The sequence below is a fragment of the Carcharhinus amblyrhynchos genome, chromosome 24 (genome assembly GCF_965287045.1).
Source record: "Carcharhinus amblyrhynchos chromosome 24, sCarAmb.v2.hapA, whole genome shotgun sequence".
NCBI lineage: Eukaryota > Metazoa > Chordata > Chondrichthyes > Carcharhiniformes > Carcharhinidae > Carcharhinus > Carcharhinus amblyrhynchos.
Window position 1 is genome coordinate 42,537,980 of NC_137347.1, and position 60,948 is coordinate 42,598,927.

At 43.1% G+C, this 60,948-nt stretch overlaps 1 pseudogene; it reads left to right on the forward strand.

Moving 5' to 3' along the window:
- The first annotated feature begins 8,699 nt into the window (after positions 1-8,699).
- On the forward strand, positions 8,700-55,659 carry LOC145357909 (S-adenosylmethionine decarboxylase proenzyme-like; annotated as a pseudogene).
- Positions 55,660-60,948: the final 5,289 nt, after the last annotated feature.

Sequence of the window (60,948 nt, forward strand, 5' to 3'; positions counted from 1 at the left end):
ATCATCGCTGCTCCATTCCAGGGCCCAGGCTGCCTGTGAATAATGCCACGGGGAGATTACTTAATTAATAATTAAAATGAATGAGGTAAGTGAGGAAAAAATGGATTTAATGGTGCATCTTGTGCTTTAGTTCCAGTGCACCTAAAGGGAATATGGACACTAATTAGGTTTTTGTTGTGAGATGTGGGTTTAATACATTTGAAGCAAACGGTTTCTTCAACTCAGTAAATGGAGTTGCAGTAATTAGACCACAATGTGATGCCTGCATGAAAGACTCACTGAAATTACCGTCACATACTGTAGAAATTTAGCTCCAAACACTGAAAACAAATTACTGCAAAATCGTTGAAGTTTGCATCGTAGATTGAATGTTGTTAGTGCTGACTTCTGAGATAAAAAAAGTGGCGATGTCAGCGTTGGATTGGGGTGGGCACAGTAAGTAGTCTCTCAACACCAGCTTAAAGTCCAGCAGGTTTATTTGGTCGCACCAACTTTTGGTGCGCTGCCCCTTCATCAGGCACTCACTTGATGAAGGGGAAGTGCTCCAAAAGCTCGTGCCACCAAATAAACCTGCTGGACTTTAACCTGGTGTTGTGAGGCTACTTACCAACATAACAACCTAATTCCTTAGAAAGGCACTCGGATCGACAAACAGATGAGCATTTCCCAGGGAATGGGGATAGCGAAAATATCCTGCTGTACAAAATTGACAGATAATCATTTTTGTTCTCTTTTCTCTCTGTTGGAATTGCTGACAGAGATTTTAACACAAACTGTTAAAAGCGGTGAATAAGTGAAAATGTAATTAGTTGCGCTGTGTCGCTGTTTTCCAATAAGCCATGGTTTGAAATGCAAATGAAATTAAAGAAGCAGGCAGCTGAATTCTTCCAAAATAAAGTTGAAGATTCAAAGCTTTCTGTGTAACACTGCGATATCCACGGATGGAAGAAATGAAAATGAATGACAGAAATAAACAATGAAGAAAGGAGTGGAAGAAGCATTGACAAAAGTTGGAAAGTTATAAAAATTTACATCTCCAAAGCATCTTTCTTGGCCTCAGGATGTTCTGAAGTGCCTTTGAGCCAATTAATTATGTCTGAAGTGTAGCCACTGTTTGGAGTGTAGCAGCTAAATTTGCACATAGTAAACCCCCACAAACAGCAATGTGATAATGATCAGATAATCTGTTTTAATTATGTTGATTGAGGGATAGATATTGGCCAGAACACTTGTATCTAACACCCCTGCTCTTTGTGAATTGATGTAGGGCAGATAGAACTTTGCCTTAACCTCTCATTCAAAAGTGAGTAGCTCTGGTGGTGTGGCGCTCCCTGAGTGCTCGCTGGAATATCAGCATTGATTTTTGTGCTCATGTCTTGGAGCGGAGCACAAACTCACAACCTCCTGCAGGCGAGAGTGTGTCTCACTGAGTCAAAATCTTTAACTTGCACATTCAACCAATTATTTGTTTTCTTCACCACCAGTCAACATCCAATGCACATCATTACAACCAGATCTCTTTTCTGCTGTTACCTGAAGCATTTGCCACTCAGCATGTAATCCATATTCTCACCCTTTCTACTCAATCTCAGTATTATACCTGTGTCATATTCCGTTTGTCACCATTGAATGCCTACAGTGCAGAAAGGCCATTTGGACCATCGAGCCTTCACTGACTCTCTGACAGGGCATCTCATCCAAGCCCTTTTCTCTGTCCTATCCCTGTAATCCCGTGCATTTACCGTGGCTAATCCACCTAACCTGCTCACCTTTGTACACTGAGGGGCAATTTAGCATGGCCAATCCACCTAACCTACACCTCCCTGTTCATTACCTTATCCCGATCCAAATCCCGACACAGTGATTAGCATCAATTTTGTGTTATCCATCAGCTTAGAAACCTCGGGCAATATTCTGTGTTCCAAATCATTTATAAAAGTTCTGAAAGAGTTTCCTAAATGTTTTTTTCTCTTTCCTTTAGCTATCAATTCTCTATGTTGAATCATGGTGACACATTGGAGGGGAGACTGCGTTGGAGCCAGACACAGGGTGTGTAGTTAGGAATTTAGTCCAGGTGGGAATTTGGTGCTGGGGTGGGGGGTTAGGGGGGGTTGGGGGGGGGATGGTGGTGGGGGGAACAGGTGTTCCTTTTTTTACTTTTGTTTTAGTCTCCAGTCATTGGTGAATTTTCTTCCATTGGCTTCAGCTAGGAGATTGCAACTTTCTCAAACTTTAGCTCTGTAAATTATTAACTAATTGACTGTGAAATAAATAAGATTGGATCTGAATTGCAGGGCTGGTTGTGTGTCATGACTGCAGCATTTGAGAATCTATGGAATGCCCTGCAATCCCAGACAACCGTATCTGCCATAAGTGTCGGCGGCTTAGCAGACCTCGGAGAAGGGGGAATGCAGATGGTGCCAAACTTTAGAGCCTGCAGACTCGGGGGTTTCCAGGCTCAGTGTTTTAAACTCAACTTCTTGTCATCCAGATTGAGCAGCCAGAAATGCAGACCTGAAAGATCGGCTTTAAAAAAATTCAAAACTGTCAGCCTGAGAGTTTAAACTTTTATAAAGCCAGCCTGTCAGGTCAGTTTCACTGAATTGCTGCACTGCTGCTTCCGACCTTTAGCCAACTTTTTTTAAAAGTTGGCTGGACAACCATAAAGCTGCACAATGAGTTAGAAGCAGTTCCTATTCACAGCTATCATCAGGGGAGTGTCCCTGGTTGAAAAATGAGTGAAATCCTTGCAATAATTCTAAAGCCAATTGGATAGTGGTGAGTGAGGGCTGCGGGTGGTAGTGCAGGTGGTTGGTAGAAGATGTGAAGAGTGAGGATGTGGGGAATGAGGCAATGGTGGGGGAATGAGTGCATGGGGGTGAGGGGGCAGCAGGAGGGGTGAGGTGGTGGGGGTGAGGAAGAAGTGAGGAGCGGTGGTTTGCAAATGTGGTGATAGGGGGTGGTAAGGAAGTAGGATGAGGAGTGTTGGATATTTGAGGATATGGGGGTGAAGAGTAGTGAGCGAGTGAGGATGTGGAGACGGTGGGGTAGTGGGAGATTTGGATGGCGGGGGCTGCTGCAAGAGTGAGGGGTGGTGGGTGAGAGGCTGGTGGAGGGTGTTTTGGGGGAATCACCACAAATGAAATACTGTATGTACTTTTCCCAAAACACTCTTTTGAATTTCATCCAGCTTTTTGTCATACTCTAATACAGGGGGGCACAATTCTGATGACGAGTTGTGTTGATGAGAATCTTAGACCACATCAAAATAAAATGTAAGAAACTCAAAACTTGGAGTTGTACAAAACAGGATGTTGACCGTTCTCATCCAGCTTACCACTCTTGCAAAATATGGTAATGAAATCTCAATTAATCACTAGGCGAATGCTTAAAGGTTTTTCAAATGTCTGTTGCATTTTTGGGGTTCACCCCAGATAGGCAGTAAATTCACAGTGTGTAATAAAACTTGTATGACAACTTCAGGGGTAAGGATAGCAATGTAGTTCTTGAGTTAAGTCTGTACTGAATTTTTGTAGTAGAACAACAACTCAATCTACCTTTTCCTTAAGCTGCTTGTAGCTGTCTGACTGACAAATTCTGGGGATATTGTCATTAGCATAAAAGGGGCAGATGCCATTTATGATATAGTGTGGATTGGTGCCAGTGAACTCAGAATGGTAAGGTTGTATTAGCTACAGAGTTGAATTGCTTTGTAAATGTAGTGATTTCTTTGTGGCCATTTCCTAACATCAGCTGATTGTTGTGATTAAATATCTTTAGAAAAGTACCTTCACAATTGCTATAGTTATGCTACCAGCTGCATACAGGTGTAATGAAAAACATCTTTCACAATATCCTAAATTGCTTTATAACCGAATGTAGACATAGAACATAGAAGGTAGGAACAGGGGGAGGCCATTTGGTCCTTTGAGCTTGCTCAGCCATTCATTATGATCATGGCTGGTCTTCCAACTCAGTAGCCTAATCCTCCTTTTTCCCCATAACCTTTGATCCCATTTGCCCCAAGTGCTGTATCCAACCACCTCTTGAATGTATTCAATGTTTTGGCATCAACTATTACCTGTAGTAATGAATTCCACAGGCTCACCACTCTTTGGGTAAAGAAATGTCTCCTCACCTCTATCCTAAATGATCTACCCCAAATCCTCAGACTGTGACCCGTGGTTCTGGGCTCCCCCACCATTGGGAACATCCTCCCTGCATCTATCCTATCTAGACCTATTAGAATTTTATAAGTGTCTATGAGATTCCCCCCTCATTCATCTGAACTCCAGCGAAAATAATCCTAACCTGGTCAATCTCTCCTCATACATCAGTCCCACCATTCCCGGAATCAGCCTTGTAAACCTTCGCTGCATTCCCTTAAGAGCAAGAACATTTTTCCTGAGCAAAGGAGACCAAATCTTCACACAATACTCTAGGTGTGGCTTCACCAAGGCCCTGTATAGCTGCAACAGTGCATTTCTGCTCCTGTACTCAAAATCTCTCACAATGAAGGCCAACATGCCATTTGCCTTCTTTACCACCTGCTGTATCTGCATAATACCTTCAGTGACTGGTGTACAAGGACACCTAGATCCCTCTGTATACTCCTCTCTCCCAATTTATAGCCATTCAGGTCTTCTTGTTTTTGCTACCAAAGTGAATAATCTCACACTTATTCAAATTATACTGCATCTGCCTTTGATTAGCCCAGTCACTCAACCTGTCCAGATCATGCTGAAGGATCTCTGCATCCTCATCACAGTTCACCCTCCCACCCAACTTGGTATCATTTGCAAACTTTGAGATGTTACATTTTGTTCCCTTATCCAAATCATTCATCTATATTGTGAATAGCTGGGGTCCCAGCACCGATCCTTGTGGCACCTCAATAGTTACTGCCTGTCAATTTGAAAGGCACCCATTAATTCCTACTCTTTATTTCTTCTCTGCCAACCAGTTTTCTATCCATCTCAATACACTTCCTCCAATTCCATGTGCTTTAATCTTGCATGATAATCTCTTGTGCAGACTTTGTCAAGCACTTTATGAAAGTCCAAATATACTATATCTACTGGTTCCCCCTTGTCAACTCTACTAGTTACATCTTCAAAGAATTCCAACAGATTTGTCAAGCATGATTTCCCCTTCATAAATCCAGGCTGACTGTCTGATCCTGACATTGCTTTCTAAATGCTCCACTATAAAGTCCATGATAATGGATTTGAGAATTTGAGTATCTTCTTCCAAACCATGCTTTCTATTAATTGTCTTCAGCAAGGATCCACCTCCAGGATTTCTAACTCCCCTTTCACGAAAAACATTGAGGTTTTACACACAACCTCTCAGGTAGTCAGTTCCCAACTGAATACTACTGTTCCAAATACTTGAATAAGGACATAAATCTTATGATTACTTTAGATATCTGGCTTTGTTCTAACTAATTTCACTTAGTCTGCCCTTTCCAGTTCTGTCTTTAACTTCAATGAACACCCTGCTCAAATTCCACCTTCTGATTTCCTTTTTTGCTTCAATCTTCTTTAAAACTTCTCTTCATTCTCTATGTTCTAGAACTAATTGTCTTTTAGTTGCCTGGGACTTGTGTACTTCCCCATTATTCCATTGTATGGCTTTTCTTGTAGCAGAGCTATGGAGCTGTTTCCTCTCTCACTGCTAATCTTCTTCTGCTATGAGTTCAGCCAATCGTTCCACTTTGTTGCTAAGGAGTCATTTAATCTCTCTGCTCTGTGAGATTACTGATTAAATAGAATCCAATTACACTCCTTGTATGAAATCATTATATTAAATAATATCATGCACCAGACAGGAGAAAGTTGATTACTTCTTCTACAGAATGGAAAAGATCATGTGCAGCCCATCTGGGTTTGAAATTATTAAATCCTTCCCCCAAACATGAATTTATTGTCACCATATCCATATGGTGCAATGCACAGAATATGTTAATGAGGGCTCAGGCCATCACCATGTTATCATCTGCATAGTGTTATAAATAACAAACAGGATATTTTCCTGTCAAATTAACAATATTGCTCAATGTTGCTAAAGTAAAATGTGTTCTCTGTGGTTTATTTAATAGGATGAACACAAACAAACACTGCATTATATTGTCACTTTTCATCCTAATTAATCCTAACGCCTTGTTGAAGTTGTACAAGACATTGGCGAGGCCATGCTTGGAATACTGTGTACAGTCCTGGTCACCCCATTATAGAAAGGATATTATTAAACTAGGAAGAGTGCAGAAAAGATTTACTCGGGTTAACTGGGACTTGTTGGCTTGTGTTATAAGGAGAGGTTAGATAGACTGGGACTTTATTCCCTGGAGTGTAGAAAGCTTAGGGGTGATTGTATAGAGATCGATAAAATAAATGAGGGCATATTTGAGGGACTTGTGTGTCTAGCAGCTGCGATAGAGAGCCTGAGAGGAGAGCAAGTGGCTTCCCTTGAACAGATGCTAGGAGAGCAGGATGATTACTCATTTCAGCTAGGAATTTGTTACTTTAATAGAGCTAGTGTACTTCTGTTTACACAAAAGATCCTTTGGGAAGTTGATCGACAAGGTCATGTGATGATGTGGTTAATGGGCAGAGTTGGGTCTGTAGCAGAGAGAGGAAGATTTTGCAGTTTAGAGTTATAGATCTAGCTGGGAATTATTTGAAGCTCGAGGTTTCTACAAGTTGCTCTGAACCTCATTTTCTCTCTGAAAGCTTCAAAACTGCCTCCACTCATTGTAGAAAGTATATTTATGTTTGTTTACTGAACTCAAAGTGGCATTTAAGACTGGAAGACGAATGTTGTTTATTTGTAACTGAAACAGAGATAAATTAGAAATTAAAGTCGTTTTCTTTTCAAAAACCCAGCTTGCAGGTGCAGCAGGTGGTCAGGAAGGCGAATGGGATGCTGGCCTTCATCGCGAAGGGGATTGAATATAAAAGTAGGGAGGTCTTGCTGCGGCTGTATAGGGCATTGGTGAGGCCGCAGCTGGAGTACTGTGTGCAGTTTTGGTCGCCGTATTTACGCAAGGATATTTTGGCCTTGGAGGGAGTGCAGAGGAGGTTTACTAGGCTGATGCCGGAGTTGAAGGGGTTGAGCTATGAGGAGAGGCTGAATAAACTAGGCTTGTACTCGTTAGAGTTTAGAAGAATGAGGGGAGATCTCATTAAGACGTATAAGATGATGAATGGGATGGATAGGATAGAGGTGGAGAGGCTCTTCCCGCTCAGAAAGGATAGTAGGACTAGGGGGCATAGCCTCAAGATAAAGGGGGGGCGGTTTAGAACAGAGTTGAGGAGGAACTTCTTCACTCAAAGGGTGGTGAATCTCTGGAATTCTCTGCCCGTTGAAGTGGTGGAGGCTACCTCGCTAAATATTTTTAAGACGCGGGTTGATGGGTTTTTGATAAGAGAGGGGATTAAGGGTTATGGGGAGAGGTCGGGAATGTGGAACTGAGACACGACAGATCAGCCATGATCTTATTGAATGGCGGGGCAGGCTCGAAGGGCTAGTTGGCCTACTCCTGCTCCTATTTCTTATGTTCTTATGTTCTTATTTGTAAATATAGTTCAACTTTTAATAGTTAAGTTGCTTCATTTGTTAGAGTTATATTTAAACTGTGTTAATAAATAAAGTTTGTTTCACTATAAAAAATCCCTAATTTTTTTAATTCATTCATGGGAAATGGGTGTCGCTGGCTGGCCACCATTTATTGCCCATCCCTAGTTGCCCTTCAGAAGGTGGTACTGAGCCGCCTTCTTGAATCGCTGCAATCCACATGCTCTGGGCTGACCCACAATGCCATTAGGGTGGAAATTCCAGGATTTTGACCCAGTGACTGTGAAGGAATGGAAATATATTAATATATACAGTCAGGATGGTGAGTGGCTTGGAGGAGAACTTGCAGGTGGCGGTGTCCCCATGTATCTGCTGCCCTTGTCCTTAAAGATGTAAGTGGTCATGGGTTTGGAAGATGCTGTCCTAGGATCTTTGGTGAATTTGTCAATGGAATTACTCCTGGAGCAAAACCTATCCGCACATTTATGCCAAAATAGACAAATTTGTTGGGGTCTAATTTGGCGTCCTGCGGTAACTTGGGTTTCTGGTCCAGCAGCCTAGCAACGTACACATGTGAATTGAACATGTTTATATACATGTATGCATGTGAATTGAGCATGTTTATATACATGTATGCACGTGAACTGAGCGTGTTTATGTACACGTATGCATGTGAACTGAGTGTATTTATATACACGTATGCATGTGAACTGAGCGTGTTTATATACACGTATGCATGTGAACTGAGCGTGTGTATGTACACGTATGCATGTGAACTGAGCGTGTTTATATACACGTATGCATGTGAACTGAGCGTATTTATATACACGTATGCATGTGAACTGAGCGTGTTTATATACACGTAAGCATGTGAACTGAGCGTGTTTATATACACGTATGCATGTGAACTGAGCGTATTTATATACACGTATGCATGTGAACTGAGCGTGTTTATATACACGTATGCATGTGAACTGAGCGTGTGTATGTACACGTATGCATGTGAACTGAGCATGTTTATATACACGTATGCATGTGAACTGAGCGTGTTTATGTACACGTATGCATGTGAACTGAGCATCTGTATGTACACGTATGCATGTGAACTGAGTGTGTTTATACACATGTATGCATGTGAACTGAGCATGTTTATATACATGTATGCATGTGAACTGAGCGTGTTTATATACACGTATGCATGTGAACTGAGCATGTTTATATACACGTATGCATGTGAACTGAGCATGTTTATATACACGTATGCATGTGAACTGAGCATGTTTATATACACGTATGCATGTGAACTGAGCATGTTTATATACACGTATGCATGTGAACTGAGCGTGTTTATTGAAGTAAAATGTGAGAGTAAAATACAAGAAAAAATATTTTTAAATAAAGGAGCCTAGGCTGAATGAAACTATTTTTTGGCTTTGGATTATGTTCCTTTATGCATCACAATTCAATCATATTCATTAATATATTTAATTTATTACATTAATAAATTACTGATTCACTCACCAGTCTGCAGTTTCTTCAACATTTCCCTCTGCAAGCAGCCTTGCCCTCAATACAATTGTCTTTCCTTTCCAAAGGTTAATGCCACATCTTGGTTTAAATTTACGGCTGCCTATTTTCGATACAGCTGGTGCCAAGAGATATCAGGAATCGGAAGCAATGCCATGATATTGCGCAGTGCCAGAGGAACAGTGGGATACAGATTCACACCCTCATGAGCTCACACAGTGAGCTCTTGATCTCAGTTGTGCAGTCCATGTGGATGCCGGCACACACCAGACGATTCCCCGCAGAAAGGAAATTAAAACGAGAAGGTGAATTACCCCAAGCCACAGGGACTTGTGTGTCTAGTGGCTGCGATAGAGAGCCTGAGAGGAGAGCAAGTGGCTGCCCTTGGACAAGGGAATGGTGTGCATTGAGACCACAGAAGGAGAAGGGGAGAATAAGATAAAATCACTCCAAGAGAAAAATTAGCAGCCAGTGACATCTGCCTCTGTGTCATTGAGGAGATTGACCCTTTTATTCTCATTAACCTAAAAACTAATTGACCTAAAAATCTAACACAGAAAACTCACCGTATAATTTAATTTCTTTTTTTTTCTCTTTAGCCCATCTATGGAGCAGTAAGTGCTGAAAAATAGAAATACACCATTGATAAAGAATTTCAGCAAAGATTATACTGCACTGTGAATCTGCTGAGTTTTCTGCATTAACATCAAAAGTTCCAACAAATTTCAGTTTGATCACAATCAAAATGAGGATAACAGATCTGTTGCAGTAGTTAGCCCAGTCATTAACTGCAATCATTGGGCTGATCTTTTATAAAGATAGATTGAACTCTTACCTCGGGAAATGGAGCAGTGGAATTGCACTGCCTTTTGACCATCTCAACTTAACTTTCTTACGGGCAACCGTCCAAGACAGGAAACGATTTCACACTTGGCACGATAATTTTACATTTTTAATCATAGACAGACCCCAAGCTGAGCGTGTACAAAATCGCAAGGCCATCTGGAGCAGCAGGATGCACAAGCAGGGCTACTGCTGGCCAGTGCTGGATGTAACAAGGTGAATTCCCCATCAAGGTGACTTTTCTATCACTGAAAGGGGACTGCAAGTTTAACTGGGAAATATCAAGGCACAGAAATGTAGCTTTCTCTGAAATTCCTTTCTTTCTGCTGTTTTAAACAAATGGGTTAACATTTCTGAAAAGCCCCAAGAGAGGAATTTTAGGTGGAACTGTTAGGCAGCCACACATTGCTATCTCATTACACAATTACAAAACTCTTAATCATTCCCCATTAGTCAGTCCAATGCTGATTGGCCAATTTGCATCAAAAATAAGAATCTCAGCAATTACTGCAAGTGTTAATAGCAGCAAAGCATATCTGAACATGGACACGTGGAAATAGAGAGTGGTGGGACACTGGCATTGCTTATGATTTCCCAAATGGTGAGATTGTAATCATAGCCTGTCGCTCTGGAGAGACCTTGACTAGAGGCTGGCACATCATTGCCGGAAAGGAGGGAAATCTGCCAGGAAAATAATTTCAGGTCACTCCCAGTCATCTCCACACAGCGCCACACCAGAAAAAGGATCAGACAAAAGGAACCTTGTTCTCAATTCTAAAATCCAGTAAGTCGGAAATAACAGTATTAGGTTAGGTACACTTACGCTAAACACCTTTATCTGAAACTTCTCTCCCCAGACATAAATATAGCAAGTGTTTATACACTAGTGTCCTGCAGTGTGATCCCAGAGTTATTGATATACTGGTTGAGCATATTTTCCTTTGTTTACAGAGTAGCAGTGTTGGCCGGAATTCTCCAGCTATTCACAAATGCGGGATTTTCCAGTCCCACTGCAGTGAATGGAGATTTGGTCAAGCACCAAATTCCCCATCCTCGCTTGCAGTGGCAGTGGGATCTGAGCAGCCGGAAAATTCCAGCCCTTAGCTTTCATATAAATCCAATTTCTGATTTCTATTGCGAAGATGGAAGATATTATATACCCTTCAAAGATAACTGTACGTGATTTATGGAAAATCAGACACCTGAGACATTTCTTTCACCCAATGTTTGGACAATTTCAGCCCTGATTTTATCATTTTGAAATTCTCATCCTTGTTCTTAAATCCTTCTATGTCCTTGCCCCTCGGTCAACTCCACCGCCAGAAAAAAAGCATCCAGGATGTCTCTGCTCATCCAATTCTGCCCCTTAATCATTCCCAGTTTTAATCACTCACCACTGGTGGCTGTGCCTTTAACTGCCTACGTCCAAAAGCTGTGGGAACACTTCCCCAGACCTCTCTGACTCTCTACCTCCCATTATGGTCCTCCTGGAAAGCCCTTTGACCAAGCGTTTAGCCAGCTGCTCGATTATGTTCTCATGTTGCCGATGTCTAATTTTACTTAAGGACCCTCCTGCAAAGCGCTTTGGGAACATCTGATTATGCTAAAGGCCACTCTCTTATTGCAGGCAATGGGACCCCTTTTAGAACTGGCGTAGAAATACCGTGGTTTCGACATCATTGAGGTAGGGCATAACCGGGAATATTTCCGTTTGTACTCCTCACCGTAGAATCACTGAATCCCTACAGTGCAGAAGGAGGCCATTCAGCCCATTGAGTCCTCACCGACAACAACCCCACCCAAGCCCAATCCCTGTAACCCCCCTGATCACACCAGCTCCTTCTGCTGTTGGCTGGTGAATTAAGTCCCAACAGCTGCCTATAGTTATTAGGATCAGTCCAGCCTGTTTTCTGTTGCAATACGTGCTCAAGATTGGGCATAAAATTGCGCAACTCTGCGCGAATGAATCTGCAACTCTCTCATTTTCATGCTAGCTTGACACTTAGAGTTCTTCATATAAAATTCCATCCCAACTCTCTGAGAGTATCTTAGCTAATTCCTCTCCCCCACCCTATCCCCATAACCCCAAACATTTACCATGGCTAATCCGTCTAACCTGCACATCTTTGGGAGGAAACCAGAGCACCCAGAGGAAGCCCACGTGGACACGGAGAACGTGCAGACTCTACACAGGCATTCCCATAAGATCCAAAATGATTTTGGATGAGGAAATATGACCTAACCCAATAATACGGGGATTATCCATTCTGGAGATTCAATGCGGTGACAAGCGATCTGATTCCTGCTGGGCAGATCTTCATTCAGATCCTCTGCTTTTCAGCTAATTAATTATGCATCAGCGCAGAGCTGAGCGAATCTTGTGATGGGGGGGCAGGAATGTTTTGGCACCTGATTAAACGGCACCTGAACAGGTAAAGTGAGGAAAATGAAAAAGTTGCGACTGTGGGATGTTGGCACGGGTATTCAATCACTGGATAAACCTTTCACTTTTATAAATATATTTCACCCTCATCCCTCTCCAAGTCTCAGGTATTGAATGGTTTGTGGATGTGACACAATGTCCTCTGTCCCCCTCAGATTGTGGTGAGCACGTGGTTTCGGGAATCTGCCAAAGAAACAAAAACACTTTTGGAATCAGAGCAAAGGAAAACAGATCCACAGAGTCCCAAGAATTAGACTTATTATCCCAACCACTGGAAAATCAAATTTACTTTGTTGAACAGGAATGGATATTCTTCACTCCTTGCACCCAATGCCAGGAATATTTCTTTATTTTTCTTTAAAAAACATTAACTAACAGTGACTGAATGCAACAAGTGGCCTGATACCATTTGGCATGCGGTGACCGGTTCTGTACCAACTTTTTGTTTACAGTCAGGGAGTGAGTGTTGCCTCTATCTGGCTGGGCAACAGAGGGGGATAAAAATCAGCCATTGTCATCATTCTACCTTCCTATTTAGTGATCATTGCTGGAACATGCCCTTGTTAATGTTGGATGAAGTTGTTTTTGTTGCACATTTGAAAAGTCTACATGAAGAATGATGGGTACCTACACGATCCTGACATGGAAATTATACACCAGCTAGAGTAACCACTTTGAGAAGAGATGAGAGAACCATTTTCTGGTTCAGTAGCCTTTATGTACTTTCAATCTGACTCTGCAAAAAAATTAATTTGTATTTTTCTCATTGATGTCACAACACTTCAGGATAGTGAGTCTGCCAACTTATTTTTCACAAACTCTCATCGTCTGACATTGAAAAACAAATCACACAATCTAAACATGATAAAATACACCACTCTCCTGCAGGTTTAAAGATAGTGCAGTTGCTGGAACCTTTAAGTCCCTACATGGATAGGAAGGCCCTACTCTCCATAGTTGAGAGGTCCATAACCTGAGGCCATGGCCGCAGGGTGAGAGGTTCAGAGGGGATTCGAGGGGGATTTCTTTCACCCAGAGGACGGTGGAGAACTAAAACTCACTGCCTAAAAGGGTGGGATATGCACTTAGAGTTCTGCAACCTACAAGGCAACAGCTGGAAGGTGGAATTAAACTGGATGGCAACATGTTGGCCACTGTGAAGATAGAGTCATAGAGATTTACAGTATGGAAACAGGCCTTTGGCCCAACTTGTCCATGCTGCCCCTTTTTCTTTAACCACTAAGCTAGTCCCAATTATCTGTATTTGCCCCATGTCCCTCTATAGCCATCTTAGCCATATAATTGTCTATATACTTTTTAAAAGACAAAACTGTACTGCCTCTATCTACTACTACTTCTGGCAGCTCGTTCTGGACCTTTTTATATCTCTCCTCTCTCACCTTAAACCTATGCCCTCTAATTTTTGACTCCCCTACATTTGGGAAAAGATGTGGACTATCTAACTAACCTATGTTCTTCATTATTTTATAGACCTCCATCAGATCACCCCTGAGCCTCCTACGCTCCAGAGAAAAAAAGTCCCAGTCTATCCAGCCTCTCCTTATGACTCAAACCATCAAGTCCCAGTGGCATCCTAGTAAATCTTTTCTGCACTCTTTTTATTTTAATAATATCCTTTCTATAATAAGGTGAACAGAACTGTACATAGATGATGGGCAAAGAGGCTTCTTTTTGTGCTGTAAATCTTTATGATGCAGTGGGCAGAATTTTCCTGTCCCTCCTGCCACAGGAATTGTAGTGGGCGGGACAGGACCAAGCCCGTTGACCTCGGGTGGGATTTTCCAGTCCTGGTGCGAGTGCAGCCGGAAAAATCCCGCCCTATGTTCCAGGTGATTTTGAGGTCAATCTACTAACCATGACAAGCCACCTCTATTCATCCAAGTTATTGATACAATGCCAGTTTGAAAAATTGTGTGATGCTGAAAATGATAAGAGTGGCAGACTGTATTTAACTGGTTAAACCACTGACTCCTGGACCACAGACCTATCACACCCAACTGGCCTTAGTGCTGTGGATGTCTGCATTTAGTGGATAAATACAGAGTAACAAGTGTCTGGTGGTGAGACATAAAGCTCCATATCAGTATAGAATCCCAACAGCGCCCTAATCCATACAACAAAGATTCAACGTCATCTGTATCCAAGATGGATTACAGCCTTTCACTCACAGGTAGTTGTTATTTTATGAAAAGCTTGGTAAGCATTCTGATATTTTTTGCTCTATTTTTGTGTTGTCTCTGAGCTTGAGTCAAGATAGCAGAAAAATTATGAATATTGATAACGTGTAAAGAGGATTGGAAAATTGTGGGCATAGTTTATTCAATTTTGCTACATGTGCTCCAAGGGGATATAGTGCCCCCATTGGGAACATAGATTCAGTAAATGAGTTTTAACATTTTTACTCTGCTCATTTGCAGCTTCTGTACAGTAAGCTTAATTTGACAACCTCAGACTAATATCGAAAATGTAATCACAGACGCAAGGCTCAGCCAGTGATGAAGAACCAGAGTTAAAGATATTTAGTATTTCCCACATTTTATGCATTAAAACATTGAAATGAATATTCTGAGCAATATTGTGTTGTTCAAAATGAGGTGGCCACAATAATACTATGAGTTGTATCTTAATGATAGCTTCAGAAATCCACAGAGGCAAATAAAGGGGATGGGAAGGGAGATTTTTTTGTGATTATGCAAATAACAGGAAGAAAGAGAAAAACACAAAAAAACCAGAGTAAATAAATAAATATTTATTCTGCAAAGAAATAAATATTACAAATCGACTGTGGGGAAGTCAAAACAAAGCAGTTCATAGAATCATAGAAACCCTACAATTGGCCCATTGAGTCTGCACCAAACACAATCCCACCCAGGCCCTACCCCCATATCCCTACACATTTACCCGCTAATCCCTCTAACCTACGCATCCCGGGACACTAAGGGGCAATTTTTTTAGCATGAGAAATCAACCTACCCCACACATCTTTGGACTGTGGGAAGGAAACCAGAGCGCCTGGAGGAAACCCACACAGGCACGAGGAGAATGTGCAAACTCCACACAGACAGTCACCCGAGGCTGGAATTGAACCCAGGTCCCTGGAACTGTGAAGCAGCAGTGCTAATCACTGTGCTACAGTGCCGTCCAGTCCCTTTATGACACAACAATTTTAAAAATGTCAGAGAGGAAAGTGTCAGCAAATGTACTCACATCTTCAGCAAGGATTTTGTTGATGCTTTGTAAATGGCTGGCACAGTGGCACAGTGGTTAGCACTACTGCCTCACAGTGCCAGGGACCAGGTTTAATTCTAGCCTCGGGTGACTGTGTGTGTGTATGGAGTTTGCATGTTCTCCCTGTGTCTGCATGGGTTCCCTCAGGGTGCTCTGGTTTCCTTCCACAGTCTGAAAGAGGTGCTGGTTAGGTGCATTTGCTACGCTAAATTCTCTCTCAGTGTGCCCTAACAGGCGCTGGAGTATGGTGACTAAAGTAAAGTTTATTTATTAGTCACAAGTAAGGCTTACATTAACACTGCAATGAAGTTACTATGGAATATCCCTGAGTTGCCACACTCCGGTGCCTGTTCGGCTCAATGCATATAACCAGCATGTCTTTCGGACTGTGGGAAGAAACCAGAGCACCCACACACAGACTTGGGGAGAATGTGCAAATTTCACATTGACAGTAATCCAAGCCAGGAATCGAACCCGGGTCCCTGGAACTGAGAGGCAGCAGTACTAACCACTGTGCCACCATGCTGTGGCGATATGACTAGGGGCTTTTCACTTTATTGCAGTGTTAATGTAAGCCTACTTGCGACACTGATAAATAAAACTTAAAATTTAACCTTAAAATGGTGCTGCAAGTGTTAGTCCCTAAGACCTTATTTTTTTTTAGCCTGGTGTGATTTGATTGCTCCAGTGGAGTTGCAGCTTTGGGAAACAGCAGCGTGGCCTCGGCTGTGGGAGAGCCTCAGGAACCACGTTCCAGGGGACGGGCAGTCTGCACGCAGACAACACAGACTGCTTCAAAAATACCTCCGATATCGACTGCCTCACATAGCCACGGAAATTATTTGCTGAAACAGGAATCGTTCATCCAACAAATATAGCAAATTTAAAAGCAGCCCAGTTTAATGATCTGTGTTAATTAGGAGCAGTTACAGCTCTGGAAGAATCAAACTCTGCTCTCAGATCATCAATGGATATCTCTGTAAAGATTTTATAATCAGTGGCTATGGAACACTGTATTAATATCTCTGAATGAAGAGCACAGTATATTGTACCCCGACAGCATTAATTGATTGTAAGAATGGTTTTATGTAAATTAAAGTGATCTATCCAAGAGATGAACAAAATAGAATCTGTATTATCCTGAACTTCAGTCCTACCTGTGACAAATTTGCATAATGGATGGGTTAGGGAAGATAGATAGACATTTGGGAACCTTTGTCGCTGTTGGGAGTTGTCACATATTGGTTCAGTAGCAGTTGGATTGAAGTATTTCTCAAATAGCCATATTAAAGTTCTGTGTTTGATGATGCAGGGATAATAAAGTTGCAGAGTAAGAAGAATCGATTTAGCAGGTTGTGAAGCAGGGACATTTGACTGTGTTTTCACCCTCTACTGGTTCTGGGACTGAAGGATTAGCCCCACTCTCCGACCTGTTGGTTCTCTGGCTCCATTCTCCCCCTGGGCCATCTCTGCAGAGGTGGAATGAACAGCTGGGCTACCTGTTCGTCTGAGGCAGATTACCAGGTCGGCTCATTTACAGCCACTTGAGGCCAATCTAAAGAGTTAATGGGACATTTTCCATTGGTTTTCAGGTTCCTGCAAGTGGTAGCAGACTGTTTAGGTGCCTGGAGGAAACTTCGCAACATCAGGATGTCTATCTTAATGCCCTCGCTCTCTGACATACCTTCCATCCCTACTGCTGCTTCTTTCAAGCTAGAAGGCTTCTAATTGGCTCTCTTGCTTCAAGAGCCCACCTACTGCCCTTATTTGGAGAAAGACCCTGTCTCCAAGCCAAACAAGGGGCATCCACATGAAGATCTCAATGAGTGACTCTTTTCCCACCCAGATCTCTATTTCCCTCCTGCCCATCCCACCCAGTCCAAAGATGTGTGGGTTAGGTTGATTGGCCGTGCTAAGAAATTGGCCCTTAGTGTCCAGGGATGTGTAGGTTAGAGGGATTAGTGGGTATAACATGTAGGGGTATGGGGGTAGGGCCTGGGTGGGATTGTGGTCAGTGCAGACTTGATGGGCCAAAGGGCCTCCTTCTGCACTGTAGGGATCTATGATCTATGATCCTCGCTGCATCTTGACAGCTCTGCAATCTCCAAAATCAAGAAAATTATTTGGAAAAATGTTATTGTCTTCTATCTTCAAAATCCTTCCCAAAGTATGGATAAAAACTCTGGTACAGCCCCACAGAGTATCACCGGTCTCACCAGCATTCTTTTTATCCTTTCATGAGATGTGAGCATTTCTGGCAATGCATTTGTTGCCCATCTCTAAATACCCTTGAGTTTAGGCGTGGAGTGTTGTTTGGGTGTTTAACTGTTATGTACCAGCCAAGACTCAGTCAGTTGCACCTTCACCTCTGAATCAGAAGATTCTTGTTTCAGGTCCCACTTTGGTGATTCTCATTCTATTGATGTTAGTGGGAGCCTTCTTAGTTAGTGGGAGGGGACATAGCTTTAAATTGAGGGGTGGTAATTATAGGACAGATGTCAGAGGTAGGTTCTTTACTCAGAGGGTAGTAAGGGCGTGGAATGCCCTGCCTGCAGCAGTTGTGGACTCGCCAACTTTAAGGGCGTTCAAATGGTCAGTGGATAGGCATATGGATAACATTGGAATAGTTTAGATTAGAGGGTCATTAGATTGGTTCCACTGGTCGGCGCAACATCGAGGGCCGAAGGGCCTGTACTGCGCTGTAATGTTCTATGTTCTTATTTACAAATCGGCAATAAGATTTCCTGCATTACATCAGTCACTACACTTTAACACTTTAATTGGCAGTCAAGTATTTTATCCAGATTTCAATTTTATCTTTATCATATCCTATTATGTTTCAATGGCCGGAACTCTACCACCTCGCCCGCCATGGAATTGGTGCTGGCGAGGGTCCAGCAACAGAACTCTCCATTGACCCTAGATGGGAATTTCCAGTCTCGCCCAAACAAAACCGTAAAATCCTGCCCAACGTCTCAAACAACTTCATCCATTTGGAACAGAATTATCATTATTATTATGTTGGCAAATGATAACTGTTTCCCTCCACCAACTTCATTCCCCTTTAAACCAAGTGCTGAGCTCTATTCTAGTCCCATCCGAGACCAGCTAACTTAGCATAGACCGCAGGTCAAACTGAACAACTTGCAGTCTGCACAGTATCGGTTGAGAGGTTCCATATTTAGAGACAATTAATTTCAGGCTTGCTGTTATGCTTTCCGCTAACTGGAGTTCCCTTCTGGTCTGCAGTTCTGTTGTACGACTTCCTCAACTCCCAGCTAACTGGTAATTTCAGAAAACGAACAGTGTGGCTTTTCAGGTTGGAATTGGAATCTATTCAATTTGTCAAACTTCAGAAGGCAGAGATTTAAGAAGAATTGCCAATGCAGCTAGGGACAGGGATAGCACATCTACAGTTATTTGAATAAGTGGCAACCTAAAACAACTAAAAAGACTATTTTGAAATCCGATCAATGGTTGCACAATTCATTGAATGGACTGATACTAGGATACAAGAAATCCTGATTGATATCACAAAACTCACCAGAGTTCTCACCAGAGCCCCGTCTGCAGTTGAAGCAGTTTCTTGAAATGAAGCAAAGGCCTCCCTCAGTTCCTGCACAGCAGCTGATAACAAGCTGGAATTCTCTCTCCTCTTAACAAAGAATATTGTTTTGAACAGAAACTCTCAGGAGGGAATTTCTTTAGTTTAAATATGCTTCAAAATGCACAAGAAACAAAGAATCTGTAGATAGACCTGTCCTTATCTGCGAGTCTCTGTGAAGAGGGGAAACAGATGTGTTTTAAAGGTATTACCAGATAGAAATACAACAATGAGGCAGCATGTTGGGACAGTTGAGACCACTGACACTACTGTTAACCAGTTTTAGCTCATAACCACAATGAAACCTCAAATTAGTCTGACTTTGTACACTTATGAAATTCAAACAAGCAATTTCTAAATCAGAATCAAATGCTAAGGACCAGTGAATGGACCTTCCATTCCATGAACTAATTCCATGATGGGTTGAGCCCATATTGAGATGGGGGATGGATTAATTGAATTTAAATTTCACCAGCTGCTGTGGTGGGTTTTGAACCCACGTCCCAGACCAGTAGCCTTGATTACTGGTCCAGTTACATTACAGTAAAAAGTCTCACAACACCAGGTTAAAGTCCAACCAATTTATTTGACAGTAATCTCATAAGCTTTCGGAAACCGTGTTCCTTCATCAGGTGCGTGGAAGGTTCTGATCAGAGAAGGACATATAAAGTCACACACAGTTTACAGAATACTGATTAGAATGTGAGTCTTTACAGCTAACCTGCTATTCAAGTCTTAAAGATGCAGACAATGTGAGTGGGGATAGTATTGGACATTGACATTAGACATTGTCTGCATCCTTAAGGTAAACTGCCAGTTACATGACCACAGTGTAATCATCTCCCCATTGGTCTTATTAATAAAGGTTCATTCCATTATATCTCCAAACACAGATTCAACTAATTTCCTCATTGTAAATGCATGGAACATCACTTGACACAGGTGAAAGAAAGAAAGCTCACATTTATGGGACACTTTTAATGTGTTCAGGACGTCCTAAAGCACTTCTCGGCCAATACATTCCTTGCAAAGAGTAGTCACTGTATTTCTTACCAGCAAACACAATGGCCAGATTTTTCCAACTGTTCACACCCCACTGCCGGTGAGAACGGAAAATTTGGCGCTCAACCAAACCTCCTTTCACTGCAGCGGGTCCGGAGAATCCCAGCCGTGGGTGAGGTCAGAGAATCCGACCCAATTACTAACTAGGTCACAAAATCCCACAAACAGCAATGAGGTGAACTACCACTTAATCTGTCTGGTTACATCAGTAGAGGGGTGAATGTTGGTCAAGATTCTGTGAGACATTCCTGTTCATCTTGGAAGAAATGCCATAGGATCTCATACCTTCATCCTGAACAGGCTTTCACTTAACCTGCCCTATTGTTAGTATCTCTGACAATGTAACATTCTCTGAGTACTGCATGGAAATGCTAGATTAGACCAAGTACTTAAATTCAAGAGTAGGCCTTAAACCTTCAATAATCAAAGGCATGGAATACTAACATAGAAATATTTTTCAAGTACAGATTCACAGAAAAGAATAGCAATTTTCATAAGATGAAACTGCCAGCAATACAGTCAGGGTACTGAAATTCACCATCTCAAATTCTGGATCTGTTTGTATTGTGTTCGCTGCTCCATCAGGTACCTCTACACTCTGGATATCAGCGAAGATTGTGGGTTCCTCCAGCCTGATCAGACTCTGGAAATTTTGATGAGACAATTGGATCCTGAAGTAATGAAGCAATTCTTTCTGAAAGATGGTGTCATTACTGATGATGTCACTCAGGTATCCATTCTTAAAGATGCACAGCAAATTACATTTGTCGAAGAACTTGAAGCTTCATAAGACTATTTCTAACAAAACGTATTATTGCTAATAAGTTTTGCAGAGTGTTTTATTTTCTGACTTGAGAATAGTTTAAAAAGCTGTGTAGATAAAACTGGTCATAGAATCCCTACAGTGCAGGGAGAGGCCATTCAACCCATTGAATCTACACTGACCACAATCCCAACCAGGTCCTCTCTCTTGGTATTTACCCTAGCTAGTGCCCCTGACACAAAGGGGCAATTTAACATGGCCAATCAACCTTACCTGCACATCTTTGGACTGTGGGAAGAAACTGGAGCATCCGGAGGAAACCCAAGTAGACAAGGGAGAACATTCAAACTCCACACAGACAGTGACCCAGGTGGGGAATTGAACCCGGGTCCCTGGCTCTATGAGGCAGCAGTCACAAATACTGCAGTGGGGACAGGAGATAGCTGAAAGATTACAAAATAACTATTAATTTTGAGGAGGTGGGGTTGTGGGGGTGGGACGGAGATTGAAAGCTCTTGGATTCGATTCAGAATTGGCCCTGTGTGATAAATGATATAATTAATGGCAACCTATAACGCACAATCATATATATTACATTCATATTAAGACCAAAAAGTTATTTGATTTGATTTGATTTATTATTGTCGCATGTTTTTGGAAACAGTGAAAAGTATTGTTTCTTGTATGCAATACAGACAAAGCATACTGTTCATTGAGAAGGAAAAGAGAGAGTGCAGAATGTGGTGTTGCAGTCGTAGCTAGGATGTAGAAAAAGATCAATTTAGTGCAAAATAGATCCAATCAAAAATCTGTGGCAACAGGGAAGAAGCTATTCTTGAGTTGGCTGGTACATGACCTCAGACTTTTGTATTGTTTTTCCTGTTGGAAGAGAGAATGTCCGGGATGCGTGGGGTCCTTAATTATGCTGGCTGCTTTGCCGAGGTAGCGGGAAATGTAGACAGAGTCAATGGATGGGAGGCTGGTTTGTGTGATGGACTGGGCTTCATTTATAACCCTTTATAGTTACTTGCAGTCTTGGACAGAGCAAGACCAAGCTTTGGTACGACCAGAGATCATACTTTCTATGGAATATCTGTAAAAGTTTCCTTGGCATCAGCGTGGAGGGACCGGAACAGTTTGTTGGTGATCTGGACACGTAGAAACTTGAAGCTCTCAACCATTTCCATTTTATCCCCATTGTTGTGGACAGTGGTGTGTTCTCCACTACCCTTCCCAAAGTCAATCACTAACTCCTTCATTTTGTTGACATTGAGGGAGAGATTATTGTTGCCGCACCAGTTCACCAGATTTTCTATCTCATCCTTGTATTCCGCCTCATCATTGTTTGAGATCCAACCCACTATAGGGGTATCAGCAGAAAACTTGAAAATTGAGTTGGAGAAGAATTTGGCCTCACAGTTATTGGTATATAAGGAGTATAGTAGAGGGCTGCGGGCACAGCCTTGTGGGGCACCAGTGTTGAGGATGATGGTGGAGGAGGTGTTGTTGCCTATCCTTACTGATTGCGGTCTGTGGGTTGGGAAGTTCAGGATCCAGTCACAGAGGGAGGAGCTGAGGCCCAGGTCACGGAGGCTGGAGATAAGTTTTGTAGGGATAATGGTGTTGAAGGCTGAGATGTAATCAATAAATAGGAGTCTGACATAACTGTCTCTGTTATCCAGGCATTCCAGGGTTGAGTGCAGGACGACGGAGATGCTGATCCCAGTCTCTACATTTGCTGATCTCCTGTTCTGATTCCCACCTCCTGCCACAATGGTTTAAACCCACTTGGACCACAATACAATAAACAGACTCTAAATGTGTATTAAATACCCATCATTATTTCCATTCATCAAATACAGCTCAGTGATCTTGTGTTAAATGACGATACCCTGTTTGTGAAATGATAAACTGGGAGATGATTTTGCTATTGGTCAAAATGAGATTACAGAATCCTAAATTCTAATTATCAGCCAGATTTCTTTAATTAATTTATTTATTTACGAGTTTTGTGCCATACACTCGAAGTAACAGAAGGTGTGTGCTGGTGGAGGGGGGATATCTTCCATTAAAGTGCCGGATATTCCCAACCAGATTCTTGCTTCACTGGCACTTTGATTGTAATCAGAATTCTCTTTTAAAATGATGGCTTTCTGCCTCCTGCCTCTAACAGTGAGGAAGGTTTATAACTGGCTTGTTAAGAATGTCCGAGGCTGGGATAGGCAGATGTTAATCAGTAAGGGATTTGAGGGTAATGGGGACAAGGTGGGAAAGTGGAGTTGAGGATTTTCACAGCGGATCAATCACGATCTCATTGAACGTCAGAGCAGACAGGAGTGAGGCAGCTGGAAGAACAACTGGAAGCATTTATTGCCCATCCCTAGCTGCCCTTCAGAAGGTGATGGTGAGCTGCCTTCTTGGTCTATGATCTGGGATCTGTACTGAGCTACTCTTGGTGATGGACATAGAGAACACATTCTGTACGTGCTCAATATGAAGGAGTCCTGATTCATCAGCAGTGAGGGTGGGGTGGGGGAGGTACATGGTAATCAGCAGGAGGTTTCTTTGCCCATGTTTGACCTGATGCCATGGGACTCCCAGGACAACTTCCTCCCTCATTGTGCTGCCACCTCTGCTGCGCTTGTCCTGCCAGCGGGAGAGGATGCTGGCACCTGGGACATTATCTGTGAGTATAGCTACGTCAAGCTGTTAGCACAAGCTCCCAGATGTTAGTAAGGAGGACTTTGCAGAGTGGATAGGGCTGGGTTTGCCATTGCCCTTTCCGCTGCCTGGGTGGTCCATCTGGTTTCGTTCCTTTTTGTTTCCTTTGTAGCGGTTGAATAAAGCGGATTGGCTGATTAGACCATTTCAGAGGGCAGTTAAGAGTCAATTACATTTCTGTGGGTCTGAAGTCACAAGTTGGTAAAGATGTGAGGAAATTTGTTTCACGGTCATCATTAGACTTTTCATTCTAAATGTTTGTTTTATTAAGTTTAAATTCCACTATCTGCCACATTGGGATTTGAACCCATGTCCCCGGAACATTACTGAAACAGATAATGTTGGAAAACCCCAGCAGGTCTGACAACATCTGTGGAGAGAGAGCCAATATTTCATGTCTTGGATGACCCTTCTTCAGAGCTCTGTCCAAGTTCTGATGAAGGATCATCCAGACTCGAAACGTTGGTTCTATTCTCTCCCCATGGACGCTGTCAGATCTGCTGGGATTTTCCAACATTTTCTGTTTTTGTTTCAGATTCCAGCCTCTGCAGTATTTTGTTTTAATGCCCAGAACATTACCCTGACCCTCTGGATAACTATTCCAGTGACAATACCACCGTGCCATCTCTTCCCAGAATGATTAAAAACAAGAAAGATCTATACTTTAAACTAGAGACTTTAAACTAGAATGGTTGGGGGGAGGAAATCGAAATGAAGTGACTGGGAGCGAGGAGGTTAGCTTGCAAATAGAGAGCGACAGTGTAGGAGGGAGGATAGACAGGTGACGGAGAAGGGGAGCACTCAGACCAAAGGTTTGAGATGTGTCTATTTTAACGATAAGAGTGTTGTGAACAAAGTGGATGAGCTTAGGGCGTGGATCGCTGCTTGGGAATGTGATGTGGTGGCCATTACAGGGACTTGGATGTCTCAGGGACAGGACGCGATGCTTCAAGTGTCGGGTTTCAGATGTTTCAGGAGGGGCAGGGAGGGAGGTTAAAGAGGTGGGGAGTGGCACTGTTGATCAGGGATAGTGTCATGGCTGTAGAGAAGGTGGATGCCATGGAGGGATTGTCTACGGAGTCTCTGTGGGTGGAAGTTCAGAACAGGAAGGGGTCAATAATTTTACTGGGTGTTTCCTATAGGCCGCCCAATAGTAACAGGGATGTTGAGGAGCAGATAGGGAAACAGATCCTTGAGAGATGTAATAATAACAGAGTTGTCATGATGGGAGACTTTAATTTCCCAAACATCGATTGATGTGGAGGAGTTTGTTAGGTGTGTTCAGGAGGGTTTCCTGACACAGTATGTGGATAAGCCTACAAGAGGCGAGGCTGTACTCGATCTGGTATTGGGTAATGAACCAGGACAGGTGTCAGATCTCTCTGTGGGAGAGCATTTTGGGGATAGTGATCATAACTCTATCTCCTTTACAATAGCATTGGAGAGGGATAGGATCAGGCAAGTTAGGAAAGTGTTTATCTGGAGTAAGGGGAAATATGAAGAAACTTAAGAAGGAAATTAGGAGAGCCAGAAGGGGTTGTGAGAAGGCCTTGGCAGGTAAGATTAAGGAAAACCCTAAAGCTTCTACAAATATGTAAAGAGTAAAAGGATGAGATTTGAAGGAATAAGACCTATAAAATGTGATGGTGAGAAAGTTTGTATAGAGCCGGTAGAAATAGCAGAGGTGCTCAATGAATACTTTACCTCAGTATTCACGGTGGAAAAAGATCTTAGTGGTTGTAGTGCAGGCTTGCGGCAGACTGAAAAGCTTGAGTATATGGACATTAAGAAAGAGGATGTGTTGGAGCTTTTGAATAGCATCAAGATAGATAAGTTGCCAGGACCAGATGGGATGTACCCCAGGTTACTGTGGGAGGCGAGGGAAGAGATTGCAGAGCCTGGGGTGATGATCTTTGCATCATTGATGGAGATGGCACAGGTTCCAGAGGATTGGAGGATTGCGGATGTGGTTCCTATATTCAAGAAAGGGAATAGAGATAGCCCAGGAAATTACTGACCGGTGAGTCCAACCTCAGTGGTTGGTAAGTTGATGGAGAGGATTCTGAGGGACAAGATTTATGAACATATAGAGAAGTTTAGTATGATCAAAGGTAGTCAGCATAGCTTTGTCAAAGGCAGATCGTGTCTTACGAGCCTGGTTGAGTTTTTTGAAAATGTGACTAAACACATTGACGAAGGAAGAGCAGTAAATGTGGTTTTTATGGACTTCAGCAAGGCATTTGATAAGTTACCCCATGCAAGGCTTATTGAGAAAGTGAGGAGGCATGGGATCCAAGGGGACGTTGCTTTGTGGATCTAGAACTGACTTGGCAACAGAAGGCAGAGAGTGGTTGTAGGTGGGTCTTTTTCTGCATGGAGGTCGGTCACCAGTGGAGTGCCCCGGGGATCTGTTCTGGGACCCTTGCTGTTTGTGATTTTTATAAATGACCTGGATGAGGAAGTGGAGGGATGGGTTGGTAAGTTTGCCAATGACACAAAGGTTGGAGGTGTTGTAGATAGTTTGGAGAGATGTCAGAAGTTGCAGCGTGACATAGATAGGATGCAAGACTGGGCGGAGAAGTGGCAGATGGACTTCAACCTGGATAAATGTGTAGTGGTACATTTTGGCAGGTCAAATGGGATGAAGGAGTATAATATCAAGGGTAAGACTCTTAGCAGTGTGGAAGATCAGAAGGATCTTGGGGTCTGGGTTCACAGGACTCTCAAATTGGCTTCGCAGGTAGAGGATGTGGTTAAGAAGGTGTATGGTGTACTGGCCTTCATCAATCGAGGAACTGAGTTTCGGAGTCGGGAGATAATGCTGCAGTGTTATAAGACTCTGGTCAGACCCCACTTGGAGTACTGTGCTCAGATCTGGTTGCCTCATTACAGGAAGGATGTGGAAGCCATTGAAAAGGTGCAGAGGAGATCTACAAGGATGTTGCCTGGATTGGGTGGCATGCCTTATGAGGATAGGTTGAGAGAACTCAGTCTTTTCTCCTTGGAGAGACGAAGGATGAGAGGTGACCTGATAGAGGTGGATAAGATTTTGAGAGGTATTGATCGGGTGGACTCTCAGAGGCTATTTTCCAGGGCTGAAATGGCTGCCACAAGAGGACACAGGTTTAAGGTGCTGGGGAATAGGTACAGAGGAGATGTCAGGGGTAAGTTTTTCACTCAGATGGTGGTGGGTGAGTGGAATCTGCTGCCATCGGTGGCGGTGGAGGCAAATTCGATAGGGTCTTGTAAGAGAATTCTAGATGAGTACATGGGACTTAATAGGATTGAGGGTTATAGGTAAGCCTAGGAGGTAGAGATATGATCGGCGCAACTTGTGGGCTGAAGGACCTGTTTGTGTTGTAGTTTTTCTATGTTCTATAGTTAGAGGAGAGCAGAGATCTCAGAGGGTCAAGCTGCTGGAAGAAATAACAGCACCCGGGTGGCACATTGTGGGTCCAGCACTTCACAATAACTCTTTTCTGAAGAGTAAATAAATGATACAAGTTGATAAATGAATATGACAATCACATAAATGAATAGATTCCACTCGATGCCTCAGCCAATGCCTTTCTGGAACACATGGCTGGTTTACATATTTTAGCTTTGAATATTAATATTCAATCAGCAATTGCTTCACCTTGGAAGTTGGAGATAGGGACAGAGTTTAACAAACAATAGCTGGGAGGATCAGTCATAAAAATGCCAGAAAACATAACTTACCCAAAATAGAAGCCCCGAGGTATTTTATTATCAGATTTTGTCCAGAAAATAAAAATAATCGTCAGGTTAATTTACAAAAGAATTCTAATTAGCTGTAGCAGTCATGGGATTTTGCACAATTAATCTCCAGCATTAACGGGATAAACAAATCTTTTACAAACAGCAATTTGTAACCAGCGAGACATTGGGACAATATCTAAATTTTCTTGTTTCTCTCAGCTGGGCATAGGGATGGCACGGTGGCATGACGGTTAGTAATGCTGCCTCACAGCGCCAGGGACCCAGGTTCAATTCCAGCTTGGGTCACTGTCTACATGGAGATTGCACATTCTCCCCATGTCTGGTCAGACCCCACTTGGAGTACTGTGCTCAGATCTGGTCACCTCATTACAGGAAGGATGTGGAAGCCATTGAAAGGGTGCAGAGGAGATCTAGAAGGATGTTGCCTGGATTGGGTAGCATGCCTTATGAGGATAGGTTTCCTCCCACAGTCTAAAGTTGTGCGGATTAGGTTGATTGGCCAAGCTAAATGCCCCCAGTGTCAGGGGATTAGCAGGGTAAATATGTGGGATTATGGGAATAGTGTCTGGTGGGATTGCAGTCAGTGCAGACACGATGGGCTGAATGGCCTCCTTCTGCACTGTGGAGATTCAATGATTTTCTGAAGTAATAAATTAGTAACTTTTGTACAGAATTTTAGTTGAAAACTGAATTAAATTCAGTATTGTGTTCAGATAATAATTTTTAATAATAGAATTGAAATTTTTAGGTGTCACGGCTGAATTTGATTTAAGAATATAAGGAAGGTTGGAAGCCATTCAGCCCCTCAAGCTTGTTCCACATTTCAAATAGATCTTGGCTGATCCTTACCTCAACACATTCGCTCACTGAGAGATAGGAGCAGGGTGGCCCATGTAGCCCACTGAGCCATTCTATACGATCATGGCTGATCCAGGGTTTCAGCTCCACTCCACAGCTCGTTCTTCACACCCCTCGATTCCCTGAGAGAACAAACATCTGTGATCGCAGCTTTAAATATATCCAATCTTGGAGCAACTCTCTGCGGAAGGAATTCCAAGATTCAAAACCCTTTGAGTCAAGAAATTTCTGCTCATCACAGCCTTACATAACGCCCCCTTATTCTGAGACTGTATTTTAGATTCCCCAACCAGCAGAAACAATCTCGCAGCATCAACCCTATCAAACCCCTTCAGAATCTTGTGTGCTTCAATGAGGTCACCTAAATTCCAAGGAATATTGACCCAATTTACTCACCACCTGATTACGGGTCCTCACCTTCATCCTGGGGACAAATTGATTGAATTGTTGCTGCACCAACTCTATTGGAGATATAGTGCAGACAACAGGCAATGGAAAGTTTGTATATTTGTCTCCAGGGTTTTGATAGAATTGAAGCATTGCTATGCAACCATTCAGAAGGAGTCATTGGCGGTGACATGGGCAGTGGAGAGATTCTCTGACTACTTGCTGGATTTACCTTTCCAAATTGGGACCCACTGTAAACCCACTTATCATCCCATTGAATTCCACAAGATAGTTAAAATGACCCTACTTATTCCAAGGTTCAGCCTTCAGTTAACGTGTTGCCAGTACATGGCTGTATATGCACCAAGATCTCAGACCATGGACCTGCCCTATCCAGAGCCAGGGTGAACCATGCCCTTGCCCAGGAGTCCATTCTTGTTTCTGAGCTGGGACCATTCTCATCAATAGAAAGAATTCCCCACCCGTCTCTGCCTCAAATCTGCAAGAGGTCCAAGAATCACAGAAGGAGGATGTGGTGTGCCCAAGTCAGAGAATTTTGAAGGTTGGTCCAAATACAATCCCATCAACCAGCTCCTCGGCAAATATCTTGAACAAAACAGGCATCTAATGAACTTCTGGTCTTCAATTGCCTGGTCATTCCCAGGACAATAACGGAAGAGACTCTCTGTGGAGTCCATGGTGGTCACCTGGGGCCAGGAAGGTGAAGATAGTAACGCAGCAATCTGTGTGGTATCTGGGCATTTCTCAGCCTATCCGAGATGTTGTCTTGCCCAGCCCCTACACAGGCTCTATTACCCTTACCGCTTTCCAGATAGACCTTGACAGAAACTGGGACTCGACCTCTTCGCTTTTCGAGAAACAGCATTCCTCATTCCTGTGGAACATTATTCCAGGTGGATGGAAGCTTCCAGACTCCACAGGACAACGGGGAAGTGACCAGGGCACTATAGAACATATCCTCCACAATTTGTCACTGAAAACTTCACAACATTCACAACCGATTGTGGGATCTCCATGTAACCAGTTCTCCTCCCCAATCACAGACCAATGGAAAGACTGAAAGAGTCATAAAAACCACATAACGTTAATGACCAAGAATTCAGCCCTGCTGAACTACAGAATACATCTTTGACTAAAATAATAAAACTAAAGCTCTGAAGAAGTGTCAAGCAGACTGAAACGTTGACTTGTTTTTTTCTCCCCACAGTTGCTGCCAGGCCTGCTGAATTTTCCCAGCATTTTTCTGCTTTGATTTCACTTTTTTAACTATTGGCTTTTCACCAGTGGAACTACTCATGGGCTAAGATGTAACTGTTCTATAATTCTAAATGCAGAAACTGGGCACATGTGGTCCTTTTTCCTCAGATTCTGCAAGCACCAGCTTGTTTGATAGGATTACCAAAGAGAATGAGAACAGGACAGTCTGATTAAGGACAGGGAGAAAGAATACTGTATAATATTTTGGAGATGGGGTTGAGGCATTAGCCTAATGGATAGGGAGGTGAAAGTGTGAGAATGGGAGGTTGCTTGATGATTGCGCAGTGGGGAAAGTGTTGGCAGGTGGCTGGCAAATGGGCATTTTTGTCATGTGGGTGAGCGTGGTTACTAAAGACAGAAAGTAAGGTTGCCTAGCGTTTACACCACATGGTGTCGTGAAGCTTGAGTTAAGAGACTATTGAGAGGGAGCGAATGTTGTAAATATTGTGTACTCGTTGGCAGAAATAATTGCAGAGTTATTTAGGGTTTCTTTTTTCCATTTTAGCCAATCAAAAATGTGATTCCATCGTCTGATAGGGCAGTTGTGACCAAGGAGGAAATTTATGCTGCTTTAGCAGAACTTATGAAATTAATTTGGCAAAAATCAAGATGCTACAGATAACGGAAATCTGGTATAAATTTTATTATCAAGTTATATTAAAAAAATTAAGCTGAATTTTTCATGGCATATTTCAAATATTGGATTTTTTATACAGAATTTGGAATTCCTCAAGAAATAATTTATTGTTTTGGTTTTACCTCGGGTTCCACATGTTAAACCTGGGCTTTTGCGTGTTCTTAATAAATGTATCAAGAAACATACTATTATAGAGAATCTGGAACTGAACAGAAGAATTCTTAAAAATTCATTTATGGGACACTGGCTGGGCTAACACTCATTGCCCATCCCTAGTTGCCCTTCAGGAGGCGGTGGTGAGCTACCTTCTTAATTCACTGCAGTCCCTGAGGTGGAGGTACACCCACAGTGCTGTTGGGAGGGAATTCCAGGATTTTGACCCAGCCACAGAGTGGAACAGCAATATATTTCCAAATTAGGATGGTGAGTGGCATGGAGGGGAACTTCCAGGTGATGCTGTTTCCAGTGTCTGCTGTTCTTGTCCTTCTAGTAGTAATGATCATGTGTTTGGAAGGTGCTGTCTAAGGAACCTTGGTGAGTTCCTGCATCTTGTAGATGATACTGTTGCTATTGTGCGTTGGTGTTGAAGAGAGTAAATGTTTGTGAAAGGGGTAACAGTCAAATGGGCAGCTTTGTCTTGGATAGGGTCAAGATTCTTGAGTGTTGTTGGAGCTGCACCCATCCAGGCAAGTGGAGAATATTCCATCACATAACTGACTTGTGTCTTGTAAATGATAAACAAGCTTTGGGGAGTCAGGAGGTAAGTTAACTGCCACAGGTTGCCTAGCCTTTGACCTGCTCTGGTACAAGCAATGTTTATGTGACTAGTCCAGTTAAGTTTCTGGTCAATGGTAGTCTCCAAGATGTTGACATTGGGAATCAATGATAGTAATACCATCGAATATCAAAGGGGCGATGGTTAGATTGCCTCTTATTGGAGATGGTCATTGTCTGGCTTTTTTGTCAGTGCTGTCAGGAGAATTAGAATTTTTTTGTTTCCTTGTTCGACTATTGGGACCAGTTGTCAACATAGACAAATTCTCAAACTTTTATATTGAAAGAGTAGTGCAGATAAAAACATTAATCCTTTCTTCCAGTTCACAGAACTTTCCAAGCTATTAAGTGTTGCATTTGGAAGAGAAGGGTGGATATTCAGCTGTTAGGGATATTCACGGCAACAATCAATAGATTGTTAGGGAAGGAAAGGTTCAAACACGGGCAAAACAGCTGAATGCGGCAGGTGAGGTGCAAGTCGCTGCCCTGGGTGAACAGGATACTGACTCCATTGTCAAGCCCAGCTAAGTGGTGAATTAAGATGGACTATTCTGTTCACTGCAAACTCAAAAATTCTTTCCGATGAGAAACATAGAGCTTATGGTGCAGGAAATCCAAGACAATGGAACATTGTAAAATAATTACTCTGCCTTTTTCTGGAGAATACCGTTGTAAAAGGAATACCATAAAATGGAATTTAAGGGTATAATTATAAAGCATTTAAGTACAGTGCACTCAGAGAATGTACAATTTCTTTGTGATCAATTTCATGCTTCAAGTGGGATGAACTCTTAGCTTATTTTGTAGAACTAAAAGCAGATATGCAACAAATTAAAAACCGAAACCATTCCGCTGATTTGATGTTTGGACCTTTAACCATTTTGAGAATGTTCAGAGTTCCGGTCTTAAAACAACATTGAACAAACGCTGAGTATGAATGATTTTAAATACAAAAGTGGAACTTAACGTGCCTTACACTTTCCCTAAAATGGTTTGTTTTTCAGGTGAGTGGGATTCGGGATCTGATCCCAGACTCAGTTATAGATGTTCAATCCCTGTGGCTACTCGACGAACGGACTGTGAGCAGACGTAAGTATTCCACCACGCAGCTAAAAAGCAAATCTGTGATTGTGCACATCATAAAAACAGTCTGTGATTGGTAACCTGTTAAATGCATTTTGATGTGTAAATAAAAAGTGAGAAAAAGAGTCTGGTTGGTAGTTCTATTAAAATGGCACTATATCTTCATGACAAACATGTTGGGGCTCTTAGCAACAAACTGTATCATCACAGATTGAGAATTTAAAAAATAGATTTTGGGTCTTTTTTCTGTTTTAAGGGAAGTAGGAATGCAGTATAGTGTGGTGTTATGGGTTTCTGCTTTGGACCGATCTATACCTCCGACAGAAATTAGCTCAAAAGCATTGTATTTCCCTCTGTATTTTTTCACAAACTCACTTGCACAAAGTCTGTCACAACCCAGTGTAATCAGGCGGTGTCTTCAAAAGTAATTCGATTTTTGTTTAACTTCACATTATAAAAATGACCTGAATTTTAAGGGAGGTTTTGATGGTGAAAGACTATTCTGTGCTATCGTTACTGCTCTGAAACTGTCTGTAACTCTCGGATAAAGAGAGGATGCTGGAATCTGAAACAAAAACAGAAAAAGCTGGAAAATCTCAGCAGGTCTGACAGCCTCTGTGGAGAGAGAATAGAGCCAATGTTTTGAGCCTTGGTGACCCATCACCAGAACTAAGAGCAAAGAAAATCAGAAGAGATTTATATTATGAGGGTTGGTGGGGGTGTAACTGGACAAAGGAAATGTAAATAATGATGAAGAAAGCTGAGGAAGGTGCTAAAAGTGTCCATTACAGGGTGGTGGTTAGCACTGCTGCCTCACAGTGCCAGGGACCCGGGTTCAATTCCGGCCTCAGGTGACTGCCTGTGTGGAGTTTGCATGTTGCCCCCGTGTCTGCGTGGGTTTCCTCCAGGTGCTCCAGTTTCCTCCCAAAGTCCAAAGATGCGCAGGTTAGGTTGATTTGTTGTGGTAAATTGCTCCTTAGTATCAGGGGGATTAGCAGGGTTATGGGAATAGGACCTGGATGGGATTATGGTTGGTACAGATTCGAAGGGCCAAATGGCCTCCTTCTGTACGATAGGGATTCTATGATTCTATGATCAGGTGATCAGAATGTGTGAATGGCAGAAGTACAAAGAAAGAACAAAGAACAAAATCAGCCCAGGAAACAGGTCCTTCGGCCCAACGAGCCCGCGCCGCCATCTCAACACCACCAGTCCACCTCTCCACCCATAACCCCTGTCTAATGTTTTATGGCCATCCACATTGAGGGAAACTGATTTAGAGACATTTTATTCCTGCCAATCAGCCTAACAGCACATCTTTGGGGTGTGGGAGGAAACCGGAGCACCAGGAGAAAACCCACGCAAGCACGGGGAGAATGCGCAAACTCCCACAGACACCGGCCCAAATCCATGTGTCTGCGCAGCAATCAGCGATAGTCACTGAGCTGTCGTCTTGCCCAGTATCTGGTCCAGTTTAGGCACACACTAACGACATGAAGCACTAGGCCAATCTCAAACAACCAAGAGCAGCCCCAGTACGACCCATCGTGTGTATGCCCCTCGTTGGACACGAGGCGGACCGACTTAAAACCTGTGAAGGAAAAGAGGGAAAAAAACATTATTATTGTACCATATCCATTTACATTACCAGGGACGCCCCAATGCTAATGACCCTTATTTAAAACAATCTCCTATATCCACCCATCTCCAACCCACTCATGTGCCTGTCTAATTTACTCTTAAATGACTCTAGCGTGTTTGCCTCCACCACCTTACTTGGCAGAGCATTCCATACCCCCACTACCCTCTGTGTGAAAAACCTCCCTCTAATATCTGTGTTATACCTCTCTCCCCTCACCTTAAGTCCATGGCCCCTTGTCCTATGTGTCTCTATCATAGGAAATAGCTTACATCTGTCTACTCTATCTTTACCCTTCATAATCTTATATACCTCTATTAGATCCCCCCTCAGTCGACGTCTTTCAAGGGACAAGAGCCCCAATTTCTTCAATCTTTCCTCATACCCCAGTCCTTCCATACCAGGCGACATCCTGGTAAACCTCCTCTGCACTCTCTCCAGAGTCGCCACGTCCTTCCGGTAATAAGGCGACCAGAAGTATAGACTGTTAAGGGACTCTCTGAGAAATGGTACTATGGTTGGGGGGAGGGGAGAGGGGCAGGGGGCAGTGGGTGGAGTGGATGTTGGGGGCAGGATGGAGAACGAGAAGTGGAAAAATGGAACTGAGAACATGGGATGATAAAAATGGATGAATGAGATGAAGGGAAGAAATGAGATAAAATAAATGGAAATGGAGTGAAGGTGGAGGGGAGAGTTCACACTCTGTTCTACTCATTGTTCACTTTGGAAGGCTGTAAAGTGCCCAATTGGAAGATGAGTTGCTGTTCCTCCAATTTGCACAGGGATTCACTGGAACATTGCAAAAGGCTCAGGACGGACACGTGGGCAAGAGACCAGGGTGATGTGGTGAAGTGGTGAGCAACAGGAGGGTCTGGGTCCTGCTTGCAGACAGACCGGAAGTGTTCAGCAAAGCGGTCACCCAGCCTGCGTTAGGTCTTCCCAGTGTAGAGTAGATCGCATTGGGAGCAGCGAATGCAATCGACCAGATTGAAGGAGGTGCCTGTGAGGCGCTGCTCCAGCTGAAAGGGGTGTTTAGGATCTGGGACGGTGAGCAGGGAGGAGGTCAAAAGGGGCAGGTGCCGCACTTTCTACGATTGCACAGGAAGGTGCCGTGGGCGGGAGATGAGGTGTTGGGTGCGATGGAGGAGTGGACCAGGATGTCTTGGAGAGGATGGTCCCTGTGGAATGCTGACAGGGGGGTGAGGGGGAAATGTGTGGTAATGGCATCGTGGCGGAGGATGATCCTTTGAATGCGGAGACAGGTGGGTGAAAAGTGGGGATAAGGGGGACCCTATCCTGATTCTGAGAGGGAGGGGAGGGGTGAGAGCAGTGGCCTGAGGGTATGGGCCGGATGCGGTTGAGAGCCATATTACCTCAGTGTTTCCATAGGTGGCACAGTGGCTAGCACTGCTGCCCCACAGCGCCAGGGTCCTGGGTTCAGTTTCAGCCTCTGGTCACTGTGTGGATTTTGCACGTTCTCCCCGTGTCTGCGTGGGTTTCCTCTGGATGCTCCGGTTTCTTCCCGCAGTCCAAAGATGTGCGGGTTAGGGTGATTGGCTGTGATAAATTTCCCTTTAGTGTGGGGGGAAATAGAAGGGTAAAAATGTGATGTTGTGGGGATAGGACTGGGGTGGGATTATTACCAGTGCAAGCACAATGGGCCGAATGGCCTCCTTTTGCACTGTAGGGATTCTATGACTTCTGGTGATGAACAGTCCACCAGTATCCATTATAAGCTCACTGATTCCCACAACTACCTTGGCCACAGTTCTTCACACCCTCTCTCTGTGCTCGTCTCTCTGTCTGTCCCTCTGTCTCTCTAACAGTGATATGATTAATATGTTTTGATGAATAACCAAACTTAGCCTAAAAAAAATCTGGTATTCATGAAGTTCTGTTATTAATCAGTATATTTTTAAAACTATTTTGTTTTAATAACTGTTTTAGAAATTTTTTTCAGAATTATTTTAGCTTCTAGCCTCTTCACATCTGTGTCCAATCTTTAATTTGCTCGATGTGAAATAATTTGAAGTGGGTTTGTTGTCCTGCTTTCTCTTTCCTGTTTGTGGCTGGTTATAAACCCACCCCAGGCGGAAAGGTCAGGGGTGAACCCTCCCCCACACAATCTTATGACCAGACCTTACAGCTAGGAGCCTGTTCAGTAGCTCAGCACAACACTATCTGCAGCTGAAAGGAAATGCTCCCTGCAGTCAAATAACTGGCAGTTCTCCAGTTGTTGGAGCATCACCGGGTCATTACTGGGGACGGCTGCCGGTCTCCCTCACGGTGCATGGCTGGAGGCCAGACTGCAGGGTAAGTGAGATCATGTTGCAACTGTACAAAACTCTGGTGCGGCCGCACTTGGAGTATTGCGTACAGTTCTGGTCGCTGCATTATAAGAAAGATGTGGAGGCATTGGAAAGGGTGCAGAGGAGGTTTACCAGGATGTTGCCTGGCAGGGTGGGAAGGCCTTATGAGGAAAGGCTGAGGGACTTGAGGTTATCTTCATTAGAGAGAAGGTTACGAGGTGACCTAATTGAGGCATACAAGATGATCAGAGGATTGGATAGGGTGGACAGTGAGAGCCTTTTACCTCAGATGGTGATGGCTAACACGAGGGGACATAGCTTTAAATTAAGGGGTGGTAATTATAGGATGGATGTCAGAGGTAGGTTCTTTACTCAGAGGGTAGTAAGGGCGTGGAATGCCCTGCCTGCAGCAGTTGTGGACTCGCCAACTTTAAGGGCGTTCAAACGGTCAGTGGATAGGCATATGGATAACATTGGAATAGTTTAGGTTAGAGGGTCATTAGATTGGTTCCAGGTCAGCGCAACACTGAGGGCCGAAGGGCCTGTACTGCGCTGGAATGTTCTATGTTCTATGTTCTAAGTGGAGTGGAACTGACAGGGGAAGCTCTCCATAAAAGATTGCCTTTGGCGAACAATTGTCAGGAATTCCGGATCCATACCCAGTGGGGACACTCCCGGTCTGGTGTGGATGTTTGACAATGCCAGCTCAGGTCAGCACCTCAGCCTTTGGTATTATATCCTGTCATCAGCTCTCTTTTCGGAGACAGCTCAGGTGAAAGTGATTTTATATCTTGGCATAACGCTGGTACACAGCCCAAGTGGCACATGCTCAGAGCAGGTATGACCTTTGCCTGATAGACCTTCAGTTTGAAAGGCGGATGTACCTGTCTTCATTCCCACACTGATGTCCAAAGACTACCCTTGCTTTGGTAGTCTTCCCATGTGTCTCGACATTGATCCAGACAACTGATAGATTGTCCTGCCAAGGGAGGTGAACCAGTCTGATCCTGATAGCTTCTGGTCTTGGACTGAAACACTGGGGGGGATTTTGTGGCTTCACTCATCATGAAACTGTTAAATCCCGCCCGAGGTCACTGCACCTTCCCACTGTCCGCCCCTTGCCTGCTCCGATTCCCGTGGACTGTGGGGCGGTAAGATGATGTTGCTTGGGTTTGAGATGGAGCTTTCCTGGGGCAGGCTGGTACATCCATGTTGAAGGCCAGGCTGAAGTTACTGCACGTGTTAGAGAACAAGTCCAGAATGCATTGCAGCTCGGGTTTTCACCCACGAGCTGGTGTAGTTATTGCCCAACAGGAAATCGCACTCAGTGTCCTCAGAGATCTTTGCCTTTGTCTGGAGTCATCTCAGATTCAGAACATCCGGGGGGAATTCTCCCATTCCGTCTGTAATGACTTCAGTTAGGCCATTGAGGTTAGCCTATTGGAATATAAACTGATTAAAGAGTCAATTGATGGGCCAATCAGGGAGTCCTTTCCTTGTATTTAACTGGGAGTGTCAGTTCCTCTGGCACTCCCCATGGTAGATTGCTGGCTGAAAGCACTCTGTTTACTGCTGTTGGAATTGTAAATAAAGGGATTTTGATGAAAGGACTTCAGCCTCCAAAGTCTTATTACACCACCCAGCACGGGAACCATTGCAAATGAGGGGCAGACTATGGAAAAATCTGTTGAAGTCAGGTGGGATTTTCCAGTTTTGGGGTAAGCACAGCTGAAAAATCCCAGCTCTGGCCCATGTCAGGATCACCACCATGGATGGCATTGGACGCCATTGTAGAGAAAACCATGAAGAGGGTTGGCACTAGCATGTGACTGTACTAGTGACGAGGAATGGATGAGAAAACTCCCCATTATCCAAGACAAACTGTCATGGAACTGTCGAACCATTGTGATCAATTTCTCATGGCAGCCAAATTTCCCCATTACTTTTCCTCTTTGTTGATTGTGTCAAAGGCCTTGATCGGACGCAGAATTCCATATTGCTGGAGGGCAGCGCTGGATCCCAACCCCCCTCAGGACAATTTGCAATTATCAAAGCACCTACAGGGGTAGGAAACAGGAAATATCCATTTGCTGCCAGTTTACAAACCCTTTCGGAGCTTGTTACGGTACAGCCTAGAACAGACTGGAACTTTCAATCTTTTTACTAGGCAACGATGAACTATTTGGTACATGTCAATGCACAGATGGTGAAGTAATTGAGTCATAGAAGTTTACAGCATGGAAACAGGCCATTCAGCCCAACTTGAACATATCACCCCTTTTTTAGAAACCCCTAAGCTAATCCCAATTGCCTGCATTCGGCCCATATCCCTCTATACCCATTATACTGATGTAACTATCTAAATGCTTTTTAAAAAATAAAATTGTACCCACCTCTATTGCTACCTCTGGCAGATTGTTCCAGACACTCACCACCCTCTGTGTGAAAAAATTGCCCCTCTGGACACTTTTGTATCTCTCCCCTCTCACCTTAAACCTATGCCCTCTAGTTTTAGAGTCCCTTACCTTTGGGAAAAGATGTTGATTATCTAGCTGATCTATGCCCCTCATTATTTTATAGACCTCTATAAGATCACCCCTCAGCCTTCTACGCTCCAGAGAAAGAAAGTCCCAGTCTATTTAGCATCTCATTATAACTCAATCCATCAAGTCCCGGTAGCATCCTAGTAAATCTTTTCTGCACTCTGTCTAGTTTAATAATATCCTTTCTATAATGGAATGGCCAGAATTGCACACAGTATTCCAAGTGTGGCCTTACCAATGTCTTGTACAACTTCAACAAGGTGTCCCAACTCCTGTATTCAATGTTCTGACCGATGAAACCAAGCATGCCGAATGCCTTCTTCACCACTCTGTCTCCCTGTGACTCCACTTTCAAGGAGCTTTGAACACGTACCCCGAGATCTCTTTGTTCTGTAACTCCCCCCGATGCCCTACCACTAACTGAGTAAGTCCTGCCCCGCTTCAATCTACCAAAATGCATTATCTCGCATTTGTCATCAATGGGAAAAGGAAATTTGTTTCCATGTTTGTCGTTTTGTGAAATTTGAGGAATCAGCTGGTACTGGATCAGGTACTGTCCCTCAACTTGGCATCCATCACCACTTTCTGCCACCTTCATTGTCCTGGTCCTTCCATAAGCTGCCTTCTCTCTGCAGCAACAGCACCCCAACGTGTCTTTGCTGCTGGTGTCAGATTGCCCACTCTCACTTGGCTTTCGGAAGGTGTTTGGTGCCTGCCTCTAATTGGGTGTTGAGCTTGCCTCGTGCCCGATCAGTTTAAATTTTGCATTGCGAGAGTGTTGGGGTTCTGCAAGGATAGGTGAGTGTGGTGGACGGAGAGGGGGTGGGTGGTGTGGAGGGGGTTAGTGTCACTGAACCAGAAAGTACAGCTGCAAATGGAACAGCTGGATCCACAGCTGGTCTTTCCCCTATTTGTCATTTTTGTACGGTGCTGAAGAGACTTGTCTTCATTTTGTCTCGTTCTCCCTCATGCCGTGATCTTGAATACCAGTTTGGGATTGTGGTTCCTCACTCACGGTCCATTTCACAGACCAGGTAAACCCCATGTCAGTAACAGCCTTGGCTCCACAGGCAAACAGTTTGTTACCGACTTGTGTAAACATGCTGAGGAGGAAGTGGAAGCTTTATGCTTTTTGTGAGATTTTTCTAAAGTCCGGGGGCAGTTAATTACCTTGAACCAGTTAAACCTGGAAAATGGATCTTGCTTTTCTTTGTCTCGTCCTAAAAAACCTTGCTAAATCTAACAGACCGTGAAATACTGAGCTGGAAGGAGACACCAGAGGACACAGTGCTTACATATTGATTGTTAGGAATACTTTGCAGAGCTTGACAGCAGAAGGTGCAATAAAACGACAGAGAAATAACTCCAAAATAGTCCACATTTTTATGGAGCAGTGAGATACTGCAGGCTTGCTGCCACGCTTATTCCTACGCTGTTAGGAATCCTCTCGTGTGAAACAGACTGCGATGGTGGAAGAGGATGATATTGAACAGTAACTTGAGTTTCAGGGAGGGATGATTATAGGTTTCTGCCAGAAATCTTTTAAAGGAACAAGCTTTTACATTCTCAGCAGCAGGTCTTATTGTCCGTTTCTATGTTGGAGTGGGACAAAGTGAAAATAAACTAAAACTTACCAACTTTATCACAGAATCCCTACAGAGCTGAGTGAGGCCATTTGGCCCATTGAGCCTGCACCAACTCTCCGACACAGCATCTTACCCTGGCCCTATCCCTGTAACACCACACATTTACCCCACTAATCCCCCAACCTATCCCATCTAAATGGGAATCTCCATTTATTTATTACACTGACATTTCACTTTTTTCTTTTTTAGGGTGTCTGGACAAATACATGAATAGGATGGGAATGGAGGGGTATGGTCCCCGGAAGGGGCAGCATGGTCGGTGCAGGCTTGGAGGGCCGAATGGCCTGTTGCTGTCCTGTAATTTTCTTTGTTCTTTGTTCTCTTAAATATCCAAATATTCTCTTGGAAGAATGAAAAAGAAAAACTTTTATTTATATAGTGTCTTTTAAGATCTAAAGACACCCCAAAGAATCTTACAGCCAGTGAAATACTTTCAAAGTGTTGCCATTGTTATAATGCAGGAAATGCAGCAGCCAATTTGTACACAACAAGCTCCCACACACAGCAATCAAATAATGAAGAGGCAATCTGTTTTTCTGTAATGTTGATTTATAACAGAATCGGAAGTTCTCCATGTTGAACACCACTTGGAGGAAGCACTGAGGGTGGCAAGGGTATAGTATGTACTCTGGGTGGGGATTTCAATGTCTATCTCCAAGAGTGGCTCAGTAACATCACCACAGACCAAGCTGGCCAGGACCTAAAGCTCCTAGACTGGAACTGCAGCAGGTGGTGAGAAGCCAAGAGAGAAAATCATACAGGTCCTCACTTAGCTACCTTTCCCAAATGCATCTGTCCATGACAGTATCAGAGGAGTGATCACTGCACAGACCTTGTGGAGACAAAGCCCCACCTTCACATTGATGATATCCTGCCTTCTGTTGTGTGGCATCATCACCGTGCTAAACAGGATAGATTTTGAACAGATCCAGCAACTCAAGACTGGGCATCCATGAGACACTGTGGGCCATCAGCAGCAGCAGAATTGTACTCAAAAACAATCTGTAACCTCACGGCACAACATATTCCCCACTCTACCGTCACCACCAAATGAGGGAATCAACCCTGGCTCAATGAAGAGTGCAGGAGGGCATGCCAGAAACAGCTTCAGGCATACTTAAAAATGAAATGTCAACCTGGTGAAACTACAGCAACAGGATTACTTGTATATCAAACAGCATAGGCAGCAAGTTTCAAACAAAGCAAAGTGACCCCACGGCAAACACTTTTTCTAAGCTCTGTCACACCCAGACGTGAATAGTGGTGGACAATTAAACTCCATTACCTCTCAAGTAATCCAATCTTCATGATGGGGAAGCCAAAACATCAGTGCAAAACCATCTGCAGCAACTCAGCAAGACTCCTTTGACAACACCTCTGAAACCTCTGACCTCTGTCATTGAGAAAGTGCAGGGGAACGCCACCACCTGCAAGTCACTCACCATTCTGACTTGGAAATATACTGGCCATTCCTTCACTGTCGCTGGGTCAAAATCATGGACCTCCCTCCCTATCAGCACTATGGCTGTACCTACACTAAATGGACTGCAGCAATCCAAAAAGGCAGCTCACCACCACCTTCTCAAGGGCAATTAGAGATGGGCAATAAATGCTGGCATAGCCACTCACAGCTTGTGAATGAATTAAAAAAAAGAGAAAACTGAAGTATTTCCAGCCAACTTCAATGACCAGGTGCAATTAAACAACTCACTGGAGGAGGAGACTCCACAAATATCCCCATCCTCAATGATGGAGGAGCCCAGCACATCAGAGCAAAAGATCGTAGCACCCTACAGTACAGAAAGAGGCCCTTCGGCCCATCGAGTCTGCACCAAACACAATCCCACCCAGGCCCTAACCCCATATCCCTACATATTATGCCCACTAATCCCTCTAACCTACAGATCCCTGGACACTAAGGGACAATTTCTCAGCTTGGCCAATCAACCTAGCCCGCACATCTTTGGACTGTGGGAGGAAACCAGAGCACCCAGAGGAAACCCACACAGACACAAGGGAGAATGTGCAAACTCCACACAGACAGTCACCCGAGCCAGGAATCGAACCCAGGACCCTGGAGCTGTGAAGCAGCAGTGCTAACCCACTGTGCTACCATGCCGGCCATGGTTCAAATAAATCTGAACCACTCACAACAATCTTTAGCCTGAAATGCCAAATGGATGATCCATCTCGACCTCCTCTGGAGATCCCTAGCATCTCAGATGTAAATCTTCAATCAATTCGATTCACTCTACAGGCTGAAGGTACTGAATATTGCGAAGGCAATGACTCCTGACAACATTCCGGCTATAGTAATGGGACTTGCCGCTCTCCTAGCTAAGGTGTTCTAGTGCAGTGACAACACTGACATCTACCCAGCAATCTGTAAAATTGCTCAGGTACGCCCTGTACAAAAAGCATGAAAAATCCAACCCAGCCAATTACTGCCCAGCAGTTTACCCTCACCCATCAGCAAAGTAATGGAAGATGTAATTGTCTGTGCTTTCAAATGGTACTTACTCTGCAGTAACCTGCTCACTGACGCTCAGCTTGAGTTCTTTCAGGGCCATTTGGCTCTTGACCTCATTACAACCTTGATCCAAAAATAGACAAAGGAACTGAACGTGAGATATGGTGAGAGAGACTGCCCCTGGCATCAAGGCAGAATTTGACTAAGTGGCATCAAAGAGTCCTAGCAAAACTGGAGTCAATGGGAATCAGGGGGAAATCTCTCCATTGGTTGGAGTCATACCTGGCACAAAGGAAGGTGTTTGTGATAGCTGGGGGTTAATCATCTCAGTCCCAAGACATCTCTGCAGGAGTCCCTCAGGGTGGTGTCCTAGGCCCAACCATCTTCAGCTGCTTCATCAATGACCTTCCTTTCATCGTACGATCAGAAATGGGGATATTCGCTGATGATTGTAGAATGTTCAACAACATTTGTGACTCCTTAGATACTGAAGCAGTCCATGTCCAAATGTAACAAGATCTGGACAATATCCAGGCTTGGGCTGACAAGTGGCAAATAATCTTCATGCTACACAAGTGCCGGCAATGACCTTTCTGGGCATTGTGAAAGCATGAAAGAGAGTGCAGAAATGATTGACAAGAATGGTTCTCAGGATGTGGAACTTGAGTTACGGAGATAGATTGGGGAAGCTGCAATTGTTTTTCTTGGAGAAGTGGAGCTTGAGCGAGATTTGATAGAAGGAGTCAGGACTGAACAGATAGGGAGAATCTATTCACTGATGGAAGAATAAGAGTGCACAAATTTAATGTTGACAAAAGAAGCCCTAGAGACGCGAGGAAATCCTTTCTCACGCAACGAGTGGTTAAAGCCTGAGAGTGTGATGGAGGCTGATTCAGTTGAGGCTTTCAAGATAAAATTGGATTCTTATCTAAAAAGGAAGAATGTACAGTGCCACAGGGAGAAGGTGGGAGGATAGCACTGGGTGAATTGCTCATTCCAATAACTGGTATGGCCACGATGGGCTGAATGGCCCCCTGTGCTGTAACCATTCTGTGTATTTCACAATTTAACCTACTATTTTTGGAATTTTTTTTGTAGAATATATCCAAAATTAATAGCCAGCTTTCTCCAGCAAAAGTATCAGTTTCTACCTCTATAAAGAATGCTGTACTTCAATATCTGTTGATTCCAATAAATACGGGATTTGATAGAGAAAGCTCATGTTGCCATTAAATGCCCTGTGGACCAATTTCAGTTGGAGCCAGGACTTTGCTCAGTATCCTGCTTTTTAAGAATTCTTTCATGGGATGTGAGTGTCAGTGCAAGTCCAGCATCCACTCTCCCTCCCTAACTGTCCTTGACAAGGTGCTGTGAGCTGGTTTATTAATCAGTACGGAGTTTCTGCAGTGGTTTTAGTCCAACTAATTGGCTCACTAGATCCTTCCAGAGGGGTAGCTAAGAGTCAGCCACATTGTTAAGAGTGTGGAATCACAGCCAGACTGAATATTGGCGGCAGACTTCCTTCCTTGTAGAACATTAGTTCATGAGTTGCATTTTTTCAACAATTGATGCTGGTTGCCGTGGTCACCATTACGAGTTTCCAATTCCAGAATTATTAATTAAATTTACATTCCATCAGCTGCTGCTGTGGGATTTGAATCCACAGCCCAGAGGATTTGCCTGTGCCCCGGGTCCTTATCCAGTTACATTACCATTGCTCTTCCATGCATCACTCTGTCGAATAATACCATTAAAAATAGATTAACCACTTATTCATTTCATTGCTGTTTGTGGAATCTTACTGTGTACCTGGAGCACTCTTGATTTTCATTGGGCAGCAGAGTGGCACAGCTCCGGGGGACCGGGTTCAACTCCCAGCTCAGATCACTGTCCATGTGGAGTTTGCATGTTCTCCCCATGTCTACGTTGGGTTTCCTCTGGTGTTCCGGTTTCCTCCCATAGTCTAAAGATGTGCAGGTTAGGTGGATTGGCCATGCTAAGTTTCCCCTTGGTGACAGACGACTAGCTAGGGTAAATGCCTGGGATTACGGGGATAGGGTGTGGGTGGGACTGTGGTTGCTGCGGATTTGGTGAGCCGAATGACCTCCTTCTGCACTGTAGGATTCTACTATTTCACCATTAATGGCTGTTACTCCAGCCGCTTGGGCCCCAAGGTCTAGAATTCCATCCCTAATCCTCTCCCCCTCTCCTGTTTTGCATTTCTCAGTTAAGCTGTTCCTTAAAACTGCCTCTGATCAGGTTTTTGGTCCCTGCCTGATATCTCCTGCTACGCCTTGGTGTCATTTTCATTTTCTGATGGTCCTGTGGGGTTCACTGGGATGTTTTATTCCACTAATAGCACTATAATAAGTTATTGTGCATAAAATAGTGTTTACCAATAGAACTACAGAAAATAGGCTTCCAATTAACCAGTGTCTATGAAATGCTTCAGGATATTTCATATCATATTATCGGATTTATAGAGTATAGTGTATCGTTGAGTGCATTTTCTAACAGGTCTACAGAATTTATTATTTTCCCATAAGATTGGGAAGTATCAAATTTGTAAAACAGATTTATTTTTCACAGTATTAATGTCCACGCTATCACAACCTCTACATCAGGCTCTTGCCTAATAACAAGAACAAATTACATTTGTATAGAAAGGTTATTATTAATCTAGAAAGAGCGCAGAAAAGATTTACTAGGATGCTACCAGGACTTGATGGTTTGAGTTATAACGAGAGGCTGGATAGACTGGGACTTTCTCCCCTGGACTTAGTGGTGATCACGTATAAGATAATGAAAGGGATAGATAGGGTAGAGATAGAGAGATTCTTCCCGTTCAGAAAGGACAGCAGGACTAGAGGGCACAGCCTCAAGATAAGGCGGCGGTGGGGAGGGCAGATTAGAACAGAGTTGAGGAGGAACTTCTTCACTCAAAGGGTGGTGAATCTCTGGAATTCTCTGCCCGTTGAAGTGGTGGAGGCTACCTCGCTGAATATATTTAAGTCACGGGTAGATAGGTTTTTGGTAGACAAGGGAATTAAGGGTTATGGGGAGAAAGCGGGAAAGTGGAACTGATCCACTTCAGATCAGCCATGATCTTATTGAATGGCGGGGCAGGCTCGAGGGGCTAGATGGCCTACTCCTGCTCCTATTTCTTATGTTCTTATGTTTTTATACAGGTCTATAAAATAATGAGGAGCACAGATCAGCTAGATAGTCAACATCTTTTCCCAAAGGTAGAGGAGTCTAAAATTAGAGGGCATGGGTTTAAGGTGAGAGGGGAGAGATACAAAAGTGTCCAGAGAGGCAGTTTTTTCACACAGAGGGTAGTGAGTATCTGGAACAAGCTGCCAGAGTTAGTAGTCATAGTGACAGGTACAATTTTGTCTTTTGAAAAGCACTTAGACAGTTACATGGGTAAAATGGGTATAGTGGGATATGGGCCAAACGCGGGCAATTGGGACGAGCTTCAGGGTTAAAAAAAGGGGCGGCATGGACAAGTGGGGCCAAAGGGCCTGTTTCCAAGCTGTAAACCTCTAGGACTCCAATGTAAGAAGAAGCCATGAAACCCTTGACCCTTGTTATAAACAAAATTTGACACAGAGTTACAATATTAGGGCAGATGGTCAAGGAAGGAAGCGGGAGAAGTTATGGACGGTATTCCAGAGATTGGGCCCAAGCAGCTGGAGGCAGGGACAGCCATCGGTGAAGCGATTAAACTCAAGGATGCTGAAGATGGCCAGAACTGGATCAGCACCTGGAAGGTTGTGTGGCTGGAGGAGGTTACAGAGGTCGGGAGAGATGAGGTCATGGAGGGGTTTGACAGCATTGCTGAGAATTTTAAAATCGAATCGTTGCTTAGCCAGGATAAACACAGCCCAAAAATAAATTCTGCGTCACATAAATTTGAACTAAAACCTTTCTCACAGGTCAGACGGTTTATGTTAAAGATGCCTTGTGGATAGGAATTTTTGGAATTTATGCTAGGAATATGTATAAATATTCGGCAAACAGTCCAGAATATCGAAGGCAGCAGAAGAAAGATGAGTCTGTCACAATTCTTGCAGCAAAACTTTTGTTTGAAAACACAGGGAAGCTTCTTTCTGCAGAGAACAAACTCTTCCGAGTGACTAAAAGGCAATGATTGTGAAATCTGTGGTTTGTATTTCGGCTCTTTCCCCCTGAATGGGCTGCTGTTGGATGGAGTTTTAATTAATGCACCATTTTTCCACAGCGACTTCTTTCTTTGTCTCTTCATAACAATAGGGAACATATTGGACCATTCACATCACACCAGAACCTGACTTTCCCAATATGAGCTTGGGAACTAATCCAGCCTTGGATTCCTACACCAGCCTGATTAAGAAGGTAGTGGACATTTTCAAATTAGGGAAGTTTGTTACAACTCTCTATGCTAATCAGATGAGTTCCAGCTCAAAGCTCCAGCAAATATTTGTTTGTTTTGTTAGGTAGATTTGCAATTTACAAAGGTGAATTTACCCTTGTTGGGCAGCACAGTGGTTAGCATGGCTGCCTCACGGCGACAGGGACCCAGGTTCGACTCCTGGCTTGGGTGAGTGTCTGTGTAGAGTCTGCATGTTCTCCCTGTATTTGTATGAGTTTCCTCCAGGTGCTCCGGTTTACTCCCACAGTCTGAAAGACGTGCTGGCTAGGTGCATTGATCATGCTGAATTCTCCCTCAGTGTACCCAAATAGGTGACGGAGTGTGGCGACTAGGGTATTTTCACAGTAACTTCATTGTGGTGTTAATGTAAGCCTACTTGTGACACTAATAAATAAACTTTAAATAATGGCTGACTGGTGTGAATAGATCCTAATAGACCTTGAGGTTATATGTTGAACAACACAGTATTATTTATTGGATCATGAATACTGTTTATCAAGTGCTTCTCTAACTGTAAATGTGGGTAAATGGAATTGAATGCACAATGTGATTAACCTGTCCTAATTTATAGCAGACAATTTACCCCATTGGAATGAATAGGTAGGAAGGTATACCATTTTATAAGGAAAGAGCTGTTGCACAATGTACTATTGTATGACATTGTGAATTATTATATTGTGGTAGCACTTCTCTTGTAGATGTGGAAGGTCTGCATTGAGAGAGCTGTCCACTGATAAATGGTATTTAATCTGGACTGTCCCCTTAAGGCCATTGCGTGGAATTGGAGCAGAGGTGAAGTTTATTTTGCTCAACTTTTCCTGTGAGAAAATGTTCTGCAGTTTATCACATCCTAATTTTTGTGCTTGTCCAAACATGAGATGTTCTCTGAAGTACCCACCGCACACTTCTAACGAAGAAAGAATGATCTATTGGATGTCGAGGACACCAGGTTTTCAGCTGATTGTAAGCCTGTACCACATCACATTCAAAAGAAGTCAGTTTATCAAAATCAGCAGAAGACAAATTTTTTTCTTTTTTTGATACTTTTCCCAAGATTACTGAGTTGTCACGTTGATATTTTATGTATGATATTTCATTTAATAAAGTGAAAGTGTAAGGCAAATTTTTCATTTTAAAATCTGATCACCATGAAACGCTGCAGTGTTTTGGTTTTATTTAAAGACTAGTGAATCTCTCATGAAATGTCTGGATGGAAGTTGTGGGTTTGACGTGCCTGGCCCTTTAAGATGATGTGGGACTGTTTGCCAACTAGTTACAGCCAACCAGAGGGCAGTTGTAATTGTTTGTAAAAATCCGCTTCTGTTTTAAACAGCGTACTATGAAGTGACTGGTGATCATTTTAAAGTAACCGTTCTTCATCTGTAAAGAAATGGGAGTTTGGAGTTCAGCATCAGGAGTATGTGATGCACATTACAAATACAACACACTTGTAGATCTGATACAGACATTGGATGTGTGACTAAGGGTGGAATTTTCTGGTCATTCCTTCTGGCAGGATCTTCCAGTCCCGCTGACGGTGAACTCCTGCTTTACCAGCCAATGGCAGGCCACCTTTGCTGCCATGGCGGTGGGGTGTGGAAAATCCTGCCCACGGTGTTCGACTTGTATCCATTTTAATGACCATCTTTGGTTAATAGGGATGTGGGGCGGGAATTTACAGCCCAGAAAATCCCGCCTCAGGACAGTGGACCTTTCTGTGGTCCGCCCCTCGCCTGCTCCGATTCCGTGCCGGGCGGGGACATAGAATTCCGGCGGTTGTTGTAGAACACGTCAAAATTTCAAACTAAAACTAAAATTATAAAATTATAATAAGATGAAATCATCAAAAAGTAAGCAATTTAGTTAAAAAAATGGTGGTTTGTTTACATCACATAATCAGCCAATACACATTATTCACAGATAAAAAACAAGTCAAATAAACAAGACATTTAAGTAGGAAGTGGTTCATCTACAATTAACACAATCTCACCAGGAGGTCTTCTTCCTTCAAAAATCATTACCTTCAAACGCAGCCTTTCCAAACGCACCAAGGCATTCCGTGATATTTATTTTGTTAACCTCTGGCTACTTAAACTGGACTGATCAATTTGGTTATAAGTTAACATGGTATATTTGTGATGTGGTATTTAAAATCTGCAGCATGTGAGTCAATACACAGCTTACTGTAAAGGCAATGTTTTCCTGTAACATATGGCCTGCTTGTGCCTGCGGCAAATTGCATATAAATGAGACGCGAGATAGGAACTGGATGCACAAAGTTGGAGAGATGGAGGACATTTACAACATCCAGATTATTAGATGATTCTCCCTTATGTTTATGGAAAGCTTGACTTTGGTTTCAATAGGAATTCAGTTACAACATAAAAGCAATCCTACCACAGGCAAAAAATCAGGTTTCTGACTAATTTCATAGACAGTGTGTCCAGAACAATAATGCTATATTTTTGTCAAAACTCCCTTTACCATTGCTTCAACAAATAATAAAATTCACATTCGGTACAGCGCTATGTTGTAATTGTCACTATTTTAAACCCACTTATAAATGCTGCTTTATAATACCAGTGCAAATTATTGTAAATCCACAAGTGTAATCGGTTACCTTGTATGATTCTGGGAACTATCTTCGGCCAAAAATGATTGCTAGTTACGATTTTCAATTCATTAAAACAAAGATTTATTTGCTATCTGAATTTTAACAATGCAGTCTAATTAATTTTCAGACAAGTTGCATAAGTCACTTGTAAGTTGCAAACAGCGTGTAAGTGTCATGCGTCATCATTTTTGTAATTCAAACTGAGCAGATGTGAGGGCATCAGGAAATAGAGCAGAGCGACAGAGAACCTTCTCTCCCGTACTCTCAGACCGAGTGCAGCCTTGCCATGGATGATTGCAACAACTCCCTTGAACTCATCATTAGTGATTGTCACACATGAGAACAGATGGTTCGAATTACCCTCATGTAAATCGGAATGTTTATTTAATCTATTTATTCAATCTTCATTTCCCTAACTTAAAGAAAAAATAATATCTAGATCCTGAGTGGAGGTTGAAATGGCACAGCAGTGAGATTACTGGCTGTACATTTTCCTCCGTCCTGTTCCTTTCCATCTCATTACATTTTCCAAGGATTTTTTTTAACTTTGAGATTGACTTTATGATGTTACTCTGTGATGTTAGACCAATCATCTGTTTCCCTCTATTCCCCGCCTGTTCATGTGCCTATCCAGATAAATCTTAATGTCTCTGCCTCAATCACCTCACTTGGCAGTGCATTCCAGGCCTCTGTGTAAAAAACTTCCCCCCACATCTCTACTTAACCTTCCCCTCCCCCTTACCTAGAACTTGTGCCCCCTTGTAATGATCATTTCTGCCCCGGGAGAAAGCTTCCAACTGTTCACCTTATTTATGTCCCTCTTCCATCAGGTCACCGTTTTTTCAAGGAGAACAATCCCACTTTATTCACTTATGTTACTTTTTGCTGAATCTCATTTGAGTGGGGGATTATTTTCAAACAGTGAAATATAGAGGGAATATAATATTGGTGATTTAATTGCTCCTGTATTTCTCATGAGATGATTTTGTTTGTATTTTATAACCTCCATGCAGCAGAATCTATATATAATCTTATTTACGCTCAGTTTAAGAATGAATTATTTCTGTAATGTGAATATATTTTAGGAGCAGAGTGAATCACACATTTCTGAGCCTCTGGAACATGGTGTGGGTTGTTTTGTTTGTGCATTACCATGCTGATGTGGCTGAGTTGAACAAATAAAACTGAGCAACACTTTAATCCATTTTAAACTGCAAAGTCTACGGATGGTTTCTGATCAGGCTTGTTCAGTACTGCTTGTAATAACCAGTTGCCAAAGCGTAAGGGTAAGGGTAAGAGTTTACATCTTGTTACAGTTTCTGCATCTTCATTTCCTGGACTCAGTTGGCTTTTAAAAGGTGGACATGAGTGACAACAAATTGATTTTTTTAGGAGGGTCAAAAGGATGGCCTGGGTTGGGAGGTTCAATTTAACCCAAAAGGCAATAAGGCACTTACTTAGTGTTTGGCTGCCGGAGGCTGAGTGCCTTTATTTGACTGTTCTCTCTGGTGTTCTTTATTGTATAGTGTAGCTATTACAGACAGCCCTAATTTCAACATTAGTGAACTAAGCTGCTGCTGAGAGAATCTCAAATCCATCTCACAAAATGGGTTTCAGGTACTTCATGTCCGCTGCTGGGTCCTGGGATGGTGAGTGAAGGCCCATCGATTCTAAGCACCTCTTTCACTGCTCACCATTAGGAAACAATTAAGAAAACGCAGCACATTGTTTGTACATCACTGCACTGTTCCTAATCACTCAATTACAGCATCAGTGTGTGATGGAGCAATGATCCAGAGTATCTTTCACCGTTACACGTTTGGAATTGGGAGCATTCACTGATGCACAAAACCCTTTCAGAAACCAAGCTGTGTAGCGACTCGCGCAATGCTGAATGAATAGGTGGTCCCATGAGTTTGGATAGATTCATTTTGTACCAGCCTGCTAATGGTATAAAAGTCGGCAAATTATGTTGCATGATACAAAATGTTGGTTAGGCCCCATTTGGGATACTGTGGCTAATTCTGGTCACCACATTACCAGAAAGAATTGGTGGCTTTGGAGGGAGTACAGTAAAGATTTACCAGGATGTTGCCTGGAATGATGGGTGTTAGCTATGAGAAGAGATTGAATAAACTGGGATTGTTCTCCCTGGAAAGACAGAGGCTGAGGGGCGACCTGATGGAAGAGGGGCATAAATAAGGTGAACAGTTGGAAGCTCTCTCCCAGGGCAGAAATGACAATTATAAGGGGGCACAAGGGGGAAAAGGTTTAGCAGAGATATGGGGGAAGTTTTTTACACAGAGGGTGATGGGGGCCTGGAATGCATTGCCAAGTGAGGTGGTTGAGGCAGACACATGAGCGACATTGAAGATTTATCTGGACAGGCACATGAACAGACAAGAAATAGAGGGATACAGGCAATTGGTCCAGATAGGACAATGTGATTGGCACAGGCCTTGGCAGCTGAAGGGCCTGTTCCTGTGCTGTATCTCTTTGTTCTTTGGCATTAATATCCACATGCCCATTATCAAGGAGAAACGTAACATACCCAGAAAGCAGATATAGATATTAATGCAAAATGTGCACAAAGCCATCTGTTCTAGTCTCTGATTGGCTCAGCATTTAACCTTTCTGTACAACTGGTGATGTAATTTTTCATTCACAAATCTGACTGCATCTCTGACAATCAGGAAGTAAAGTTAGAAATGGCTGAATGGTGGCACAGTGGTTCACACTGCTGCTTCACAGCACCAGGGACCCGGGTTCAATTCCCTGCTTGGGTCACTGACTGTCTGGAGTCTGCATGTTCTCTCCATGTCTGCGTGGGTTTCCTCCGGGTGCTTCAGCTTCCTCCCACAGTCCGAGAGACATGCTGGTTAGGTGCATTGGCCATGTTAAATTCTCCCTCAGTGTACCCGAACAGGTGCCGGAGTGTAGCAACTAGGGGATTTTCACAGTAACCTCATTGCAGTAATAAAGCCACTTATGACACTAATAAAGAAACTTTAAAGTTAACTGGATTGAAGCAGGAATCCAACCTAAGCTGTGAAATTAACCCAAATGTAAAAGAAACTGAAAGAGTTCACTTGATATCCCCTCTCACAGTCAGAGCATTGCCTTGTGTACCTGTTCACAGAAACAGTGACCCAAATTCAAAGAAATCTGGAGAAATCGTGAATCAAAGTCACCTGTCTTCACCCCATTGAACAATGAAAACATTTGCATTATTCAAAATATTAATATCTTTCTTTCAGTGTATATTTCAGATAAATAATCTTAATTTCCTTAATAAGATTTATCCTTAAAAATGCATAAAGCTGCACTTTATTTAAGCTTAAAGTTTTCTTGAAGTAAATAAAACATAAACTGGTCTACTAATGGTGTTAACTAAATAGTCATCAAGTATGACCCATTCAATTTCCCCTTGTGAGAGACAGGGACAGACAGTAAATGTTCATTAAATTCAGGTTATTGAATGAATGCAGACCTCATCTCTACCCAGTCTTCAGAAGTTAAAATTTCAGTATTCTGGGTTATTTCCGCTTCGGGGACAATTTCTCATTCTGACACAAATTGCACCCATTCTGAAACTGTCTTTCCTTCATGTAGGTGAATTTGTTTATCACTGAATGCAGAATCTGCTGAGTGTCAGTACAATCAGGCAACACGTTAAAGGGAAGATTTTTTTAAACAAAAATTGTTTTAAACAAATTCATCCATTGAATAAGAGCTACTTGGTGAAGTTTGATTAAAACAACTGAAAATGAAATTTAAAACTAAGCATTTTAATTACTTATTTTTATTATCTCTTGCCCTTGAACTGAGTGGCTAATTGGGTCATTTCGGAGGGGCAGCTAAGAGTCAATCACATTGCTGTGGGTCTGGGGTCCCATGTACGCCAGACCAGGTAAGGAAAGGCAGATTTCTTTCCCTGAAGGACATGAATGAACCAGACTTTTTTTTATCATTTCATGGTCATTAGACTTTTCATTTTCGACTTGCTGTGGGTCCCCAGACTGTTACTCTACGTCTCTGGATTACTAATCACTTACGCCATCGCCTCACCACATTTTAATTACCTGACCATCTCTGAGTTATCAGATTTTAAATACTGAGATTTGTATTTAAAAATTTAAAAGTACTTTCGAGTTACACTGGGATGCAGCAATCAGTTTATTGGTAAATTAAACAAAAATCACGTTTAAGAGCTTTGAAAACAGATCTTTTAGTGCCCTTGTTCTCAAAAGACTCAAAGATGACCTGCAAATGAGCACAATTAATGGAAATTTCTAACGATGTTTTAGGAGTGTGGATGGGACCAATTTCCAGTGCTTTTTTTTGAACTTGTAGGAATGAAGCAAATCAGGCTTGAAATTCCTCATGCCTTTGTATTTATTTAGTTAAATGGTGTCCCCCCCCACCCCATCCCCAAAAAAATCTCTAGTGCAACCTAATAGAAGCTGCAAGTCACAGTATATTGAAGAAAGGTTTTTATGGAAGGGTTGTTTGGACTCGAACCAATGACTCTGTTTCTCTCTCCACAGACGCTGCCAAACCCGCTGAGTTTGTCCAGCACTTTCTGTTTTTATTTACGGTTAACCTCGTCCCCCCTCTCACAGGATCAGTTGGTAGATCTGGTAGATACAATATGAACAGATCAGAGACATCACAGGTTGGATGGAACAAAATCTATTTCTTATTGCAGAGTTGCAGTGCCAGTTATTTAAAACATTTTGCGCTAACCTTCACCCCAAAAAAAATCAGCATATTTGCAATGACTTTAGAACGCTGTCAGCCTAATTCTGATTGGTCAACTATGTTCATGTTGAATGTAATTATTTTTCTCAGCATTCTGTAATAGAATTATAGAATCGCTACAGTGCAGAAAAAGGCCATTTGGCCCATCGAGTCTGTACCAACCACAATTCTACCCAGGCCTTAATCCCATAATCCCATGTAAATCCCCTGATAATCCCCCTAAGGGACAATTTACAATGGCCAATAACCTGCACAGCTTTGGAATTGCTGACTTTATTGACAAAATAATATCTCAGTAATAATTTAACAATGTCAGCCAAATAAAATACAGCCTGTAAGAATTATCATGAGAGGAAGTCTTGCTGAGGCTTTGGGGGTTGTGGTTGGTGTAGGGAGGTAAATTGGGAGAGGCTGGACTCAGAGTGCTTGGTGCTGCCTCATTATTAAGCGGAAGTGAATATCATATTCTTGAGCATTAGATCCCTTGATTTAATAAGCATAATACCACAAATAGAAAATAACGCGCTGGTAAATGTGTAGCACAGCCACACTGCTGAGTCCAGACATTATAATTAATTCTGCTGATTCCCTGCAGAGTTCAAAATGTCACATCTCCTGTTCGGCACCTCCAGCCGTGGATGGATTCAAGCGCAAAGATTTGCAGTATGCGCAATTCAACAACTACAGCTTTGTATTTGCGAGTTATGTCAAGCATTAGCTTCACAGCAGAGAAGAAAACATCCCAGCTGTACAGAACCAAGCATGAAACATGAATTACTGCATCAATTACGTTAATCTATTGTAACAGCTTGCATGTCATAGTTAAAACAGGCAGAGAAGTGCAGTCCAATTTGTGCCGTATCAGCCAAGCTTTGAATACAGTTATTTGGTGCAATATCGTTAAGATAACATCTTTGTTAAATATACTCCACACTGGTGTGTACCATTTCCACTGATGGCTTTTAAGTGGTAGGTTTCTGCAAAGAAAAAAAACCTCTCCTAACTCTTAACTTAGCAACCTGCTGCATGAAAGACAAATCTGGAATTCATTTGCTCTTCCTCATCTATGACACAGTAAAAAGTCTGACAACACCAGGTTTTAGTCCAACCTGGTGTTGTCAGACTTTTTACTGTGTTTACGCCAGTCCAACGCCGGCATACCCACATCATGTCATCTATGACACACAGAGAGGGAAAAACAATTTTGCAAACTGGATTTCATATTTCTTTAAATGCTTTGGTTAGTGCGTGTGATCATGAATAGATACTGTACGGTGTGATGGACCTTGGTACCTGAATATTCAGGCATTCTTCATTGATTTGAACAGATAGTCTAAACGTGTAACCACCATTTTAGCTACGAGGAGAGATTGAATGAACTGGGATTGTTCTCCCTGGAAAGACAGAGGCTGATAGAAGTTTACAGAATTATGAGGGTTATAGACGGGGTGAAGAGTTGGAAGCTTTTTCCCAAGGCAGAAATCACAATTGCAAGGAGGCATAAATTGAAGATGGGAGGGTGGGGGGAAGGTGGGGGAGTGGGGGGGGGTGGGGGGAGATTCAGCGGAGATGTGCGGGGGGATGTTTTTTACGCAGAGGTTAACGGGGGCCTGAAATGCACTGTCAAGTAAGGTGGTTGAGGCAGTTACGTTAGCCAAATTTAAGACTTATCTTGATAGGCAGATGAACAAACAGGGAATAGAGGGATAGAAGCAGTTGGCCTAGATTGGACAATGTGATCAGCGCAGGCTTGGAGGGTCGAAGGGCCTGTTCCCCTGCTGTACTGTTCTTTGTATTCTTTTCTTTGTACATTTTATGCAATTTGAAATTATATTAATTGTCTGAACCAATGATTTTGTAGGGAATATTAACCCGTTTTAATATGAAGTCAATTTAAATAAGCCTTATCACCAACATAATACTTTGCCAGCTATTTCAAAAATTATTAATCCAAATACCTGCATTAGACATGTATCCAAAAACAGCCCAAAACGTTGCATTTTTCTCTCTGTATGGAAGAGAGAACAGACCGTATGGTCTCCTAGTGCAGTCTGAGCAATATAACGCTGAATGATTTTGTGATTTGGTTAGAGATAATTAGAGCCAGTCTTTCTCAACTCTTTAAAGTAAGGGACAATGACACCAACTAATAGTTAAAAGTAACTTTGCCTTTGAACATATGGAAATATATAGACATTCTTCAAGTCAAACACATTTCCCTTTTTGTTACCTATTCGATTTGTTTCAATGTAATGCTTATTAATTAGCAAGTGTCCCATTAAATGATTAATTAACATTTAGATAACATTGGCACCAACAACCTTCATACGAGCCTGTCTGTAGAACAGAGAGGAACTCAAAGTGTTAATGTTTGAGAAAATATCTGTGAACAACAAAAGCATCAACTGCAAAAATGTCTTATTTGCTCTGACTTTGGCAGCCTTCAGCTGCCTGGGCCCTAAGCTCTGGAATTCCCTCCCTAAACCTCTCAACCTCCCTTTCCTCTTTTAAGACACTCCTTAAAACCTAAGACTTCCACCAAGCTTTTGTCCACATGTCCTGATATCTCTGCATGTGGTTGTGGCAATCTCAGTTTGACAATGTTCCTATCAAGCACTTTGGGACATTTTATTAAAATGTGCTGCACAAATGTGAATTGTAGTTATTCTAAGTACTAAAGGAAAAAGATTAAATATTGCACATTTAAAAGCAAGGTAAAATTGAAAGTGGACTAACAGGGACACCAAAAGAGAAAATGCTGGAAAATCTCAGCAGGGCTGGCAGCAGAGGGAAAAGAGCTGTTAAAGGGTCGTCTGGACTCGAAACGTCAGCATTTTTCTCTCCTTACAGATGCTGCCAGACCTGCTGAGATTTTCTAGCATTTTCTCTGTTGATTTCAGATGCCAGCATCCGCAGTAATTTGCTTTTATTATAACACGGACACCAATTTGATAAAAGTTTATCTTGTAATTACATACAATTTCCCAAAACCTCTACTCTGTAGAGGAAGCTGAGAGACACCCTGGGCTAAACACAGTTCTTCACATCTGGAGTATGGGTTTGAATCCAGCCAAAACAGATGATATGAAACTCTCCTTCCTGGACACCTAGGTTTTAATGAACGGCTCTTGGGCTGTATCTAGTTCCCAGTGGGCAGAGGACTATACAACAAAATGGCCCTTACATTTAACACATCTGAAATGATTTGCAATAATTCCCTCCAAGGGACCATAATGATGGGCAGCTATTGTAAAGAGAAAAGTCAGTTAAATTGAATGGAGAATACCTTCTTTTCCCACAGTTAGGATTTGGGTACTGTTATCAAGCAAGTACGTGTCGGGGGGGATCAGTGGCACACTGCACCCAATCCATCCATAGAATCTCTACCATGCAGAATGAGGCCATTTGGCCCATCGAGCCTGCACTGACAATAATCCACCCAGGCCCTATCCCGACAACCCCTCATATTTACCCTGCTAATGCCCTGAAACTAAGGGGCAATTTAGCATGATCTACCCACCTAATCTGCACATCTTTGGACGATGGAAAGAAATCAGAGCACCAGAGGAAACCCATGCAGACATGGGGAGAATGTGCAAACTCCACACTGACGGTGACCTTAGGCTGGAATTGAACCCAGGTCCCTGGCGCTGCAAGGCAGCCGTGCTAACATCTGTGTCACCCACATCCACGATACATCTGATCCAAGCTCCCACCCAGCAGTTTCTGACTTGATTGGAGTTCTATGAGGATGTGTCTAGGGCAGTGGTTAGAGGAGAGCCGGTGGATGTGGTGTTTCTTGATTTTCAGAAGGCGTTTGACAAGGTACCTCACAAGAGGTTATTGCAGAAGGTCAGGGAACATGGAGTTGGGGGTAGGGTGTTAGCGTGGATAGGGGATTGGCTGTCAAATAGGAGGCAGAGAGTGGGGGTTAATGGGTGCTATTCGGATTGGCGGTTGGTGACTAGTGGAGTGCCCCAGGGGTCGGTGCTGGGGCCTCAGCTATTTACCATTTATATAGATGATCTGGAGGAGGGAACCGAGTGTAGGGTGTTGGAATTTGCTGATGACACCAAGATTGGTGGAAAGGCAAATTGTGCAGAGGGTGTGGAGAGTCTGCAGAAGGATCTAGATAGGCTGGGCGAATGGGCCAGGAACTGGCAAATGGAATTTAATGTTGGCAAATGTGAGGTGGTCCACTTTGGTAGGAATAATGGTAGGAAGGACTATTACTTACATGGCGAAAAACTGCAGCAGGCGACGGTGCAGAGGGACCTCGGGGTCCTTGTGCATGAGTCGCAAAAACCCAGCCTACAGGTGCAGCAGGTGGTCAGGAAGGCAAATGGGATGCTGGCCTTCATAGCGAGGGGGATTGAATATAAAAGTAGGGAGGTCTTGCTGCAGCTGTATAGGGCATTGGTGAGGCCGCAGCTGGAATACTGTGTGCTTTTGGTCGCCGCACTTACGCAAGGATATTTTGGCCTTGGAGGGAGTGCAGAGGAGGTTTACTCGGCTGATTCCGGAGTTGAGGGGGTTGAACTATGAGGAGAGGCTGAATAAACTAGGTTTGTACTCGTTAGAGTTTAGAAGAATGAGAGGAGATCTCATTGAGACGTATAAGATGATGAATGGGATGGATAGGATAGAGGTGGAGAGACTCTTCCCGCTCAGTAAGGACAGTAGGACTAGGGGGCACAGCCTCAAGATAAAGGGGGGGCGGTTTAGAACGGAGTTGAGGAGGAACTTCTTCACTCAAAGGGTGGTCAATCTCTGGAATTCTCTGCCCGTTGAAGTGATGGAGGCTGCCTCGCTAAATATTTTTAAGACACGGGTTGATGGGTTTTTGATAAGCGAGGGGATTAAGGGTTATGGGGAGAGGGCGGGAATGTGGAACTGAGCCACGACAGATCAGCCATGATCTTATTGAATGGCGGGGCAGGCTCGAAGGGCTAGATGGCCTACTCCTGCTCCTATTTCTTATGTTCTTATGGGGTGAAGGGCAGTGGCCAGTGGGAAATTACATTGATGGAATTCTCTATGGGGTTCTACCCATTCTGACCCAGATGTGATCTTACGGTGCTGCAGACAGGGTTGTGGGCAGTGGGCTCACCCTTGCCCCTGGTAAGACCCTTAAATAACCTGTTCCCACCCAGCCTTCATTTTCAGACTGGCAGGTGCTGGGTAGCAGAGGGTGAGAGTTAGAAATAACATCACTGACCTCGATCTCAGGCAGGGGGGTGGGATCTCCTTTCGAAGCCCTCAGAGTTGTAGAGGTTTACAGCGTGGAAACCGGCCCTTTGGCCCAACGTGCCCGCTTCTTACTGTGATGCTCTCCCCTCACAGACCCGGCAGCTCTGGACATCTTGGCCTACCCCCTGATCACGCACTCCCCTCCCATCCTGCCCCCACAGTTACCTCCCATTGGCTCCCCGTAGTTAATCCCAGGCATGGTGTTGCAATGCATCTCCCGGCCAATGCAGCTCTGCGCCAGGATGGGTGGCGATTGGCCGACAGCTTTTCAAGGCAGGACTTCTTTCCAATTGCAACTGTAAGTCCTGCTTACTGCCAATCAACATTCATTGGAGCATGAGTTGGCATTGAGCCAGGACAGGATTGCATTCCCATTCCCACTGGCCAACCAAAAAATTCAGGCACAAGAGAGCTTAATTCTGAAACTCCAAACACGATGAGTGTGGATGGATATAATTCCCTTTTAACATGTCATACTTACAATTGATTTTGTTTGTTATGAGTTTGCCCAAACCTTTTCATCACGGACTGCTGCTGAGATTGAACTGTAGAAACTAACTGCCCCAAGTTCAAGTTGATTTCAATTTTCCTTTGAATTTGCAATGCATCTAAAAATTTCACCTTGCTGCTTCTGATTTTGGATTTATTCAACTAATGAAATAATGACAAGGGGAATTGTCCTATTCAAAACTCCCTGCCCACAAAATTCACAACACAACAAATCAGAAATAGAAGCAAAACTGGAAGGTTGATTAGG